The 60,948-nt window shown below is 53.6% G+C and overlaps 4 protein-coding genes and 1 long non-coding RNA gene across 10 annotated transcripts; 4 read left to right on the top strand and 1 right to left on the bottom strand.

The window, feature by feature from the left end:
- Positions 1-554: 554 nt before the first annotated feature.
- On the bottom strand, positions 555-5,796 carry LOC139676606 (uncharacterized). 2 transcript variants are annotated; one of them, XR_011698678.1, is made up of 3 exons: positions 5,663-5,796; positions 2,509-2,660; positions 555-2,237 (listed from the first exon to the last, which is right to left on the bottom strand). It is a non-coding gene; the product is annotated as an uncharacterized lncRNA (long non-coding RNA). The 2 variants fall into 2 exon arrangements; XR_011698677.1 differs by lacking the exon at positions 5,663-5,796 and adding an exon at positions 5,157-5,383.
- Positions 5,797-7,778: 1,982 nt separating this feature from the next.
- Positions 7,779-18,674, top strand: LOC139676604 (class I histocompatibility antigen, F10 alpha chain-like). Its single transcript, XM_071565739.1, has 8 exons — positions 7,779-7,917; positions 10,971-11,234; positions 12,782-13,057; positions 17,317-17,589; positions 17,705-17,815; positions 17,914-17,953; positions 18,080-18,112; positions 18,440-18,674. Exons 1-7 carry the CDS (start codon positions 7,842-7,844, stop codon positions 18,096-18,098), a joined length of 1,059 nt encoding a protein of 352 aa, XP_071421840.1. The 5' UTR covers positions 7,779-7,841; the 3' UTR covers positions 18,099-18,112; positions 18,440-18,674.
- A 1,121-nt stretch (positions 18,675-19,795) lies between these two features.
- On the top strand, positions 19,796-23,322 carry LOC139676562 (C-type lectin domain family 2 member B-like). The gene is given in 6 exon segments (XM_071565647.1): positions 19,796-19,929; positions 22,317-22,424; positions 22,520-22,599; positions 22,602-22,696; positions 22,785-22,888; positions 23,220-23,322. Coding segments are annotated over 6 exon segments (624 nt in total).
- Positions 23,323-27,660: 4,338 nt separating this feature from the next.
- On the top strand, positions 27,661-36,579 carry LOC139676598 (zinc finger protein 436-like). 5 transcript variants are annotated; one of them, XM_071565732.1, is made up of 4 exons: positions 27,661-27,925; positions 30,382-31,144; positions 34,567-34,645; positions 34,834-36,579. In XM_071565732.1, exons 3-4 carry the CDS (start codon positions 34,594-34,596, stop codon positions 35,997-35,999), a joined length of 1,218 nt encoding a protein of 405 aa, XP_071421833.1. In that variant the 5' UTR covers positions 27,661-27,925; positions 30,382-31,144; positions 34,567-34,593; the 3' UTR covers positions 36,000-36,579. The 5 variants fall into 5 exon arrangements, with proteins under 5 accessions (XP_071421833.1, XP_071421832.1, XP_071421834.1 ...); XM_071565731.1 differs by having other exon boundaries at positions 30,382-31,503; XM_071565733.1 differs by lacking the exon at positions 30,382-31,144.
- Positions 36,580-54,553: 17,974 nt separating this feature from the next.
- Positions 54,554-55,531, top strand: LOC139676561 (olfactory receptor 14C36-like). The gene has a single exon (XM_071565646.1). The coding sequence runs from the start codon at positions 54,554-54,556 to the stop codon at positions 55,529-55,531; it is 978 nt and encodes a 325-aa protein (XP_071421747.1).
- The last annotated feature ends 5,417 nt before the right edge of the window (positions 55,532-60,948 follow it).

The raw sequence follows: 60,948 nt of genomic DNA, 5'->3' as shown, positions 1-60,948 counted from the left end.
GTGCCCTGATCCCTCTCCCTGAGTTTTTTGGGTCTGTGCAAAGGTTTCTGTTCCTCTGGCAACGCTCTGCAGACCAAGGGCTGGGGGCACAGGGCACAGTGGGGTTGGTTATTTGGCATATGGGGGGCACAGGGCACAGTGGGATAATAGTTAATCAACAAAAATTTAATAATGCATAATTTAATTAAGAATACATTTAATAAGTCGCAACTCAAGAAATTATAGATTGGATTTATCAGTGAATAAAAATGAATTATTAAAATAAAGAAATTAATTAAATAATATATATAAATATATAAAAGGTATAAAAATATATAAATAACTAGGAAAATAGATAACTAATAAAAATCACATACTGAAAAGATAATCAAATACTTAGAATTAAAGTATTCGTAAAACCAGAATTTTATTTTATATATATTAAATTATATAAATAAATAAATACAGCAAATTATGCAATGAAAATATAATCAAATAATTAGAATTAAACTATATTTTAAAATAGTATTTTAGTAATATTCTAAAATACAATAACAATATTTTAATAAGTATAATTATTATAGAATAATACATATAATACGTAATATATTTACATCATAATGTCTATATTACTCCATGTCACTGAAAGGGAGGAGGAAGAAGAGGAGGAGAAGGAGGTGGGGGCTGTACCTCCAGGAGCCCTTTCAGCACCTTCCTCTGTCCCCCCACAGCCCCTTCACACCCCCCGGAGCAGCTTCACCCTCGGCAGTGGCTCTTTGTGGCTCCTGCGGCCGCGGTGACACACGGACAGCGACTCAGAGCCTGGAGGGACACGAGCCCACTCCCCTGCCAGGCTCTGCTCCTGCTCCAGAGGGGCCAAACCCCCCGTTATCCCGGATCCCAATGTCCCGGGGGCAGGGACAGGGCACTGACCACCATCTGTGCCAGCCCTGCTGTGCCCCAGAGGGGCCCCGGTGAGTGACGTCCCTCGGCCCCTCTGCCCCATCCCAGGGGGGCTCTGCTTGGGGGGGGTGGGTTTGGAGGGGCCAATGTCCCTGATGGGGCTGGATCCCTTCCCTGCAGGAAATCCTGGGGAAGAAAAGGACCTTGTGTGCCTTTTCCTGAGCTGCTGGTGGCCAAACCCCAATGCTTTGCCCTCCAGAGGGTTTGCTGCCCACCCCCAGCCTGGGACACAGTGTTGGCACCAGCAGGTTTTGTTCTTCTCACCCCATTTCCTTGGGAAGGATGGAAAATACAGACAGTGCCCACGGACACCGTGCAGGGTTTCACCTGCTCAGCAGGGCTGGGGGGCCCTGCAGCCACCTCTGGGATCACTCCAAACATCCCCAGGGCTTGGCTTGGAGGTCTCCCCCTCCCCAGGACACCTCTGGGTGCAGCTCTAGACAGGAGAGGGAGGGACTGAGCTCTGAGGCTCTGCAGCTTTGCTGGGACAAGGGAACAAAGAGGCACCTTGTGGGTTTTCTGGGCTCCCAGAGAGCCTTGTGAGGTTTCCTCACTGAGCAGAGGGATGTGGGGGGGCTGCAGCTGAGGCAGAGCATTAAAAGCAGAGCAGGGAGCACAGAAGAAGAAGAGCTGCTTCCTCCCTTGCTCCCAGTATGGTCCCATTGCAGGTCCTCACTGGTTCTGGGCTCTGCTGGGAGCTGCAGGGGTTGGGACACTGGTCCTGGTGGGCATCGTGGTGTGGTTGCTGCAGGGACAAGGTGAGGCATCCAAAAGGGATAAAACCCCCTTGAGTCCACGGTAAAACTCCCCCAAATCCATGAGAGCCCAGCTCCAGGCAGGGACTGGAGCAGATTCCTCCTGTATTTCCAGCAGGGAGCAGCTCCTGGGCAGGGGCAATCCCTGAGGGGCAGGAGGGGAGAGCTGCCAGCAGGGGCTGATTGATGTGGGTTTGGGGGCTGAGCTGCTGCAGGTCCCTCTCTGCACCCTGATGGTGCCTGAAAATACCCTGGGACTCCCTCTGTGTTGTCGCCAGAGGAGCTTCCAGTGCTCCAAATTAAAATTTAAATATAAACCAAAGGGACACTCGTGGTTGTGTGGGAATAAGGGCAGCTGGTGGTGGATCTTTGTCAAGAGGGAAGTTTCAGGTGGAATTCTGGGATCCTGGATCCTTCCAAACCCCACTGGTGCTCCTCTGGGAGTGGCTGCAGATGGAGAATTTCCTCTGGGAGCATCAGTTGCTGCTGATCCCATGGGATTTGGTGTAGGCACATTGGCCATTGCCATGGATGCCAAACCTGCACCCAGAGCACAGCCAGAGCTCAGGGAAGGATTCCCATTCCCAGAGAGTGCTGCAGGAGCATGGACCACCCTCCCCAGCAAACCTCCCCCAGGCAGAGCCCAAACTGCCTCCCACCTCCCCTCAAAGGAGGGGATATTCCCATGGGCTTCATCCCGGCATGGCCTCAACCCCCACCAGCACCTGCATCCCACAAATCCATGGGCTGTGTCCCAGGGCTTTGGCACAACCAGGAAAAGCAGTTCCCACCTCCTTAGATCTGGATCTACCTGTGCCTTCCTGCACTCAACTCCAGCCCAGCCCAGGATTTTGCTCTCCAGGAGAAGATGGAATGTACAGGGCATTGAAGAGGGACCCATTGAACTATTCCCAAGGTCTGGAACCTTCACTCTGGAGTCCAATCCAGTGGTGCACAGACCTCCTGTAGCACAAGAGGAAATTCTGGAGGTGGGCAAAACAAGGATCACAAGCACCTCCACCCCACTCCCCACAGGGAATTCCCAAACCTGCTCCCCCAAAACCATCCCACACTGGGGATTCCTCTCCCCAGCTCCTCCCAGGTGTCCATGGTGGACAGGTGTGGTCGGTGGGAGAGGCAGGAGGCCTCATTCCTGTTCCATCCCATTCCTGCTCCATGAAATAAAAGCACTTGCCCCTGGGGCCAATCCCACTCTCCAGGCAGCCAGGCAGGGCAGGATGGGCATTTCTTAGCTGGAATCAAGGACAGTGCACCCACCAGGTGGATTATTCCAGGGGGTTTTCCAGGAAGAGGCTCTGGGATGGCTCCTCCACCCTCAGCACTCGCCCAGCAGGGCAATGAGGGTGAGGAGCAGCCCCACAACGGGCAGGGTGACCCTGATGGGCACCTTTTTGTCCCTGATGCACCTGAGGCTGAAATCCAGGAAGAAACTGTGTGGAAAAGGCACAAAGAGCACCCACACCATCCCCAGCTCCCTGTGGGCACCTTCAACACCTCCCAACACAGCCCAAAGCATGTGGGGAGCTCCAGGCTCAGTTTGAGGGGGGCATCCTAATGCTGTATTGGCATCCAAGGATGTTTGGGGGCTGCATCCCCCCTGTGCCCCCCTCCACCATGGGATGGGCACCATCCCCCAGACCCACAGCTTGCAAACACCGTTAACCTTCTTAATCCTTCTTTAACCTTCTTCATCCTTCCCCTCAGCTTGCAAACATCTTTAATATTCTCAATCCTTCCCCCTCACAGGTCCCTGAGCTCATTTTAGCTGCCCACAACACACTAAACTCAACCACAACCCCAAAACAAGAACTGGTTCTTACTGGTCCCTTCCTCTGCCCTCCCCTGCAGTGTCTCCTTTGCAGCAGCTGAGACTTCACTTGCGGAAACCAAGTGAATTCCTGCTCAGGGTGGGAATTGAGGAGTGGGAAATGCCAGATTTGGGGAATTTTCTTTCCAGGAATATCAAGCACTGTTTTCCCTTTGCCAGGTTTAGGTGATTTCAGCCTTCAGAGAACCAGGACTCACTTTGTTTTCCCAGCTCACCCTTGGCTCTGCCATCTCTGTGTGCCCTGGAAAGGTTTTGTCTCAAGGACTTGCACAGCTGTGAGGTGTTTTCAGCCCAGGTCCCCTGGGTGACCCCACAAGGTGCTTCAGCCCCACCTGGCCCACCCCCTGTCTCCCCACCCTGTGCAGGGCAGCTCATGAAGCCCCCAGGACAGGGGATGGTCCCTCTGGACCTGCTTCCTGAGGGGCTTCTGCCACCCCTGGGGGGCACAGAGGGGACAGGGGCACCCTCAGCTCCTCCTGCCACCCCTGGGGGGCACAGAGGGGACAGGGGCACCCTCAGCTCCTCCTGCTACCCCTGGGGGGCACAGAGGGGACAGGGGCTCCCTCAGCTCCTCCTGCCATGAGCTGATCTCAGAAAACACTCCGAGCTCTCAGGGCCTGCACAGCTCCTGCTCCATCCTGGGGCTGTCCCATGATGCTCTCATGGCTGAAATATAAAACCACAAAAAGCTGAGAATCCCCCAAACTCTCCCCCCACAGGCATTTTTCTAAGCCTGTTTCTTTCCTCAAGGCTGTTTTTTGTTCACTGTTTCCTGTCCCAGCCTGTGCTCAGCCCCATTATTGCTGTGACCTCCCACATCAGCACATTTTCCCACCTTTTCCTGCTTTCCCTGGCCATGCACTATCCCCAAGCCAAAGTTAAAAATTAACAAGTTCAGCAAAGCAAAACTGACCCCATGAGAGCAGTTTGTAGAATATTTATAAGGAAAATAAACAAAGAAAGAGGACAAGAATCCACTGGCACAGAATGTGGATGCTGCTGGTGGGTCACTGGCAGCTGCAAAGAGTTTCCATATGAATTAAAACTATGTATAAACCCTGATATCAACAAATTCCAATTATTACCAGCCCTTACCCAGCAGTTCCTCCACAGGTAAATATTCTCAAGGTAAGAACCAACTACCTGTGTCTGCAAAGTAGGAACCAAATGGATAATTTTTCCCACCTCAACACTTGATTTTGAATAAGGTTTAATTAATGCAGAGTTTTTACTGTTCTCAGCCCCAAATTTCTGCTGCCCCAGGCTGCACTTTAGGGCATTTTGGGGTGAAAAACAGGTGGAGGAGGAAGAGGAGGAGAAAACATCTAGTGGGGAACAGCAGAGAAACTTGTCATGGAAAATACTCCCAAAGACTCTGAGTTTGGAGCAAATACAGGACTTTTGTGCCCCAAAGAGCATTTCAAAACTATTACAGGCCAATATAGTTGTGGCCTTTTGTTTTGCTGCCCAGGGAAGGGAAATGAGTCCACAAGTGCATGTGGGAATTATTCAAAGGGGCTTTTCTCCAGTGACCAAAAGAGAGGGAATCCAAACAGCCAACAGGAATGTCCACTTTTTATCAGAAAACAAAAGAGTAATTCAGCCCTTACCTGAGGTGTCCCTGCAAGGAGACACCCGGGGGGGGCACTGGGACCCCAAGGTGGGACCCACAGGCTGGGCTGGGCTGGAGGGGGAGGCCCAGGGGAGATGGAGCAGGACGGGGAGGAGAAATCTGCCTATTATTGCTCCTCTAGTCCCACATCCTCCTTCCCCCTCACAAACCTTCTCTGGATATGGCACAGCAATCTTGGGAAGAAAAAAATAAACTCAAATCCCAATTTACTTCATCCTAGTCCAGCCCAGCCCCCATAGCCCCGATCTGGCCCACACCCCCATCCCGCTCCATCCCACACCCCATCCCGGTCCATCCCACACCCCATCCCGGTCCATCTCAGATCGCGCCTGTGTTTCAGTCCCAGCACGGCTTGGGTTGGGAGGGACCATAAAGCCCACCCCGCCCCACCCGTGCCCCGCCGGGGACACCTCCCACCAGCCCAGGGGGCTCCAAGCCCGGTCCCACCGGCCGGGGACACTCCCGGGGACGGGGCGGCCAAACCTGTCGGGCCGAGCGGAACCGGGACGGGCCAGCGCTGCTGCGGCCCCGGCTCCGAGCGAGGGGGAAGGAGGAGCCCTCGGGCAGCCGCTCCCTCCGCGGGCCTGGGGAGGGGACACGGGGGGCGAGCCCTTCGGGACCCACCTGCGCCGGGGCCGCGGCCGGGCCGAGCCGGGCCGAGCCGAGTGCCCGCCCCCCGCCCGCACTTTGTACAGAACCCGCCTCCCTCTCCGAAACCCACGCGGTTTGCGGGAAACAGCCCTGGCGATGTGCCCGGAGCCGCCCCTTGGGCATTTCCAGCCCTGGCGATGTGCCCGGAGCTGCCCCTTGGGCATTTCCAGCCCTGGCGATGTGCCCGGAGCTGCCCCTTGGGCATTTCCAGCCCTGGCGATGTGCCCGGAGCTGCCCCTTGGGCATTTCCAGCCCTGACGATGTGCCCGGAGCCGCCCCTTGAGCATTTCCAGCCCTGGCGATGTGCCCGGAGCCGACCCTGGAGCATTCCCACCCTGGCGATGCGCCCGGGCTCCGGGAGCGCAGGGAATCGCTGCTATTCCGACCCGGCTGGAGCTCCGTGTGCCCCTGAGCTGGAGCGACTGTGCCCTTCGGAGGAGCCCGGGATGGGGCAGAGACCCCCCCGTAGCCCGGGAGGAGCCCAGGCCGGAGCAGAGGATGCCCCAAGGAGGCCGAGCCCCCACAGGATCCCCTGCAGAGCCCCTGGAGCAGAGCCCTGGTGTCCAGGGCTGACCCCCGGCCCAGCGGGGCGGGTTTAACCCCAAACTCTGCAGCCAAGCCTGTCCCGGGGCAGCGGCCGCTCCGTGACAGCGACACGGCCCGGAGCGGTGCCGGCAGGGACTGAGGGCAGGGGGGCACAGGGACCCTCCAGCGGCCGTCGCTGCCAACGGGGGGAACGAACGTTCCGGCGGTGACATCGAGGGCAGGAACCGGCCATGACATGGCCCTCGCGTATTCCCTCTCTCTGGCCATTCTGAGTTTCTGGCCATTCCCTATCCGTGGTCATTTCATCTCTCTGTCCAGTCCCTGTCCCTGGTCATTCCCTGTGCCTGGATCATTACCTGTCCCTGCAGCATTCCCTGTCCCATGGCCATTCCCTACCCCTGGTCCTTCCCTGTCCCTGGCCATTACCTTTTCTTGGTCATTCCCTGTCCCTGGCCATTCCCTGTCCCTGGCCATTCCTTGTTCCTGGCCATTCCCTATCCCTGGCCATTCCCTGTCCCTGGCCATTCCTTGTTCCTGGCCATTCCCTGTCCCTGGCCATTCCCTGTCCCTCGGCTCTGCAGGGCCGGGGGTGTCAGTGGGACCCGGGGGGTCCCTGCTCGGCCCTGGCTCAGAACTGCGGCCCCAGCTGGGCCCGAGGGGCCCTGGGGGAGAACAACCCTGAGCCCCAGCTGGGCCAGAGCCGCCCAGTTCCACCCAGTGGGGCCCAGGGCACTCCCAGCATGGGTCCAGTGGCTCACAGTCACCTCCAATGTGGCCCCACTCACTCCTGTATGATCCCAGTCACCTCCAGCATGACCTCAGGTGCCCCCAACATGGTCCCATCTGCTCTCAGAATGCTCCCAGTCACTCCCAGTATGATGCCAGTATCAGCCCAGTCACCCTCAATGTGGTCCCAGTTGTTTCCAGTACGACCCCAGTTTCCCCAGTTCTGGTCCCGTTGGGTCCCGGTCCTGGTCCCGGTGTATCCCGGTGTCCCAGTCTATCCCACTCCACCCCAGTCCATCCCAGCCCGTCCCGCTCCGTCCCGGTACCGCCGCCCTTTCCCGATCCCGCCCCCGAACCAGCGGGTTTAAGGCCGAGTTTCATCGCAGGGCGCGGAAGTTCAGCCCAGCCCGGCCCGGGGGTCCCGCAATTCGTGGCCGTGGAGGGTCCCAGAGTGTCCCGGGGGGATCCAGAGGGGTCCCAGGAGGGGTCCCAAAGGAGATCTAGGTGAATTCCAGGTGAATTCCCCCATCCCCGCCCCCCCGCGCTCCCTCAGACACTTTCGCTTTCCCGTCTCACAACCTGCGCCACCGGGATCTTCCTGGAGACCGATGATGTCACAGGCGAATCGGGCTGCCATTGGCGATCAGGAAACAGCGCAGCCAATCGCTCAGTCGGAGGCGGCTCTGTGGGCGGGGCCTGGTGCGGGTCAGGGCCGGGGAGGTCGCAGCGGAACAGCTCGATGGTCCCAGCGCTGGGTCTGGGGGCGCTCCTGGAGCTGCTGGGACTCCTGGGGGCCCCGGGGGGGGCGACGGAGGGTAAGTGGGACCCTCGGAGCGGGGAACTCCGGAACTGCCATTCCCGGGCACCGAGAACACCTTGAACCCCATGCCCGGGCACGGGAACCTCCCTGAACTCCCATTCCTGGGAACCGGGATCCCCTTAACGCCTATTCCTGGGCACTGGAACCCCTCTCCCCAAACTCCCTCCCGCAGTACCGGGACCCTCCTAAACACCCTTGTCGAGCACCGGGATCCCTGAACGCCCATTCCTGGGCACGGGAAACCTCCTGAACCGCAATTCCTGGACATGGGGACCCCCTTGATCCTCCCTAAATCTCCACTCCTGGGACGGAGACTTCCCTGAACCCCCATTCCCGCGCACAGGAAACCCCTTGAGCCCCCATTCCTGGGCACTGGGACACCCTGAGCCACCTTATCCCTCACTTGGACCACCTGAACCCCCATTTCCGAACACGGGAACCCCCCTGCACCCCATCCCCGGCTCCAGGACCCCCCTGAGCCCCTTTACTCTGAACAAATACCCCCCTGCAATCCCTTTTCCAGCCATCCTGCCTTTCCCAGCCCCCGATCCCCCCTTTTCTTGACCCTGGGACCCCCTGAACCCCCATTCCTGCCCTTCCCAGCCCCCACTTTCCTCAACTCTGGGGACCCCTGGACTGCCCTTTCCTGGGCACAGGGACCCCCTGAACCCCTTGTCTCTCCCAGTCCTGTCCCGCCTTTTCTTTGAACCTTGAACCCTTCTTGGCTCTCTCAGTTCTCCCAGTTCTGCTTCCTTGACCCTTGGACCTCCCAGACCTGCCAATCTCAGGGTCCCCCCAGTTCTCCACTCCCTGCTCTTCCTGCAGGGGGTCCCAGGCACTGGAATCTCCTCGGCTGCAATTCCTGGGCACTGAGACCCCCATGAGCTCCCATTCCTGGACATGAGGACCCCTCTGCACCCCCACTTCCAGGCACAGGAAACCTCATGAACCCCCATTCCTGGGCACAGAGAAATCACTGAATCCCCATTCCTGAGCATCAGGACCCCCCTGAACACCCATTCCCAGACACGGGAAACCCCCTGAACCGCAATTCCTGGACATGGGAACCGCCTTGAACCTCCGTTCCCAGGATGGAACCCCCCCAGACCCCATTCCCGGAGCAGAGGCCCCTCTGAACCCCCATTCCTGGACACAGGAAGCCCCTTCAGCCCCCATTCCTGGGCACTGGGACCACCCTGAACCCCCTTATCCAGCACTGGGACCCCCTGGATCCCCATTCCTGGGCATTGGGACACCCTGAAAATCCTTGTCCAGCCCTGGGACCACCTGAACCCCCATTTCCAAACACGGGGACCCCCCTTCACCCCATCCCCGGCTCCAGGACCCCCCTGAGCCCCTTTAATCTGAACAAATACCCCCCTGCAATCCCTTTTCCAGCCATCCTGCCTCTCCCAGCTCCCTGATCCTTACTTTTCCTTGACCCTGGGACCCCCTGGACCCCCATTCTTGCCCTTCCCAGCCCTCAGACCCCATTTTCCTCAACACCGGGACCCCTGGACTGCCCTTTCCTGGGCACAGGGACCTCCTGGGCCCTCTGTCTCTCCTTTCCCAGTCCCATCTCCCCCCTTTCTTTGAACCTTAGACCTTTCCTGACTCTCTTGGCTCTCCCAGTCCCACTTCCTTGACCCTTGGACCTCCCAAAACCGCCAGTCTTACAGTTCCCCTAGTTCTCCACTCCCTGCTCTTCCTGCAGGGGATCCCAGGCACTGGAACCCCCCTGGCTACAATTCCTGGGCACTGGGGCCCTGCTGCACCCCCATTCCCTGGCACCAGGACCCTCTGCAACCTTCCATCCAGCACCATAACTCCCCTATACCCTGTTGTCCTCTACCAGTACCCCCCTGAACCCCCTTTCTTGACCATCCCACCTCTCCCAGACCCTCCTTTTCCTTGAGCCTAAGACCCCCTGACCTCCACTCCAGCCTTTCCCAGCCCCCAGCCCCTCCTTTCCTCTACACCAAGCACCTCCAGGACCCCCATTTCCAGCCATCCCAGGTCTCCCCTTCTCGTGACCTCCCTTTTCTCGACTGTGGGGACTCCTGAGCCCCCCTTTCCTGGGCACAGGGACTCCCTGGACCTCCCACCTTTCCCAGTCCCTGCAACCGCCATTCCTTTACCCTTGGATCCCCTTGTATCCCCCCCTTGTTCAGCACCAGGACCCCTCTGAACCCCCCTTATCCTGCACCAGTATCACCCTGCACCCCCTTTCCCAGCCATCCCACCTCTCCCAGTCCCCCTTTTCTTTGACCCTGGGACCCCCCTGAACCCCCATTTCTGCCTTTCCCAACCTTCAGACCCCACTTTCCTCAACACTGGGGACCCCTGGACTGCCCTTTCCTGGGCACAGGGACCCCTGAACCTCCATCACACATCTCCCCGTGCCCTCACTCCCCTTTCCTTGACACTGGGACCCCCCTGAACCTCCATTCCTGGGCGTGGGGACCCCTCTACTTCTCTTATTCAGCACCCAGATCCTCCTAAACTTCTTTGTTTCGGACTGGGACCCCCTGCACACCCTTATTGGGCACTGGAACCCCCTGTACCCCCATTCCTGGGCACAGGCACCCTCCTGTACCCCCCTATGTGCCAGTAAGACGTCCCTGAATTTCCATTCCCATACACAGAGACCCCCCTACAGCCCCTTATCCTGCACCAACATCCCCTGCACTCCCTTATCCTTCACCAATATCCCCCTGCACCCCCTTTCCCAACCATTCCTGGTCTCCCCACCCTGTGATCCCTTTTCCCTGACCCTGAGGGCCCCTGGACCCCCCTTTCCTGGACAAAGGTACCTCTTGGACTCACCATTCCACCTGTCCCAATCCCTGTACCCTCCTTTTCCTTGACTCTGGGGCTCCCCTGAGCCCCCAGTCCTGTGCAGTGGGACCCCCTTGCACCCCCTACCCCGGCATCAACACTCCCTGCACCAACTTCCCTGGGATCCCCAAAGCCCCTTCCTGCCTCTCCCAGTTCCCCAGTTCCTTGACGGTGACCCCCCTGACCCCCCAAATCTCTGTGTCCCCCCAGTTCTCCACTCCCTGTGGTACCAGCACGTGGCAGTGTCAGAGCCCAGCCCGGGGGTCCCCCAGTTCATGTCCATGGGGTTCCTGGATGGGATCCCCTTTGTGCGCTACGACAGCGAGCGGGGCCGGATGGAGCCGCAGACACCGTGGATGGAGAAGGGACCCGAGCCGGGATATTGGGATGAACGGACCCAGTTCTACGAGAGGAACCGGCACATTGATGCTGCCAACCTGGAGATACTGCTGGGCCGGTACAACCAGAGTGGGGGTGAGTGGGGGCAGTTGGGAATGGGGGAGTTCTGTGGGGCTGGGATGGGATGTGGGGGGCTGGGCTGGGATCTGTGGGACTGGGATGGGATCTGTGGGGCTGAGGTGCCTCTGTGGGACTGGGATGGGATCTGTGGGGCTGAGGTGCCTCTGTGGGACTGGGATGGGATCTGTGGTGCTATGAGAGATCTGTGGGCCGGAGGGGGATCTTTGAGACTGGGGGCAATCTGTGGGTCTGGGGAGGTTTTTGGGTCTGGGCTTAGATCTGAAGGTCGAGGGGATTTGTGGGGCTGTGCTGGGATCTTGAGCTGGGCTGGGATCATGGGCTGGGCTGGGGTCTGGGGGGCATCTATGCTGCTGGAGTTGGGGCTTGTGGGTCGGGGGAAGGGATCTGTGGGACTGGGCTGGGATCTGTGGAGCTGGGGGGGATATGAGAGGCTGGGCTGGGATCTGGGGGGGGATATGAGTGACTGGGGGCCATCAGTGGGTCTGGGGCAGATCTTTGGGACTGAGATGGGATCTGTGGGGCTGGGTTGCAATCCATGGTCCTATTGCAGATCTCTGGGCTGGAGGGGGTCTGTGGGGCAGCGGGGGGCAGGATCTGTGGGGCTCGGATGGGGTCTGTGGGGATGGGATCTGTGGGGCTGAGGGAGATCTGTGGGACTGGGAGGATCTGTGGGGCTGAGATGGGATCTGTGGGGCTGGAATGGGGTCTCTGGGGCTGGGGTGCATCTCTGGGGCTGGGTTGCGATCCATGGGGCTACGGGAGATCTCTGGGCTTGAGAGGGAATCTTTAGGACTGGAGATCTGTGGGGCTGGGATGTGGATCTGTGGGGGCGGGGTGCATCTCTGGGGCTGAGATGTGGATCTGTGGGACTGGGATGGGATCTGGGGGGCATTTCTAGGGCTGTGAGGGGATCTGTGGGGCTGGGATGGGATTTGTGGGGCTGGGATGGGATTTGTGGGGCTGGGATGGGATCTGTAGGACTGGGAGGGATGATCTGTGAGTCTGGGATAGGATCTGTGAGACTGAGATGGGATCTGTGGGGCTGAGGTGCATCTGTGGGGCTGGGATGTATCTGTGGGGCTGGAATGCCATCTGTGGAGCTATGGGAGATCTCTGGGCTGGAGGGGGAATCTTTGGGGCTGGGGGAGATCTGTAGGGTTGGGGTGCATCTCTGGGACTGGGATGTGGATCTGTGGGGCTGGCATGTGGATCTGTGGGGCTGGGATGGAATCTGTGAGGCTTGGGGGGATCTGTGAGGCTGGGATGAGACCTGTGGGGCTGGGATGAATCTGTGGGCCTGGGAGGACCTGTGGGGCTGGGGGGGATCTGTGGGTCTAAGATGGGATCTGTGGGGCTGGGGTGGGACCTGTGGGGCTGGGATGAGATCTGTGGGACTGGGGTGTTACCTGTGGGGCTGGTTGGGAATCCATGGGGATCCATAGGCTGGGATGAGGCTCTGTGGGTCTCCATCACACTCTGGGTGGGGCTCTGTGGGGCTGGGACACAATTCCAGGGGTCTCTGTGGGTTCGTTTCCCCCCAGGTCTCCACACACTGCAGCGGGTTTCTGGCTGTGACCTCCTGTCCGATGGGACCGTCCGTGGATCCGAACGGTACGGCTACGACGGGCGGGATTTCATCTCCTTTGACCTGGGATCCAAGAGCTTCGTGGCGGCCGACGGCGCTGCCCAGGTCACCAAGAGGAGATGGGAAGCTGAAGGGTTCGTGGCAGAGAGGCGGACAAATTACCTGGAGCACTCCTGTCCAGAATGGCTCCGGAGATTCGTGAGATACGGGCGGGAGGCGCTGGAGCGCAAAGGTGGGGATGGAATTCCCATCGAAATGTGGGATTTGGGAATGGAGGACTTGGGAATGTGGTAATTTGTATGGGAATTCCATGGATGGATGTTGCCGACCACGCTCTAGTGAGATCGCACACACCAATATGATGTTCAAGCAAATCCCAAGTTTATTCAAAAACTCAGGTATAAATGACCTCATGTGACCCCGCCCCAGGTACAATTGTCTGACTCCAATTGGTTGAGGCTGGGAACATGTCCTTTTAAGGTGAAAATGAAACTTGTAAGGTGGTCATTCAGACCCACCTGAATCAGGGCTGCAACATCTCCCCCTTTTGCTTCAAAGAACAAAGCAAAAATGCAAACAACATAATACACATAAAAACACTGCGATCCCAAATCTTAGCTCCTTAGCTACTTATCCAATGGGGAAATTGTTGCCATTAGGATACTATCCAGACTCATGCATATTGCAACTTGAACAGAAAGGCTGAAAATTTTGAAAATTGAGAAATAACATTTTGAAAGTCCTAAATTTTGCTAATTCAAGACTTAAGAGGGTATTTGCAGGTTACACATCCCTACCTCCTCCTCTCTTTTCAAAACAGACTTTTGGAAGGAGGTACAGTAACCTTTGTAAACTAACACAAACCAATACATGACTAAGACATGTATGTTTGGAATTTGCAAACTTACAACTAGTGCAAAAGAAGAAACTTTTCTTTCACGCATGAAATTGTGGTCTTTTTGTGCAGTCGTCACCGCACAGACCACTGTACACAAACTACAGATTTTATTGAACTTTGTGCAAAGTGTCCAAGAGTGCAGAGTGACTTAACTTAGCAAAGAAGCAAGTTCAGTCCAGCTGAGCTAAGTCTCCTTATGTTCAAGGTCCATTCTCAGCACTTCTGTGTGGCCATCACAGAGGTCTGAGAGTGAAGCTTTGATTTTCAGTCACTTTATACACTCTTGGTAAAGCAGCAAACAAGTGTGAATTTACAGAGAAAATGCACAAAGGCTAAACATAACCACTTGCATTCTGCAGAAAATGTTCAGCAGCTGAGGGGACAGGTGTCCTTATCCCTACAGCCTGCTGGGCAACTTGGCAGTGCAATAAGCTCAAAACTGCACTTTAACTGAAAATTAACAGAATTTCAAAATACAGGCTAAACAACGTGCTCTTGAACTGGACTGTTCTTGTTTGATTGGACAGTTAATGACTAGTCCTGCAAATAAGAACAATCACACAAATCATAATAACAACCAGGATCAATACTCCTTGAATTAACGCTGCTTCTTGCCAGGTTATTAGGCTCAGGGAATGAACCCATTTCTTTAAAGGAGAAATGTTAGCTGTTAGCTTGTCGGAATTATTTTTCACTGCTTGTGCTTCTTTGGAGTGTTTGCTTCATTCTGTGGAACATATTCCTTTAAACTCATCACATTGGTAACCATGAATCATCAATTAACGACTAGTCCTAGGCTACCACTGCTTGTGGTTGCCATATGGGGAAGGCAGCCTGGCTCCAGTTTCCCTGAGATATTTGACTGGCTGCGCCCCATGGCTTGCAGCCCCTCTGGTTTTTTGGAGGCCCAGCTCCCCACCCCATGTTTGTCAGAGGAGTGCCATCCTTTTTATATTTAGAATGACAATCTTGGGCTTTGTGACCAAGTCTGTGACAATGGTTACATTCTCCAGTGAAGCTTTGAGTTCTGCTATATTTTGGTTGTGCTGGACAAGATTTTGTTGTTAAATTCCAGGGTCTTTTCCTCCTTTTTAGGGTGGATTGTTTGCTAAGAGCTGTGGCTAGAGCAGAGGCATGTAGCTTTGCTTTTTCCTCCTCTTCTACCAAGGGCAATCTGGCACAGGCTTCAATTAACTGTACTGTGAAAGCTTCTGAAATGGACTTTTGAGTTACCAGAGGCTTCCCTGTTCTAGGAAGGTTAGAAAAAACAGCTAAGGCAGCATTCTTGGTTCTTTCAAATCCCTTTTTTACTCCATCATGATTCCCAGCTCCCCCAGCATGTCCCAAGCAGAGGCTTCTTTTTCTTTCGGTGCCGTGCCTTTAAACAGCTGTGCTGTTGCTCTCCATTCTGGGATACAGCCGGTGGGTGTGGCTGTCGGTGATGGAGGCTGCAGGTACCAGGTTGCCGGCGCAGGGGCAGTCTCTACCGGCGCCGGGGGTTCCGGTGTCGGTGTTGGCAGCTGCGGGCAGCGCGAGGCTATCGGGGAGGGAGTCTCTGCCAGCGCTGCAGAGCTTGTGTCCTGCGCGACCGGCGCTGCGGGAACTCGCTCTCAGGACACTTCCGCTGTGGATGGCACGCAGTGAAGGGAACGCGCTCCGCTGGCTCCGCTCCACTGGGGTGGGGTCTCTGCCCTCTCCATGACGCAGTCGATGGGCGTATCCATCCACGCAGGAGGTCGTGGGGGTGGCGCGGGAACTGATCCGCGCCAGGGGCGGGCTAATTCCTCCCATACCCCGGCTCCTGCAGGCTGCGGGGGACTCACGCCTTGCACTTGCGCCTTGATTGGCGGGCAGTAGGGAGAGGGGTTGGGCGGTCCTTGCGCCTCGTGGTAAGGGCGTGCAATTCCTTTGTTTGATTTCGTGGGCTTTTCCATCACGTGGTCTCTTTGTTTTCCTGGCCACGCGGTTTCGAGCCCCGTGGAAATGTCTCCTGCGGCAGTTTCCAGCCACAACGGAGCGACTCCGGCGTACCCGCGGGGCGGCGGGGAGCACGGCGGAGGCACCCCAGCCCCGAGGTACCCGCAGGGCATTGGCGGCAGCGGCGGCGGCGCCAAAGGTGGACGGACGGGGTAAAGCTGCCCTCCCTCATCTCTCTCTCGGCTGAGGGCACTCCCCATCGCGTTTCCTCGGATTCAGGACATAAATAAAAGTCACTCACGGTTTGGCATGGCTGGATGTTTTCTGCGACGTGTCTCGTGGCATTCCAAGATTGCTGCTGAGGTCCGGCCGCTCCTACAGCGGCAGCCGGTGGTACAGGCAGGTAAAAGGTGGGCTCTGGGCTCCTTTGCTGTGCATAGGCTGTTTCTTGGTAGTTGTAAGGCGGTGCAAAGACGACTTCTTGGCTTTTTTACGGCGACAGATGGCGTGGAAAAGCTTTGTTTCCATGGTTGCTGTGATTCCGTCGGGTTTTCCGGAGCGGGAGCAGACGGTGCCCTGTATGGGTACGGGAACGGCACAGCGCTGGCTCCGCGGCTCAGCTCCGGGTTCCGCTCTTGTAGACAGGGTGGCAGCGATGCCAAAGGGAACGGCAGCGGGGGTCCGACAGATGGCACAGGCAGAGAGGAAAACCGCGGCGGGGGTTCCACAAGCAGCGGTGCCCACGGCGGTGCAGAAGGATGTTCAGGGGAAAATCTGCCCTGCAGAAGAGGCTTTTTTCTTTTCTCTCCGGTAGCTCGAGGTTTTTACGGGCTCGTTCTACCTCTAACAGCATTTTCCTTACAGCTGCATATGATGGAATAAGCTGCAAAAATTCTTCGGGTGCAGTTTGCGCTAAATCCCACAAATCTGCCCCAACGTTATCACACAATTCTATGGAAAATGTGGAATTGGCATCGGTTAAGTGCCCCCAACTAAAGCACAAGTCCAAAATTCCTGTAATGCTTGTCTTTCAATGTTTGTTTTTGTAACATGAGCTAATTTTTCAAATTTATCAAGCAATAAGTTCGTTTTAGTCGAGTTGGAATTTCCCGTGTTTCTTTAACTCACCGGTTCGAAGGTCGTGGTTCTTTCAGTCCACGCTCTTCCAGCAGCTCTCAAGGCCACTACAACAGACTCCCGAGCTTATGGGAGACAGAAGCTCTCGGAGGCTTCTCCACAAAGCACCCAAAAAATTGGGGCACAGCAGCTCTCAGGGGCCACTTCTTAAGGTTCTAGGCAGGTCTGCAGGTGGCTTCCAAGTTCTGAGACACGTCAGTGTCACCAATTGTTGCAAACCACGTCCTAGTGAGATCGCACACACCAATATGATGTTCAAGCAAATTCCAAGTTTATTCAAAAACACAGGTAATACATGACCTCAAGTGACCCCGCCCCAGGTAGAATTGTCTGACTCCAATTGGTTGAGGCTGGAAACATGTCCTTTTAAGGTGAAAATGAAACTTGTAAGGTGGTCATTCAGACCCACCAAAATCAGGGGCTGCAACAGATGGATCTCAGCCCCATCCCATTGCTATGGGAATTCCATGGGCAGATCACATTGCCACCCCATCCTCATGGGAATTCCATGGTTGGATGTCACCATTATCCTATTCCAGAGCCCCCTGATGTCCATGTCTCCGGCAAAGAGGAACACGGGATCCTGACATTGTCCTGCCACGCCTACGGATTCTACCCCGGGATCATCGGGATCAGCTGGATGAAGGGGGATGAAATCCGGGATCAGGAGACAGAGTGGGGCGGGGTTGTTCCCAACAGCGACGGCACCTTCCACAGCTGGGCCAGGATCGAGGCGCTGCCGGGGGAGTGGGAGCAGTACCGGTGCCGGGTGGAGCACGCCGGGATGCCGGAACCCGGAATGTTCGCCTGGGGTGAGGCTGGGAATGTGGAATGTGGGAACTGGGAATTTGGGAACAGGGAATTTGGGAATGTGGAGAAGTGGGATCAGGGTTCTCCTCCCACTCCTGACACTCCTGCCCTTCCCAGAGCCAGAATCCAACTGGAATTCCACCCCAGTGATGGTCACCCTGTCCATCATCGCTGCCATGGTCATCATCATGAGCCTCATCGGATTCGGTGTCTGGAAGCTCCGATCTGGTAACTCATGGGATGGGGGTTGGGAAGGGACACAGATACACCTGACAGCATTCCAAGGATCCTGTGCCACAAGTCCTCATCCTGCTTTATTTCCACAGGGAAGAGGGAGAGGAATGGATACAACACCAGCGCCTATCAGTGAGTACCAGCAGTGTGTCTGGATCCAGATCCAGATCCTCTCCATGTGGATCCCAGGATGGATCCTAGGATGGTTCCAGGTCTGTGATCCAGGCCAGAATCTCATGGATCTTCTGTTTTCCAAAGGAGCAGATGCTTGAACTGATGGCTCCCCTGCAGGTATGGAGTGGGATCCAGGTGGAATTCCAAGGGGAATCAGAGCATAGTGGATGGAGCAGGATTGGGATGGGATTCCAGATCAGGGCAGGGTTCCAGAGTAGGATCAGAATTCTGGAGTGCGATCAGGGCTGGATCCATAGAGCAGGATCAGGCTGGATGGATGGAGTGGGATTGAGGTGGATTCTAGAGTGGGACTGAGTGGGATGGATGGAGCAAGATGATGATGGATTCCAGAGGGGCTCCTGCTCTCTGTGGGCTCCACAGCCGGATCCATCCCATGGGATAGGGACAGGGACATGGTAACTCTGTCCTCCACTCTCATCCCAGCTGGAATTACCACCTGAGCAATCCATGGAGCTGGATCCAGCCCCTTCCCTCTTCCTGGGGAAAGCCAGGAGCTGCTGGCGGAGCTCATCCCACTGCTCCCACCCACCCTGGCACCCCCGTGCCTCTTCCTGATGGATCAAATTCCTTCTTTTTCATGTCTGAAAGCCAAAATCTGCAATTATTCACAATGCTTTAATTAAATCTCATGTTTTGATAATAAATACTGCTTCCCTTCTCTGGCATCCAGCAGTTCCTCTTTGGGAACCAAGAATGGGATGGGAAAAACAGGAATGGGAACAGGGACACAATGGGGACAGGGATGGGGACACTGGGGGCAGGTTGGGGACACCAGGAACTGGGACTGAGAACACTGGAAGAGGTTGTGGACATCAGGAAGTGGGAATGGGAACACCAGGAGACAATGGGGAAAGGGATGGGGACACCAGGAACTGGGAATGGGGCACCAAGACTGGAATAGGAACCCCAGGAATGGGAATGGGGACAGGGATTGGGACACCAGAAATGGGAATGGGGCCGCCAGCAGCAGGTTGTGAACAGCAGGAATGGGAATGGAGACGACAGGAATTGGAATGGGGACAGGAATGGGAACACCAGGAGACAACGAGACTGGGATGGAAACACCAGGAATAGGAATGGGAACAGGGATGGAGACCCCAGAGATGGAGATGTCCTGGGTTTTTGTTTGGGGTCTCCTGTAATCCCCCAAACCACCATGAGGGCGCACACACCAATAATGGGACCGGGCTGGGGCCGATCACGGGCGGGGCAGGGGCGAGCGGAGCAGGGGACGGTCCCACGGGAACTGCTCGGGAATGGGAAGAGTAAAAGGTGATGCTGCTTCCGGCTCTGCCCCTCTCTGGCTGTGAACCTGCCATGGGGGCTCCCCCAGGTCCTGCAGCCCAGAGCAGCTGCGTGTTCCCACCTGGAGCCACTCCATGCTCACACCTGGAGCCACCATGTATTCCTGTCTGGAGCCTCCAAGTGTTCCAACGTGGAGCCACTCTTTGTTGCCACCTGGAGCTGTCGCTCTTGCAGCTCTAAAAGCTAATTCTGTCACTCACTAATACAGCTTATTTGTGCCTTTGTAGAAAATTCCTAAAATGGACTTTATCCTCTTTGGGAAGAGTTTCAACAGACAGGAGTTTGTATCAGTTCATTTTGGAGATATGTCCGGAATTCAGATAATCACAGTCATAAAATACCACAAACATCGTTTATTGCAATACCAACTAGCAAAAGAGAATGAAAAGGATAAAATACTTACTACAAAAGAGAATAAAAAGGTAAAATACTTTAAAACTTAATGAAAGGATACAAAAGGATACAAAATAGTTGATGCTGCAGCGGTTGCTCCCTATCCCCGATGCTCCCTCGAGCAGACAGGCCAGCACTGCCAGGCCCGGCAGCAGCGGGACGCCATCCATGCTCAGCGGGCGTCCCTGCGGAGCCAACACGGGCTGGGTGCAAGGGTGGGTGTGGCTCAGCTCCCCCACTCCTGTGTCCCTGTTTATCAGCCATCCATCATACTGCAGAGGGCCAGGACACAGTGTAAGGTGATGCCTGGGAGGCAGCCAAGCACCGCCTGTTCATTGCGTAAGTGGCAACAGTCAGTGCATGTCACCTGTTGGGTAGTGGTCCTACGACCCCTGCCCACCTATTCTTCCATCTTCAGCCTCCTCATCCCACTGTAAGACCCTCACCATTGTGTTCCCAGGGTATTTGTATCTATCCTGAGGCACAGCCAAGTCAGAGAGGAACAGAGAGCCTTGATAATAGAGAACATCCAGTGTTACACAGTTACTTTGTATAACTACTCTGCCTGGATTCCCAGCACGGTGTAAGTACTTTGTCACCCTTCTATGCTCCATTGATCAGATAAATTAAAAGTACCCCCTTACGTGCCAGTGTGTGATCAGGGGTAGCCCGAGGGTGATACAGCACTACTCGAGAGTGCAATGTGTGTATCACAGTGTTCAACATACGGTGTACAGGGGTCAGCACACAGGGAAGCACACACAAAATACACATCAGTACACAAGCAATTAGGAACAAGCCTGACAGCACTTTTTGTAACCAGGACCACCCCCATTTCCATTCACTGCTGGGGTTCCATTCGTTGTTAACATGTAACTGGGGAGTAAGGGCTTTTAATTTCTGGATGCCAGCATGGACAGACAGAATGGTCACTTAAATTCATGCAGCACATGCCTTCAAAATCGTGGCAACCGTGCCCTTGTGCTAATAATGGAAAGTCGACAGCAGCTCTGTTTTGTCAACTTGCATGCCTGACTGAATCCACATCTGTAAACAAGGCACTTAAAGCTACAGAGGCAGCATTGGCTTCTTTGGCCAACCAGCATCCTAATTTATTTAAAGAAGTTAAAGCTTGAGCAGTCCCCATCTGAGCACTTCTATTTGCAGATATTCTTTGAGCTGTATTCCAGATCAGAATCACAGTCTGGGGTGAATTTATGTGTATTGTGCTTTTGTCTTTTTTGCTTTTATTTATGTGGGTGAAATAAAGTTAATTATCCAAAGGTACAAGGACCTCCAACAACTTTTCCTGGGATACCTTTCCATGCTCTTTGTCCACAAATGAGAATCAGATCATCTGGGAGACCTCTCGCATCCATTCCAGGAGCAAATGGAGCAGGAGCTGTCCAGGCCCTGAGACCTCGGGGTGTTGTCTGAGATCAGCTCATGGCAGGAGGAGCTGAGGGTGCCCCTGTCCCCTCTGTGCCCCCCAGGGGTGGCAGGAGGAGCTGAGGGTGCCCCTGTCCCCTCTGTGCCCCCCAGGGGTGGCAGGAGGAGCTGAGGGTGCCCCTGTCCCCTCTGTGCTCCCCCAGGGGTGGCAGGAGGAACTGAGGGTGCCCCTCTCCCCTCTGTGCCCCCCAGGGGTGGCAGGAGGAGCTGAGGGTGCCCCTGTCCCCTCTGTGCCCCCCAGGGGTGGCAGGAGGAGCTGAGGGTGCCACTGTCCCCTCTGTGCCCCCCAGGGGTGGCAGGAGGAGCTGAGGGTGCCCCTGTCCCCTCTGTGCTCCCCAGGGGTGGCAGGAGGAGCTGAGGGTGCCCCTGTCCCCTCTGTGCCCCCCAGGGGTGGCAGAAGCCCCTCGGGAGGCAGGTCCAGAGGGACCATCCCCTGTCCTGGGGGCTCCATGAGCTGCCCTGCACAGGGTGGGGAGACAGGGGGTGGGCTCAGGTGGGGCTGAAGCACCTTGTGGGGTGACCTGGGGGGCAGGACTAAAAACACTTCACAGCTGTGCAAGTCCTTGAGACAAAACCTTTCCAGGGCACACAGAGATGGCAGAGCCAAGGGTGAGCTGGGAAAACAAAGTGAGTCCTGGTTCTCTGAAGGCTGAAATCGCCCAAACAGATGAAAGGGAAAATGGTGCTTGACATTTCTGGCAGGAAAGTGCCCCAAATCCAGCATTTCCCACTGCCCAATTCCCACCCTGAGCAGGAACTCACTTGGTTTGCACAGGTGAGACTCAGTGGCTGTGATGGAGTCACTGCAGTGGAGGGCAGAGGAAGGGACCAGTAAGAACCAGTTCTTGTTTTGGAGTTGTGGTTTAGTGAGTTGTAGGCAGCTAAAATGAGCTCAGGGAGCTGTGAGTGGGAAGGATTAAGAAGGTTGACGGTGTTTGCAAGCTGTGGCTCTGGGGGATCATGCCAATCCCATGGTGGAGGGGGGATCAGGGGGGATGCAGCCCCAAAAGTCCTTGGATGCCCCCCTCGTCCCCTCACCCCCTCAAACTGAGCCTGCAGCTCCCCACATGCTTTGGGCTGTGTTGGGAAGTGTTGAAGGTGCCCACAGGGAGCTGGGGATGGTGTGGGTGCTCTTTGTGCTCTTTCCACACAGTTTGTCCCCAGATTTCAGCCTCAGGTGCATCAAAGACAAAAAGGTGCCCATCAGGGTCACCCTGCCCGTTGTGGGGCTGCTCCTCACCCTCATTGCCCTGCTGGGTGAGTGCTGAGGGTGGAGGAGCCATCCTAGAGCCTCTTCCTGGAAAACCCCCTGGAATAATCCACCTGGTGGGTGCACTGTCCTTGATTCCAACTAAGAAATGCCCATCCTGCCCTGCCTGGCTGCCTGGAGAGTGGGATTGGCCCCAGGGGCAAGTGCTTTTATGTCATGGAGCAGGAATGGGATGGAACAGGAATGAGGCCTCCTGCCTCTCCCACCGACCACACCTGGTCACCATGGACACCTGGGAGGAGCTGGGGAGAGGAATCCCCAGTGTGGGATGGTTTTGGGGGAGCAGGTTTGGGAATTCCCTGTGGGGAGTGGGGTGGAGGTGCTTGTGATCCTTGTTTTGCCCACCTCCAGAATTTCCTCTTGTGCTACAGGAGGTCTGTGCACCACTGGATTGGTCTCCAGAGTGAAGGTTCCAGACCTTGGGAATGGTTCAACAGGTCCCTCTTCAATGCCCTGTACATTCCATCTTCTCCTGGAGAGCAAAATCCTGGGCTGGTGTTCAGTGCAGGAAGGCACAGGTAGATCCAGATCTAAGGAGGTGGGAACTGCTTTTCCTGGTTGTGCCAAAGCCCTGGGACACAGCCCATGGATTTGTGGGATGCAGGTGCTGGTGGGGGTTGAGGCCATGCTGGGATGAAGCCCATGGGAATATCCCCTCCTTTGAGGGGTGGGAGGCAGTTTGGGCTCTGCCTGGGGGAGGTTTGCTGGGGAGGGTGGTCCATGCTCCTGCAGCACTCTCTGGGAATGGGAATCCTTCCCTGAGCTCTGGCTGTGCTCTGGGTGCAGGTTTGGCATCCATGGCAATGGCCAATGTGCCTACACCAAATCCCATGGGATCAGCCGAGACTGGTGCTCCCAGAGGAAATTCTCCATCTGCAGCCACTCCTAGAGGAACACCAGGGCGGGTTGGAAGGATCCAGGATCCCAGAATTCCACCTGAAACTTCCCTCTTGACAAAGATCCACCACCAGCTGCCCTTAATACCACAGAACTCTGAGTCTCCCTCTGGTTTATATTTCAATTTGAATTTGGAGCACTGAGAACTCCTCCTGACAACAACACAGAGCTGTGACCAAAGGATCCTTCAGGCTTTTCTCTTGCCAGGAGATTTGGGAATACCCAAAGCTGGGAAACCTCTGCCCTGCCTTGCTGCGACGCTCAGCCCTGCTGGGGTTGGCGGATTTGGTGCCCAAATGGAGGTGGATTTGGTGTCTGGTTTTTCACTGATTTGGTGCCCAGTTTTCTTGGATTTGGTGTTCAGTTTTGATGGATTTGGTGTCTGGTTTTTCATTGTTTTGGTGTCCAATTTTTGGTGGATTTGGTTTCTGGTTTTGGAGGAGCCGGAGGTGTAGGGCAGGAGTTGAAATGAAGGAAAAAAGCATGGTTGGAATTCATGGAAGAGGATCCCCAACTTGGCCAGGAGCTCCTGAACTGCTGCTCCGGGAGGAATTTTGGCATCCCAGGGCATTTCCATTTGTGCTCATGTTGGTTTCTGTTACACCTTTGTGGCCTCTCTCTGACAAATCCAATGCCTTGGAGAGCCGCAGCTCTGGGCACTCAGCCCACCACTCCAGACTGCAGCACACGCACCCGGCTCAACCTCCACAGGACCCTCCCCTGGAGACCTGGAGAGCACCGGGATGGCATCAGGCCCTTGGGTGCTGCCACCCCAGTCACAATAGTGACCTCTGGAGGGTGTTTCCCTCCAAAACCCAAGCTGGGTCAGTAACTCCCAGCTCGGACATGGGAACATCCCACCTGTTTGTCTCTTGCTTTCCCAGCTGTGTTGGGGGACTTTGTGCTCCCAAAAAACTTATTTCCCCTCCCCAGCTCCCCATGTCTGCTCTAAGAAGTCTGATAAATCTTATAATTTTTAGAAACTGCCTTTTTCCCTCAGTTTTGGGGTCCCTGTGGGTACAGCAGCTCCTCTGTGTGAGAAACAGCACCCTCGGGGCAGTTTTGGGTTGGAATTTTACCACTTTGACAGTTTGAATTTGGAAAACACACAATTAAGTGTTAAATTGGCTTTTCCTCTTCTCCCTGTTCAGCAGTTGGGCTGTAGCGACCAGAGCCCTGAAACTCTGTTTGTAACTCTAACCACTGAGTGTTGCTGCTGCTCCAGAGGGACTGGGGGATCAGGTTCCAGCTCCAGAAGAATTTTGGAGCAGCCAAATCTATGCTGAGCATCAGGCTGAGAATTATTTCCCCTGGGATGTGGCTCTGCGGGAAGACAGGAAGGTGCTTAAAGGGCTCCTGGAGGTACATCCCCAACCTCTTCCTCCTCCTCCACTTCCACCTCTTCTTCCTCCTCCCTCTCACTACCATGGACTAATATGGATATTGTGATGGAAATATAACACATATTATATATTATCTCTATTATCTGTCATCATTATTATAATTAACAGATTATTGGTATTGTATTATAATATTAATTAAACATAAAAGTATTTTAAAATAATATTTTAATTCCAATTATTTGGTTATATTTTAACTACATAATGTTATCCACTTATTAATTAAATCTATAATCCCTCAGCCCCTTTCCTCCCCTCCCAGCTGGGTTGGCTCCCCTGGGGCTTCCTGGGGCTGCTTTTGGCCACCAGGGAAGGGGCTTGGAGGCAAAACTGTTCCAATTCCAAAGGGTTTCCAGCCTCTCCTATTCCTTCTCTGCTCTTTTCAAGCCCAGATCCCATTTTAGAGGCCACCAAACCCAACTCTCCCCATGAGTCTGGAAACCTCAACATGGGGATGGAGAAGCAAATGGACCCCAAAGGTAACAGACCCAAAAGTCTTCCCAGAGCCTGAAATAATCATTTTTCTGCCCAAATACACTCCCTGTGATATTTCCTGGCTGGAGAAGGTCCATCCCCAGGATGCCTCAGATTGGCACAAACTGTTTCCCCGGCCATGATGAGTCCTGAGAGCGACACTGACCTCAGACACCCTCTCACATCGTGACTGAGGCCAGTCTGGCCCCAGGAAATGGCACCAGCCAGGCCTTTTATCTGTTTTTAAAAAACATATTTGTACTTTCTGCAGCCTCCCCTGTGCCTGGGGAAATGGGGCTGAGCACAGCCAGGGCAAGGGGCTCACCTGGAGTGTAGAGACACCTGTGGGGTCAATGGTTGGGCCAAACAGGGAGAAAAGAGGTGGAAATTCATTAAGTTGATTCAAAAAGCCTTTAATTGAGATTCTTGATGTGAGGTTGAACCATGTCAGGGGCTGGAGCTGTGCAGCCACAGGCAGGTGAGCAGGAGACAGGTGCTATTGGGTGGTTCTTCCTGAAAACATGGGCTGGGAGGGACTTGAAATGGCTTTGGCTGTTGGTGTTGACCCAATCTTTGGCCTCTTTGATTCTGTGAGAGGAGTTCTGACCTGGATCACGGGGCTGGCCCCACTCCCACAGGGAAGGGGTCAGTCTGGTGTTTGAATTTTACTTGATCTTTATTTTGAATTTTTTCTCCACTCCCCCCCATGTCATTTTCCTCCCCCCAAACTCACATTTTCCCCAGATTTGAGACATTTCGACTATTTCATGAAACAATCACCACTGCCCAACATTGTGCCCTTTTTCTTCTTCATGTTTTTCAGTGTTAAGCCCAGTTTTTTTCCAGCCCTGGAACCCTTCCTCCCTGCGGGCTGGCCTTGCCCAGCTGCCAGGCTGTGGCTCCAGGCCTGGCTGGCCCCGGGAGGGGCTGGCACTGCCTCCTGCTCCGGAGCAGCGCTGGGACCCCGGGGCACGTTCATCCCCCCGGGCTCTGCCTTGCCCAGGGTGCCCTGGGTGGGAGCACAGCCGGGCTGGTGCTGAGGGTGTCCCCGGGGCAGGAGCAGCTGGGAGGGTCCCAGCCCCGTGCTCAGCACCCCCCACCCTGGCCTGGTTTAACCCCGGGGGCAGCTGATCCCTCCCAGCTGCTCACACACTCTGCTCCACCCTGGGCTGGGGGACACAATCCAAGGGGGAAATGCCAATCCCCACGGGCTCAGCAGGGACAGTTTAATAAGGAAACCAAACCCAATCACATGATGGAAAAAGCCACAGGGGCTCCATCCCCAGCTCATTTTCCACCCCCAAACTCACATTTTCCCCAGATTTGAGACACTTGGACCATTTCCTGAAACAACCACCAATTCCAGACCTTGTCCCCTCCTTTTTCTTCATGTTTTTGGGTGTTAAGTCCAATTTTGGGCCGGCCCTGGAACCTTCCAGCAGTTCCTGTTTATAGAGGTAGAATGATTTATTTTCTCATGTATCCAAAACCTGGGGGAAAAAAAATCAGAAAATTTCCGCAGTTTGTTTCAGCATCAAGAAAGAGGATAAAAGAGGATAATCCCAAACCCACAGGGGAGCAGGGCAAGGACTCCAACCCCTCTCCCTGAGCAGCAGCACCAACAACTGGCTGGGACCCCCTTTCCCAGCTCCCTGCCCTGCTGAGGGGGGAGGAGGAGAACTGGGAAGGAGGGAGGGGTGGGGGGAAGGGCTGTGTCGGGTTTAGTTCTCCTTCTCCTTCTCCTGCTCTCATTCCGGCAGTACCAATTTAACTCCCACGCCCACTGGGAGTCTGATTTGCCCGCGCTGGTGCTCGGGGAGGGATCTCTCCCGCTCCCCACGCCAAGTGCCGAGCCCTCCGTTGGATTTTCCCTGCCCTGCCCGCTGGCAGAGGGAGGGAGAGCGGCTTTCGTGGGTGCCGCCCCCAGGCAGGGCCCCCGCGCCCCCCGAGCTGTCCCGCAGCTCCCTCCTCAGCCGGCCCGGATCCATCTGCTGGCAGAGCCCGGGCAGCATCTCGGCGGCTCCGCAGGGCACTCGCCGCTCCCTGCGGGCTCCCAGAGACCCCCCCGGCCTCCCCAGTGCCCCCCGCAGCCCCTCCCTGCCCATCCCCTCGGAGCGCCGAGCCCGGCCCCGCCCGCAGCTCCCTCGGCCCTCGACAGCAGCAGCGGAGCCCGCGGGGCCCGACCCAGCGCCAGGCCCGGCCCGGCAGCGGCGGAGCGGGGGCTGCGGCGGGGGGAGCGCCCGGGGCACCGCGGCGGGACTGACCGATCCTGCCTTACCCGGCCCTGTCTGGCCCTGCCCGGCCCTGCCCGGGCTCTTCTGCCGATCGGGGCGGGCGGGGAAGTTCCGCCCGGGAAACGATGGGCGGGCCCAGCGGGGCGGGGCTGGAAGAAAGCGCCGAACGCCCATTGGCTGCTTTGCCTGTCACTCTTCCGTCCTGAGGGTCTATTGGTTATTTCTGCCGTCACTGCTCGCATTTCCCGCGGTCCTGTCCCGGGGCTCTCCCCGTTCCCTGTCTCGGAGCTCTCCCCGTTCCCCTCCCCGGAGCTCTCCCCGTTCCCCTCCCCGGAGCTCTCCCCGTTCCCCTCCCCGGAGCTCTCCCCGTTCCCCTCCCCGGAGCTCTCCCCGGTCCCTCCCCGGAGCTCTCCCCGGTCCCTCCCGCAGCTCCTTCTCGGGACCCTCCGCGCCGTGTGGGCCGTGACGGAGAACGTGGAACAACCGGGTAAGCCCCTCCCGCCCCCCCGGGACTGCCCTCAGGTCCCTCCCACCAACCCCCCACCCCCCAAAGCACCCTCAGATCCCGACCCCCCCCACCTGGGACCCCCAAAACTCCCCCAGGATGCCCCAAATCCCCTTCTGGACCGGCCAGAGCCCCTCAAAACTCCCCAGGTTCCCCCTCCCCCCCAACCCCAAGACTCTCCCAGAGGCCCCCAAAACACCCCAGTACTTCCTAAAACACCCCAGAGAACCCCCAGAGACCCCCAAAACACCGCACAGACCCCCCCAAACCATTTCCAACCCCCAAATACCCTGCCTGGTTAGGAGGGAGGGGTCACACCCTGCAGTTCTGCAGCTTTTGGGCACCTTTTGCAGAGTCAGAGCCGAGACTGTGGAGAGTCAGAGGTTTGATTTGGAAATCTTGTAAATCCTTCAGTGCTTGGAAAGAGGAAAACGTGCCAATAACCTGGGCCAGGGGAAGGGGTCCCTGCCCACGGCAGGGCTTGGAAAGGGATGAGCTTTAAGGGCCCTTCCCACCCAAACAATCCTGGGATCCTTTGAGTTGAGCTTGAGGAATTAGTTAAACACCCAACTCCTCCTCTGGCCTTGGATCCAGCTCAAACCCCCTGCCAGTTTAGGGCTGGGGTAGGGCTGGATTTAGGTCTGGGTTTAGGGTTGGTTTTAGAGCTAATTTAGAGCTGGTTTTGGGCTCTTTTAGGGCTCACTTATTTCTCATTGAGGGCTCCTTTAAGGGCTGGTTTAGGGCTGGTTTTAGTACATTTGAAGAGCTGGTTTAGTGCTGGTTTTAAGTGTAGTTTTAGGTCTGTTTTTCAATATCTGTAGAAATACCAAATTATTTTTCAAGTGCTCTCAGCACTCAAAAAGTCAATTTGACACATGAATTTATCAGAATTATTATATTCTTTATTATAGTATTTGACAATATTATTATAATTATATCTTATTAGAACTGCTCCAGTCCCTCACCCCAGTTGAAAGCACTGAAAAGTGTGGCATTAAAAACTGCCCCTCCTCATTTTGGGGTGGTGTCTCAGACCTGTGATGTGCCAATGGAAAAGGATAATTGAGGGACCGAGTTCAACAGTTTTACTTCTGGGTGACAGGAAGAAAACTCAAAAATATGTGTGTTCTGCCTCAGGCAGCTCCAACCATGAGAAGGTCCAGGGTGTAAATATTAATTAGGATTAATCAATTCTCAATCTGCACACCCAATTTCACTCTCCTCACAACCAGGAGAGAAAACCTCAGTGGGTAAAAGCTGATGCCTGAACTGCAATTTTAGACTTGAAGTCTGAGAAGTTCTTTCTGTCCCAGGGAAATGTGACCAGCTGAGGGTGTGGATGTCACTGGCTGCTCCAAGTTATTCCCCCAGTCCCACATCAACATTGAAAAGAATTAAATTTAAAAAGTTCATTACAATCCAGGTCACGACAGGTCCCAACAAAACTTCCCCAGGCAAAGCTTTTGGATTCTAAAAGCTGGTAGAAAATGGGAGATTTATGTTGCACGATTGGCAAGTCCCTGTGTTGGTTTCCTGGGCCAAGCTGGGACTTTCTGCTCCTCTGGTGCTGCTCTGCCCTCAGCCCTGGGCTTGGGGACCAAAGCAATGAAGTCCCGAGGGAGGTCAGACTGGTGAGCTGAGGGACTGCAGATGGTGCTGAGACTTGTCCCAGAGATCTCAGGGAGAGTTAAGGGATATTTATCTCCCAGATAAATTTGGGGCACCACATTTGTTGTTAAATATCAGTGTCACTGTTTTCAATGCCTGCATAAATACCAACTTATTGTTCAAAAATAGTCAATTTGATGCATTAATTTATCTGTATTATTTTTATGATCTATTATAGCATTTTACAATGTTACAGTAATTATATGTTATTATAACTTCCAAATCAGCATTTGTAACCCACAACATCCAGAATTTGCACTGAGAAAAACTACTATTTCTTTCTTTCTTTTTTCTTTTTCTTTTCCAGATCTCTAAGTACTTTTTATTCAGGATATTCAATTACTATTTTCTTTCCCCACCAGACTTCCAATATTTTATTTTTAATTTCTAAATCGCTTCCTTTGTTTTATCCACTGCTTTTGTCACCCCTACATGTTTCAGAACATTCTTTTCTTTATTTGCTAATTCTTTGGAGATGCAAGTAAAGCCCAGTGCAATTTTCAGTCAGTTCAAGGCCTTCTAAACTGTATAATAACAGCTACTCTGAGGGAATTGCCTTTAAAATTGTGCATTTTTTTCTGGAAAATTAGTTCATTGTTAATTACCTTCAAGGTTCCTTGACCAGTTGTTCAGGGAGGGTTCATGGGGTTTCCAGGCTGAAACCAGACAATGTGTGAAATTCAAGCTGGAAACTTCTCAGTGTACACAAAATGTTTCTCCTTCAAGGCCCAAGTCCCAGTTACAAGCTCTTCTTTTCTATCTCTTGGCAGGTGGCAAGGCCAGTCATGGACCAAAAATAATGGCATCTCATCCCACCTGAATGCACAGGGGTCCTGCTGTCCAGGCTCCCCCTTCTCCAGGCCCCCCTTTCAGAGTCCTGGGGCTCCCCCTTTTCCACACTGCCCCCTCTCCAGGCTGCCGGGGGTCCCCCAGCTCAGCTATGGCCCCTCTCTGCTCCCCATCTCTAGAAGTCACCAGGCATGTGGTGTCCATGAAAAGCTCCAAAATACTGAGAGTCGGGCAAAAATCCCTCACAAATATCAAAACTGCAAAACATCAAGATTCAGCCAAAACCCACTCCAAAATATGGAGATAAAACCAAAACATCCCTCCCAGAAGTTCTCTTTCTTTGGTCTTTCCACTTTAGGGTTCTGTTTTGGCTGCTGGTGGACCCAAGTGTATTAGGACGGGCCTGTTCTTTCGGGCCTGGCGGGTAGACCTGTTCTCTCTCTCAGCTGGGCGGACAGACCTGTTCTCTTTGTTTGGTACACCCCAGTCCAGCAGGTGCTCCCAGTCTGGCGGACAGACCTGGTCTCTCTGTTGGGTACAGCAGAGTCCGGCTGGTACGCCTCGTCCTTCGGGTAGACCTGTTCTCTCTTTTAGTCCTTTGGGTAGACCTGTTCTGTCAGCACGTCGTGGAGACCTCGCTGAGTCCGGAGGGTGGAGCTGCTCTCTCAGCTCGGCGGGTAGACCTGCTCTCTGCGTTGGGTGCACCTTTTCCCATCCACCAGGACTGCTCTCCTTGTCCAGCGGGTAGACCTGTTCTCTCTCAGTCCGTCGGGCATACTGGTTCTCGCCATCCCTCGAGTAGACCTGTTCTCTTTTAGCCCGTTCCAGACCTGTTCTCACCCAGTCCAGCGGGTAGACCTGTTCCCTCATAGTCCTGTGACCACGTGGGTAAACCTGTTCAGTCTGGCGGGTAGACCTGTTCTCTCTCACACTGATGCCCACACCCTCTCCCAAACCAGCTGTGGCTGCCCGTCCGGGGCCTGCCCTGCCGATGGGGTGGGTGGGGCCGACCCAGGAACACCCTGGGACAAGGGGAGGTGACACCCATGCTCCTCCTTTTCCTCCTTTGTCCGGCGCTCCAGCTGCACGTGAGGAGCTCTCTGGTGAGCGGGAGAACAGGGTGGGAAGGAGAAAGGGCCCCCCAAACTGCACAGTGCCCCCGCTGCCCCCCCAGGGGCCGTAAGGGCTGTGCCATGGAACGCGAGAGCCGGGATGGGCCCGGCCAAAGCCCCCAAGGGCACCAGGATGTGCCGCTCCTTGGAGCCCGCGCTGGGGCTGCCGCGGGGCGGGGCCGGAGCTGCACATGGGGACGGCAAAGGGCCCCGACAAAGTGCTGCGGGACCCCCGAGCCGAGCCCCGAATAGCCTGGGGGGGCTCTGGGGGACTGGGTTGTGATCGGGGGGATGGTTGGGGCTTGAGGGACCCCAAAACTGAGCCACCAATGCACCTTGGGGGCTATTGGGGGTCCCCGGGCGGTGTTTTTGGGGGTGCCGGTGTCGGTTCCCAGCAGAGCCCCTTGGTGGGTGGGGGGGATGCGGGGACCCCCCTTGGGGGGGTTCAGTTCCTGAGTCAGGCCCTTCTTTGACAGGCTGGGGAGGGGGGACCCCCAATACACATGGGACCCCCAACAGCCCGGACAGGGGAGACTCCCCAAACCCCAAAGTGGGGAGACCAGAGAGGGGGACCTTCTGGCAAGGTTTTTTGGGGGCTGAATCTTGGTGTTTTGGGTTGAATCTTAGGGGTGCAGGGGTGACACAGTGCTGGGGGAAAAAAGTTTCCAGGGGATCACAGGGGCAAGAAAGGAGGGGGTGAAGGGGCTTGAATAAGCAGGATGGGAGGTCCAGGGTGACCTTGTGCTTAGAAAATGGGGGTCCAGGGGTCACCGATGTCAGGAAAGGGGGGTCATGACGTAGGGAGACCCAGAATGGCCAGAAAAATGGGTTCAAGATGTCCCCAAGTGTTCAGAAAAGGGGTGCCTGATGTCTGGGAAATGCAGGAGTGGGGGTCTTGGGGGTCCCAGAGTCAAGGAAAAGTGGGGTGTGGGGGATGTAAGAGGAGGGTTGGCCAGAAAAGGGGGTGCAGGGGGATATTGATGCAGGATAAGGGGGTGCAGGGGCATCCCAGTGCCTGGAAATGAGGGCTGAGGAGGGTCCCAAAGTGAAGAAAAGGCAGGACTTGGGGTTGGGGAGAGGTGGTTGGGGGGTGCAGGGGGTCTTTGTGCCCAGAAAAGGGGAGTCCAGGGGGTGCCAGGGTAAAGGACTGTGGGAGAGGTTGGATGGGTGGGAAAGGTGAGGCAGGGGAGTCCTGGAGTCAAAGAAAGGGAGTGTGGGGTGAGGTGAGCTGGGATGGCTGGGAGTGGGGGCCTGAGTGTCCCTGGAGTCAAAGAAAAGGGGAATCCAGTGACTGGTAAAGGCAAGATGGGCAGGAAAGGGGGGGCAGGAGGATCCTGGAGTCAAAGAAAGGGTGATCTGGGGCCTGGAAAACTGGGAATTGCTGGGCAGGGGGTTCCCAGAGCCCAGGAAATGGAGGTGCAGGAGGATCCTAAAAGTAATAGGGAAGGGAAGGAGAAAACAATGGGATGGGGCTCCAAAGTGCCAATTTCCATGGGCAGAAAGGTGGGGAGAGGGCAGGGAGGTGTCCCCAGGGAAAGGGATCCCAGAGCAGATCTGGTGTTCAGGGCCAGAGCAGGAAGTGGCAACAAGGATTTTGTGAAGGCAGAGCAGTGGGAGGGGCGTTGTCCTCCCCCTGCTGCCCATTCTGTGCTTCCCAGAGCCCAGTCACTCCCAGTATGTGCCCAGTCACCTCCAGGATGAGCCCACTTACTCCCAGTATGAGCCCAGCTGTTCCCACTGTATCTCACATGCCCACAACATGGTCCCAATTGGCCCCAGTAATAGTGCCAGTCAGTCCCAGTGTGATCCCAGTTTCTCCCAGGAGGGTCCTAGTCACTCCCTGATTGCCCCAGTTTAGACCCAGTAACTACCAGTCAATCCCAGTCCCCCCCAGTATGGTTATAGACACTCCCACTATGTACCCCAATATAGGCCCAGTTGTTCTTTCTACGATTCCAGTTGCCCCAGTTGTGGTCTTAGTACATGGCCCCCAGTGAGTCCCAGTTCCTTCTCTGTTGCCCCCAGCATTATTCCAGTTGCTCATAGCCCCTTCCAGTCACTCTCAGTGCTGTCCCAGTAACCTCCAGCATATTCTCACTTGCTCCCAGTATATCCCAGTTCCCCCCAACCCGGTCTCATCTCAGTCACTCACAGTATGATCCCAATCCCCTTCACTGTGATCCCGGTCTGCCCCAGCGTTGGCCCAGCTCCCCTTGGTGTTCTCCCAGTCTTATCCCAGTTGCCTCCAACATGGTTCCACTTGCTCCCATATTAGCCCAGTATGATGCCATTAGCTCCCAGGGTGCCCCCAGTTTTTTTCCAGTCACTCCCAGATATTCCCAGTATGATTCCAGTCACTCCTAGTATGATCCTATACGACCCCAGTCTGCATCCAGTATCTCCCAACATTAACCCAGTTGCCCCCCACATGCTCCCAGTTGCTTCCTTTTACTCCCACTATGGTTCCAGTCAGTCCCAGTATGTCCCAGTTGCCACCAGCATGCTCCCAGTCACTTGCAGTATGACCCCAGTCACCTCCAACATGATGCCATTTGCGCCCAGTATCTCCCAGTCACCCCCAGCACGGTCCTGGCTGCTCTCAGTGTGATCCCAGTATGATGCCTGTTGCCCCCGGCATGGTTCCAGTTTCTCCCTAGTCCTCCCAGTTTTATCCCACTCAGTTGCCCCAGTACATTCCTAGTATGATCCCAGTCTGTCCCACCATGGTCTCAGTCATGTCCAGTAGCCACCAGTATAGATCCAGTCACTCTTACTTGCTCCCAGTTGCCCCCAGTATGGTCCTAGTTTCCTGCCAGTGTAGTCCCACTTGCTCCCACTGTGGTCCCAGTCAGCCCCAGTATGGTTCCAGACATTCCCCAGATGATCCCAGGCACTTCCAGTGTCTCCCAGTATAATCACGGGTTGCTTTGGGTTGAATTTTGGTGTTTTGGAGGTTTTTATGGACACAAGATGCCTGGTGACTTTAGAGATGGACTTGGGCAAGAGGATCCCCCAAGCCAAGGCACTCACACCTTGTTTTTCCCCCCACACCAGGATTTCTCCTTCCCAGACATTGACCAGATGGAGGAAGAGGCTGCGAGGAAGAGGAAAATGCCCCAGGACCCCCAGGCAGGTGAGGAGGAAGTCAGTGCCCCTTTGCCCCCCCCTTGTGCTGCATCTTCAAGCCCAGCATGGCCCCGGCTGCAGGACAACCCCGCTGCCAACGCCATCCTGCCGGGGCCGGGTTTGGGGGGATGTCCTTGGCCTTCCCTGTGGGCCGGAGGCAAATGCCCTGCCTGTCCTTGTTCCTTCCTGCCCCAGGCCCCGAGCTGAGCATGGAGGACAATTCCCCCCAGCAGAACCTGCTGGCAGAGCCTGTTTTGAACAGCTCCAGGGTGCAGGAAGTGAGTGGGGAGGAAAATCCATGGAGATGCCCCAGGAGGAGAAGCTCCAAACCCAGCCCCATGTGCTGTGAGGAGGAACATCCAAGCCTGTTCTTGGAAGGCGGCCAGAGCTTGAGCCAGAGCTCTGACCTGATGGTGCAGCAGCAGCTTCAGACCAGAGAGAAGCACTACAAGTGTTTGGAATGTGGGAAGGGATTCAGCCAGAACTCCCACCTGATCTGCCACCAGCACATCCACACTGGGGAACGGCCCTATACATGCAGGGAATGTGGGAAGAGCTTCAGATGCAGCTCCAGCCTGATCAGCCACCAGAAGATCCACACTGGGGAGAAGCCCTACGAGTGTTCCGAGTGTGGGAAGAGGTTCCAGACCAACTCATATCTCCTGGTGCATCAGCGCACACACACCGGGGAGAGGCCCTACTGCTGCACCGACTGCGGGAAGAGATTCAACCACAAATCCAACCTCGTCAGCCACCGACGCATCCACACGGGGGAGAGGCCCTACGAGTGTTCCAAGTGCGGGAAGAAGTTTCCCACCAGCTCCAATCTGCTCCTGCATCAGCGCACACACACAGACGAGAGGCCCTTCTGCTGCACCGACTGCGGGGAGAGATTCAAATACAACTCCCACCTCGTTGCCCACCAGCTCATCCACACCGGGGAACGTCCCTACGAGTGTTCCGAGTGTGGGAAGAGGTTTCACAGCAGCTCATATCTCCTGGTGCATCAGCGCACACACACCGGGGAGAGGCCCTTCCGCTGCACCGACTGCGGGAAGAGCTTCAAACTCAACTCCCACCTCGTCACCCACCGGCACTTCCACACCGGGGAACGTCCCTACGAGTGTTCCGAGTGTGGGAAGAGGTTTCACACCAGCTCCAATCTCCTCTCACATCAGCGCACACACACAGACGAGAGGCCCTTCCGCTGCTCCGACTGCGGGAAGAGCTTCAGACACAACTTCCACCTCGTCAGGCACCGGCGCATCCACACTGGGGAGGGGCTGTGCAATTGTGAGGAGTGTAGGAAGAGCTTCACTGACAGCTCTGCCTTGACCCAACAGCAACAGGCCCACCAGTAAGGGAAGCCCCACGAGTGCTCTGACTGGGGGAAGAGCTTCATCTGCTGCTCCATCTCTATCACCCCTTGGAGGATCCACATTGGGAGCAGAGCTCCTGACCCACATTCCCAGTGATCCACATTGGGAACACACCTGGCTGGTGGTCTCCACATCCTCCTGGTTCTCCGTGGGCACTTGGATTAACACAGGGGGAGGAACATCCATAGTGTCATGGGTTTAGTTAGGCCCAGATTTGGGCTTTGGTTTTTGAGCAAGGCTTGGCCAATCAGCTGACTCCAACTGGGTCAGACCAGCTGACTTCTACTGGGCGAAGATATTCCATTCCATATTCTGACATCATCTCAGATAGAAAAAGAGAGGGAGGAGGGATTTTCCTTCTTCTTCCTGCTGGCTGAGCAAGGAGTTGGGTGGCAGCTCAGAGCTCCTGGGGAGAGACCAAGACCCTCTGGCAGTTCTTTGTCTTTACTGGGGAAGTAGAAATTTATTTTGTTTGCTCTTGCTATCTTTTATTCTAGTTTGTAGTTTGTATTTTATTTGGTTTCTACTTTATTTTTTGTTTAATACACCATATCCTACTGAACCATGGTCTGTGCCTTTTTCTTGGGGGGTGGGGGGGAAGGGGGAGGGAAGAAGGGGGCACTTTGCTTCCGAAGTGATTAATTAGCATTTTGGGTATGGGGACACAGAGTGAAGTGGGAAATTCATTGGGAAGAGGAGATTTGCTGACTTTTGATCCTAAAAATCTCACCTGCTCCATACAGTTGGTTCTTCTGGTGTCCTAAAGCAATCCTGAATGGTGTTTGAGATCTTTTCTAAACTAAATAATTTCATAATTCCCATCTCTGTGGCTCTGCCTCTCTATGGACCACCCACCCCAACCCTGTGCACACTCACATGGTGCTTTTTTTTGTTTTTTATTTTATTTGATCCATCTTCATCCTTTAAAATCACCTGAAATTGGGGGTAAAATAAAGAAATTGAACAGAGACATCTAAATACCCAGCATTTTGTTAAGATTTGGGGAAGGAATTTGGTGTTCAATGGGATATTCATGAAGATTTCAGGGTTCTGTGGGGATTTGGGAGAGTTTTGCCCCAAATTGGGGGTCTCCAGGCCAAATGACTTTTCTCCATCCTTTTGCAGTCCAAAATCTGAGAGGGATCGATCTGTCACCTCATAATGCCTCAATCCCACCCCAAAATTGCTCCATGCCAACTTGAAAAGGCTCAATCCCACCCCAAAATGGTTTAATCCAACTTGAACCCACGTATGGGGAGTCAGCAGCAGGAGAAGGGGTGCTACAAACCCAGGAATGAGGGGATGAAATTGGGAGGGTTGGGATAGGGCTTGAGGGGGAAGGGTTGGGGTTTAGGAGACTTGAGATGGGGGGTCTGGAAAGACTGAAGGAGCTTCTGGGGTGCCCTCCTATCCTGAGGTTGTTCTGTGAGGGAGTGTGGGGGACATGTGGCTCCAGTGCTTGAAGTGGGGCCCCACAGGGAGGGACACAGGGAGGTTGTTTTGGGGGGATCCTTCTGCTTTCCACTAATTCTGTGGGGCTATAAACATCTTTTGAGGGTCTCCCTCCTCTTTTTAATTGGCTGAGTTGAATCTCCCAATTTGGGGGGATGAGATGACACTATTTGGGTGAGAATCCTGCTGTTTTCAAGCATTTTTTAGGGGTTCTAAGTGGCTCCTGGGAGTCTCCCCCTCATTCTGGGGGTTGCAGTGACCCCCCTGGCTCCACTGGGGGCTGAGGGGGGTTATAATCCCCAATTCTGAGGAGTTACAAACGGCTTGTGGGGGACCCAATCTGGGTGAACATCCCACCTGCAGGAGGGTGTCCCCCCTTCCTCCAGGCCTGCCGGGGTGGTTCAGGGACCCCTCCCCACACAGTGGGCACCAGGAGTATTTTTGGAAATGACAGGGCTCTTTGTGCCCTGGGACCAGCCCAGCTGGTGTCACAGAATCCCGGAATGTGCTGAGTGGGAAGGGACCCACAAGGATCAGGGAGTCCAACCTTCAGCCCTGCACAGGACCATCCCCAAGAGTCACACCCTGTGCCCCAGAGCATCATCCAAACACTCCTGGAGCTCTGTCAGCCTTGGGGCTGTGCCCACTGCCCTGGAGAGCCTGGTCAGTGCCCACCACCCTCTGGGGGAAGAACCTCTTTGTAAGATCCAACCTAACTGTGCCCTGACACAACTCCAGGCCATTCTCTGGGTGCTGTCCCTGGTCCCCTCAGAGCAGAGATCAGTGCCTGCCCCTCCTCTGCCCCTGCCAAGGAAGTTGTACCTACACTGAGGTCTCCCCTCAGTCTCCTCTTGTGCAGCTGAACACACCAAGTGCCCTCAGCTGCTCCTCACACGCTTCCCCTGCAGGCCCTTCCCCATCTTGGTTGCCTCATTTGGACACTCTCTAATGGCCCATTATCTTGCTTCTGTTGTGGTGCCCCAAAGTGCCCCAATATTTCAGGTGAGGGAACTGCCAGGGCTGTGTGATTTGGGGCCTGAGGGTACTCAGGGGACATTGTGACACTGCAGGGCCTCCTGTAACCCAGGGGACATTGTGACACTGCAGGGCCTCCTGGAACCCAGGGGGCACTGTGACACTGCAGGGCCTCCTGTAACCCAGGGGACATTGTGACACTGCAGGGCCTCCTGGAACCCAGGGGACATTGTGACACTGCAGGGCCTCCTGGAACCCAGGGGGCACTGTGACATCGCAGGGCCCAGGGGACACTGCGACATTGCCCAGTTTTATAAGCATAGTTATTGGCATTTCTTTTTGATAAAGTTTTTTTTCCTTCCATCTGGGCATATTTGCTCTCTTGCTCTCTCTCTGTATCTCTCCCTGTTTAGGTGAAACCAGGGTTATTGAATTTGAGGCAGGATGTTGAGGTCAGTAAGATACATCCATGCCATCAGCACATACAAAGTGAATATCTTGGCTTTCTTTTTAAAAAGATCAGTTACCTCTTCATCCAACAACTTAACAGCCCTCTGAAAATAGAAACAAGATTTAAGCAATCGACAGCAGCCAATCTGCTCATCCTCAAATTCCTCCAAAGCTTTAGGGATGTTGAGCTCTGGCATTTTCCCTGAGAGAAAACTGAACTAAAGTCCGAGATGGCAACCTCCTCAGAACAGAAAACTTCCTCTACTTCTGGGGATTTTTGGATAAGGCTTAGCCCCAGTCTGTTCTGTTTCCATGCATTACAGTTTGTCACATGATTATGGAGCACAACACAGGCTGGATGGAGAATGGATTGAGATCAGCCCTGAGGAGAAGGACTTGGGGTGGTGATTGATGAGAAGCTCAGGCAGCCCTGCTTGGCTGGGCAGGGAAGCCACTGGCAAGAGCCCAGTGGTCCCTGAGCATCCCAGCACGGGCAGCGGCTCCTCTGGGCCAGCAAGGGGCTGGGAGAGGGGTCTGGGGCAGTGTCAGAGCCCAGAGGGACCCCCCAGCAGAGATCAGATGGTGTAACTCCAGTGTGCTGGTTGGACCTGCTGGCAGCTGCCTGTCTCACACTGAGAACTTGCTGGGCTCTCCTTCATTCAATGTCCTTTCAGAATGGGATTTAGGGAACAGATCTGAAGCCTCCCTGCAGGGTCCCTTTTACTCCTGCAGCCCCTGACACTGCAGGGCTGACAATGATGGGCTGAGCAGCATTTTTGGGCTCCCATGGAACCACAGGAACATCCATCTAAAACAGGCAGTGCACAGAGATATTTCTGGAACAGATCTGATTTTTGTTAATAAAACTTTATGCTGTATAAATTTAGTTTTTAATTTTTTACTCATGGCTACTGGTTGCCACCTGAATTTTATCAGTAAAATTGCAATTGCCTCTTTTGATCACAGCCACCCACAGTGCATTTGTGACAGTGAGCTCGGTGTTTCTGTCTCAGCTGTCGCCATCAGCAGACATTGGAATGCCCACAAGCCCCTGAGCTCTAAGTCAAGGAGAGTTAGGGCCATACAGACCTCATTCCCAGCACTCAAACACAGCCCTGTTGCTGGTGCTCTTGAAATAGAATAAAATTCCAGAGACCACCCCAGAAATTGCCTCTGTAGTGTCAAATAAAATAAAACACCCACCCTCCCCTCCCCCTCCCCTCTGGCCAACAGTTCCTGCCCACTCCTCTGCTGGTTGCTCCTGAGTCACCTTGCTGGCAGGTCCCAAACAGATCTTTTCAAGGGTTCCTTGTTTAGAACCTACACCCTGACACCTTTGTTTTCCCCAGAGCTGTGTGAGAAAGGGCAGTGCTGGTGGCAGTCAGGGCAGGGCTGAACACTGGGGTGACTTGGCAGCTCCCTCTGCACCGTCTGTGCCACCTGCATTCCTTTGGGAAATATTTCTGCCTCCAAATGGAACACAACAGTGGCCTTTTGGACATGCTGCCCCCAAGGGGGTAACTCTGAATATTTAGAATAAGACAATGACCCCTCTCCACAGCCAAGCAAAGCTTGGAGCTGTTTCCTAAAAGCATCATGTGTGGTGTCCCCAGTTGTGTCTCTGGGCAGGTCTGGAGGGGCTGCTTTGTGCAGGGCAGCCCTGGGGGCCCATTGCCATGGGCAGGGCTGCACTCTGGGGGTCGGGGCTTTGGTTCTTTGGTGTCCAGGGGCCAGTGTGGGATGGGGAGGGTGGGCTATGCCATCCCAGAGGAGCTGCTGCCATGGGCAGCTCTGCAGGGATGGAGAGGAGGGGCTGTGCCATCCCAGAGGAGCTGCTGCCATGGGCAGCTCTGCAGGGATGGAGAGGAGGGGCTGTGCCATCCCAGAGGAGCTGCTGCCATGGGCAGCTCTGCAGGGATGGAGAGGAGGGGCTGTGACATCCCAGAGGAGCTGCTGCCATGGGCAGCTCTGCAGGGATGGAGAGGAGGGGCTGTGACATCCCAGAGGAGCTGCTGCCATGGGCAGCTCTGCAGGGATGGAGAGGAGGGGCTGTGCCATCCCAGAGGAGCTGCTGCCATGGGCAGCTCTGCAGGGATGGAGAGGAGGGGCTGTGCCATCCCAGAGGAGCTGCTGCCATGGGCAGCTCTGCAGGGCCCAGCAGGGCAGCTCAGTGTGGGGGTGATGCTGAGGGGCCCCCAAGGGAACCAGCACTGGGGGTGTCTGAGCAGGGGCAGGACAGGGGGTGGGAAGGACCCTGGTCCTGCTGTCAGGGGCAGCAGTGGGGTGTTCCCTTAGGATTTTATAGATCTGTAGATTTTATAGAGCTATGGAGTTCATTACATTTAAAGTAGGGGCTGGCAGATTCTCAGCCCTGAGCTACATTCCTGCATTTTCTGTCTTAAGGCTCAGAGAGCAACTAGAACATATTCTAGTCCAAATCAGGTACCATTTTAGTCCTAGTGACAGAAGGCCCAGAAACCAGGCTGGCTGTGCCACTGCCTGGTCACTGTGGTTACCTCCCTCTCCTGCAAAGTTACTGCCAAAGTCAGCAAAGGGGGGGCAAAGAAGTTTCTGTTGCCATGGTTACAAGCACCATTGTTTTCTAAGGGTTTTACTGTCAGTTTACTTTTAAACAGCCCAGAAAGGAAGTGAAAAGACTTCAAAAGAATGGATGGCTAACCTAATAATATTGTGAAAACACGAGACAATACAGCGATTGTTAATTATTGTATTTCAGGTGTCTTTCATTGCTTTCCAGATTTTTACTGTTAGTTTGATCATTTGTGAACCCCCTTACACTGAACTGAGTTTTCCTTTTACAGCTGATTCATGAAGAAGATAATGCAGCAATGGAATTGAAAGCTTGTATTGTTTTGTGATATTGATTGTTTTGCAGTGTTCACATTTTGTATATATTTTGTCCCAACAGTTTTGCAGCATTTTGTGAACACCATTGGGAATATTCCTGTGTCCTCTCCGATTGCTGCTACTTGTGAAAAAACTTCCCTTAATTCAGTTTGAGAGTAAACACAAAAGTTCATGTGATTGTAAGATCGAATTTGTCTACCTTGAATTTGTCTCTAAAATACTTTGTCATCTACTCAAACAGTGTGAGAGCTCACAGAAGCCTCACAGAGGAAGAGACCTGTGTTAAAAAGCACCAAGTGGTTTGTTTGCCACACTGCAACTGAAGGATTAGTTTTGTGGACTCTCCCATGGGCACTGCCTCACATCCTGTTTGCAATGTTGGAGATAAATTGGTACCATCATAGTTTCCAATGGTTTGTTTAGCTTGTACCCAGCTGAAATGAATGCCCTGACTGGCTTTAATGTAATACCCAGTTACTGTGGTGTCTATCCCAGACACCAACATGTGAAAATGCCAAAGTCAGTGGCCAATTGGATACTGACTGGTGTGCCACGATAACACACACATGAGCATTTTGGTATGGATGGGGATGCTTTTCTAGCATGGAGGCAAGAGGGCCCTGCACAGTCACTGCAGGAGACAGAGAGAGGACTGAGCACAGTCAGAGGGCAGAGTGTGGCAGGAGGGTTTGCCCTCCATGAGGCCTGGAATCTGCTCAGAGAATGCAGGCTCTCTGTGGGAAGCAATTCCGAGGACCAAGATGTTGTTTGGTGTTGCATCAAACTGCAGACACATCCTGCCTTCAGTGAGGTCCTAACGAGCCTATAAATGTGTGGCTGGCACTCAACCACTCTAATTCTAGAAAAGCTTCATCCCTCATCTTCTAAGAAACATTCATCTGAAAGGGAAAATTAATTTGAAAAATTATTTCATGGTTTAGACCCTTTTTTGCAGAAACCCCCAGAGATTCATTGTGTTATCCACACCTTAAGGATTGGACACTCCTGTTCATCTGTTCCAGTCTGAGGACTGAGTCTGTGTGAAATGGTGAGATAATGATCCCCTACAAGCCAGATGGAAGAGACTGATCCAGGTTCTGTCAACTACCCACACCACAGTCAGAGACAGAAGGGAACTCCTGTGATTCACACTCCCAGAGCCCATGGAAGGTTAGCAACTTGATGTTATCTTGAGTAACAAAAAGGATTTTTTTGCATAGCTGGTTTCCTGCTCGAGTGGATCTCTGGACTTACTGCTCTAGAGCTAAGGAGACCTCTGTTCCTGGAAGGGGTGCATCAACAGAAACTGCCACAGATAGGAAAAATGTGTTTTAAATTACTCTTTCTTGATGTATTGTTTATTGGTAGTAATCATGAATCAGATTTGAAATAAAAATTTGCATTTGGCTCTAGCCCAAAAGATAAAAAAAGATATTGTTAAATTTGTTATGAATTTGGCCAAAATTTGGAAACAAACGTGAGTTCTAAACCAGCTAATCTTGGAGGTGTCTCACTGAGCTTGGAAATATCTTTGGCAAGATTGTTCCATGGTTGCCAAACTGGACTTGGATAAAAGCTGATCATATTAATCATATTTGTAGTTAATTTGCTTAATAGCTGCAGGATCCAATGCTACTGTAGTCGCTTATTCTTATGCTACACTCTTAAGTAGAAGTAGAGAGACTCCACCAAATTCTCTCTTTTGCCAAGGCTTCAAGGGGAGAAAGGCTGCCATGGGATTTTATACATCTGTAGATTTTACATAGTTATGTAGTTTCTTACATTTAAAGTAGAAACTGGCAGCTTCTCAGCCCTGAGCTACATTCCTGCATTTTCTGTCTAAGGGTCAGAGAGTAACAAAAACATATTCTAGTCCAAATAAGGTACCATTTTAGTCCTAGTGATAGAAGGCCCAGAAACCCTTGGAGAAGCTCCAATGAGAGAAAATGTCCTGAAGATGATGATGATGATGATGGATGAAGGAAAGGGGTCCTGAGACCTCCAACTCAGTTCTAAGAGGGTGTGCCAAGGGGCAGACCTAAGAGAGGCTCTGGAAACAGACCATTTTTAGATTGGATGGAACCTTTAGTTATGATAATCAAGTAGTGTTATAAATCAGTAAATCCCATAGTGGTGACACAGAGGATGGAGGTGAAAAAGAGGTGCAGAAGTGAGGGAAGGCAGTCGGCTCGTCTGCCCATCCTCAGCACATCCACATCCTTGGAGGGGGCTCCCCCCTGGCCTGGGCGAGCCGTGAGGAACCTCAAGTCCTGCTTGAAGAAAACCAGGCTGGTACTGGGGGCAGGGTGTGCATCTCTCTGTGTGCTTTCCATCCTCTGTACACCTCAAACCCTGTAAGTAAAGAACTCCTCTCAACCCTACCCAGAGAAAGTGTCTCGGAAAGTTTTTCCAGAAATTCCAGGCAACAGGAGATGGCGGGATGGCCTCGTCTTTGTTGGCCACCTGGGGTGAGGTGGGAGCCCAAAGGGAAGGGAGCAGGCAAGTTTGGGAAATTATGGGGAAGAGAATTGGGAGGGGAAAGGCCAGAGGAAAGGGAAAGAGATCCCAGGACACAGTGGAATGTCCTGAAATGAAGGGGATATTGTGACTACAGAGGAACCTCATGGAACTGAAGGAACCCTGAGATGTGGAACCTCATGGAATGAAGGGGCCAGTGTGACACTGTGGAGCCTCACTGAGTCAAAGGGACCATGAGACACTGGAAAACATCATGGAACCAAAGGAATCGTGGGAAACTGCCGAACATCATGGACTCAAAGGTACCCTGGGACATTGCAGAACAACATGGATAGTGATGGTCAGACAGAGGAGCTGCCTGAAATCCTGAGGCATTTGACACATGTTGAAAAGTCCGAGCATGACCTGATCAGCTGGAACAATGGAACACTTGTCATAAAATGTCCCTGTTCTCCCACGGGATCACACTGAGATGTTTTCAGGATGTACATTAACAGCAAGGGCAGAACTGTTGCCCTCCCACCCTCTTGGCACTGTCAGCATTCTGTCCTTTGGGCTGTGTATTTCATCTCCCTCAGCTTTCACCTCTTCCCACCTGTCCTGCCTGAACTGCCCATGGCTGAAGTTCCCTTCCCAGCAGCCTGTCTGCACAGCAGCACTTGCCAGTGCTCTCTGCATTTCCCTTCCCCTCACTCTTGGGTTGCTCAGACACCTCTCAAATACCAACTTGGGACTTCGAGCTTCAGGGAGTTAAAAGCTTTTCTGTCCCTCAGTAACTGGTCTAATTCTGTCTTCAGACAACTTTTTATTTGTGTTTCTTTCATTTCTTTTCTCTCTAATACATTTCATGGTTATGCTTTGGGGAAGGTGAAGCCCAATGGTGGCATCTTGGACCTGGCACAGAGTTTAGGAGGGTGTTTGTTTTCAATGGTGAAACTTATGAGTTTCAGGTTGCTGCAAAAATAGAGGAAAATTCCCTCTTTGCCTGTGTTCAGCCAGTTCTCTGAGCAAAGCAGGTCCCAGTGGACTGATGAGAGACATGATAGGGCTGGGGAGGTGTGGAGCAAGGTTGTCCCCACTGTCAGACCTCAAGGGATTGCTCTCCAATTAGTCCAAACCTTCTTGGGGGAGAACCTGGGTCAATATCAATCAGAGAATGCTGCAATCACCTCTTCTCCAAAAAGAAAAGTAATTATCCGCATAATTTAAAAAAGGAATGCACATTTATTAGAAGCTCTTTCAAACCGTTCTCCAAAATTTTTTTAGGCAACTTGCTTAATTAACTCTCCTTGATTAGAGGACAAACTCAGAAAGAGCCATGATCTGTTAGGTTTTGCTTTATCTTAACAAGCCCCGTGGTGCATTTGGTGCTGAGCCCTTGAACCTCAGGTACCGAGAGGAGATTGCACAAACCTTTCCATATGTCAAAGTCAGAAAAAAATCACAAAGTATCTCAATGGGTCCCACTAAGGGCCATTCCCCATACAGGCTCTTCAGAGTGGCAGGAGGAGATAATTGGAAGCCTTGATTGAAGAAACCTCTCATAGACTCGGTTTCAAAAGGAAAGGGAAAGTATTTTAATCAATATTGAGTCCCTTGAAGCATTAACAAGCCTCACCTTGGGCTGTTACTGACAAAGCCTCTCAAGGGACTAATTAAAGCAGATCATTGCAGGCCATGATTTCAAAAACCTCTCACAGCCTGGGTGTCAAAAATAAGCACCTCAAAAACCTTTGAGTACCTTGAAGCATTAACAAGCCACACTGAGTGTTGTTACTGACTAAGAATCTCAAGGGACTCGTTACAGCTGAAAATTGGAGGCCTTAATTGAACAAACCACTCAGAGACTCCAAACCCAAAGCAAAAGTCAAAGAAAAACCTGCAGTCCCTTGGAGCTTTAAAGAGCCCCCAAAGGCCATTCCTGACAAAGCCTCCCCAGGGACTCACCCCAGCAGACCCTTGGAGGCCACGACTGCAGGGAGGCAAAGACTCTGGGCAGCAGCTCAGGTGCTGAGCAAAGCCTGGCTTGGCTGGAGGCAGCAGAAAGGCCCAGCCCTGACCCCCAGCCCAGGGAAGGCACATCCTGTCCCTCACAGCTTGCTCAGGGCTCTGCTGGGGGCACTGGCATGGGGGGTGATGCTGAGGGCAGGACAAGGGGTGACAGTGCCCAGCCCTTCTGGGGCTGTGCCAGGAGGCCACGAGGCCCCAGAGCCTCAGCACAGCAGGTCTGCTCACAGCCCTTGGTGGCACAGATGATGCTGTGCCCGAGGGGACAAAGACTTGGGATCTCTTGAACTTCTGGCCCAGTCACTTGATGTCCCTCTGTGAAGGAACAAACCACCTCTCAGAGGTGGGTGACAAACCAGTGCTGGGAATGGTCATTGGGAGGGGCTGGTCTGTGATGGATGTCCTGGGGCACCTTCAGCAGAGTGTCCAGAAAACAAGGCCAGTCTGGGCCAGACACAATGGGGGGCTTTTCCCACTTGTCCCCTCCTAAACTCACCTCAGTCTCTAACACAGACAGCTCCTGCCATCCCCCTTTGCCACTCCAGAGATCCAGAGGGTTCTGCACTCCTGTGCCCTGATGCCACCAGTGTGCACTGGGCACCAGTGTCTACTAAAGTTTTACACCTCTGTGGATCTGCTGTGCCAGGCCATTGAATCCACAGAGTCCAGTGTGCCTGGTCATCCCTTTCCTCCTCCTGGCCAAAGGCAGGGACCCTCTATTCCTGTTCCTGGCCAGAGTATTCACTGTCTGAGCTCTGTGATGCCAGACCAGAAGTCCCATCACCAGGATCAAAGGAGTTGATTTAGGTCTGATTTTCTTCTTGAGTCTCTGCAGCAACTCCATGGACATCCTTCTTGGCTGACCCCTTCTCCACAGCTCTCTTCCCTCTCAGTTCATCTCCATGGGCTCCCAGCTTAAAGGTGGGTTCACCATCCCACTTCCTCCTGTCTCCTCCTGGTCATACAGAAAGAACCAGAGTTGACCGCGTGGCCTGTGCTTGGGATTCCCTTTTCCTCTTGCTGGGGCAGGAGAGGACTGATCTCCTGGGCTGCCCCTGAGAGCTGAGCTGCTGGGCCATGGGGATGAGGAAGTGCCCAGAGTTTCTCCTACATTTCAGAGCCAGGAGGATGTCACCTCTAGAGCTGGTGTATCCCCCTGGAGGGAATATATTGCTGCCAGGCTGTTGGAATGTGATGCAGGGGCACTTTGAACCGCCCTCCTCCCCACGCCCATTGGGCAGGGAACATCCTCTGGATCTTTAGGGGTGTTATCACTTCTTAGATTACTACAGGTGATTGCCAGCACTGCTAATTCTCTCAATACTGGATACCTTTGTCTGCAGTGCTCCACTGCCCTGAAGAGTTCACAAGATATCTCTTCAATGGATCTCTTGCCCTCACTCTTGAGAAGAGCCATCTCCAGAGACTGCAAATTTCTCCTTATTTTCCAACTCCTCTTTCAATTTTCTCATCTCTAGCAAGGGATCCCAGTTTTTGGGCTACATGACCTTCCAATTGCTCACTATCAGCTCTCTTATCATGGCATCAAAGCAGCCAGGAAGGGATCCACTCACCTGGCTGGCAGCTGGAATCTTTTCACAAGTCCTGATGTTCTAATGAGCTCAGGGACTGGGTAACTTTGGTTTCCTCTTTGATTTGTCTCACTCCTTGACATTTCTTTGCAGTAGAACTGGCTTCTTGACCTTCCCCCTCCTCTCCTGATTCTCCTTCTTCTTGTGATTCTCCTTCTTCTTTTTCTTCCTCCCTCACTAATCGATGACTCAGACCTGTCACTCACCTTACCCATCTTTTTCTTTTCACTTCTGGGGCAATTACTGTAGTTGTGATTTGAGTCTGTGTTTCAGCCACAGTGCCCTCCAATGCAGTTTGGGTCCCTGCCTCCCCTACAGTCCTCTGAGAGTACTCAACTGTGGCTCAACAGGCCCAGGCCAGGCCCCAGGCCCCAGGCCCCAGAAGCTGCTGGTTTTCACTGGGGCAGGCAGGGCACCTTCCATCAGGTGACGGGTCAGTTGGCCAGGGTTGATTATCTGTTGAGGTGTGAAGTGCCAGGTGATGGGAGGTGATACCTGCCCCAGAAACCTGCCCAAATCCTCCCACACACCCTGCCACTCAGGAACTGGATGCCTCAGGGCACATTACAATATAATATCACCTAAAGTTTCTTTTCTCTTGCACCAGGATGACACACCAGAATCCACAAACCCCATAGTGTGCCAACAGTATTAGTTAATATTATTACCAGTATCAAGCAGCTCACATAAGGATGAGCAAACACCATAGGAGACTTCATTATAAAGCCATTCACATCAATCTCAGGCAGACAGGGAGGGTGAATTCCTTCCTCATCCCCAGAAGATGCTCCTCCAGCAGGACAAGGCCATCAGTGTAAGGGCAAAGCACAGAGCCCTTGTTTATGTTGATGTGTTCCCAAACTCAGCACAATAAAAAGATGAGCAGCTCAGCTGACAAACTCTGTGTCCAGTGACAAAAACACTGTGGTGGGTTGACTGATGCAGGGCTGTGAGGGCTGCTGTGGGGAAATGACCTCCAGCTCAGCCAGACCCAACACACATGGGGGTCTGAAATATCTCAGGGTTTGTTTGGTTCCATGAGGCCCTGCAGTGTCACATTGTCCCCTTCATTCCATGAGGTTCTGCACTGTCCCTGGGTTCCTATGGTTCTATGAGCCCTGGCAGTGGCCCTTTGATTCCCTGAGGTTCCACAGTGTCCTACAGTTCCTTCAGTTCCATGAGGCCCTAAAGTGCCTAAATGGTCCCTTCATTCCATGATGTTCTCCTGTGTCCCTTCTTGCTTGCAAAGACTGTGCCATGTCAAAATGGCCCCTTTGGTTCCATGAGGTTCTGTGGTGTCACAGTGTCCCTTTGGTTCCAATAGGTTCTGTGGTGTCACAGTGTCCCTTTGGTTCCAGGAGGTTCTGTGGTGTCACAGTGTCCCTTTGGGTCCAGGAGGTTCTCTGGTGTCACAATGGCCCTTTGGTTCCAGGAGGTTCCACACTGTCCTTGATGGAACAGACCAGGTTTGTTGTTTCCCCACCTGCAGAGCTGCCTCCAGCTCTGGGGTCCCAGCACAGCAAGGACATGGAGCTGTTGGAGCAAGTCCAGAGGAGACCACCAAGATGATCAGAGGGATGGAGCAGCTCGGCCATGAGGGAAGGCTGAGAGAATTGGGATTGTTCAGCCTGGAGAAGAGAAGACCTTTGGGGTGACCTAATTGTGGCCTTCCAGGACCTGAAGGGAGCCTAAAAGAAAGATGGAGAAAGACTACTTCCAGGGTCCTGGAGTGACAGGAGAAGGGGGAAATGGCTTCACACTGACAGAAGGAAGGGTTAGATGAGATATTTAGAAGAAATTCTTTACAGTGAGGATGGTGAGGCCCTGGCACAGGTTGCTCAGAGAAGTTCTGACTGCCCCATCCTCAGAAGTTGTGGATGAGGCTCTGAGCAACCTGGTCCAGTGGAAGGTGTCCCTGCCGATGGCAGGTGGTTGGAACGAGATGCTCTTTAATGTCCCTTCCAACCCAAACCATTCCATGATTCTGTGACTGGGGGGTGATGTGGTGGTCGGGGCCATCTTGGGCACAGAGACACTGAATGGCAGCGTTTTCCATGGTGGGTGAAGAAGGAGGGGGAGCAGAACTGACACCTGGGACTGACAACAGGCAGAATTTGGCCTCTTTGGGAGAATGATTGATGGAGTCCCTGGGGAGTCAATCCTCAAAAGATGGGCTTCAGGAAGGCTGGAGGTACATTGAGAAGAAAAATCTGAAAGCTCCAGGAGCTCTGCCTTTGTGCCATAAGACAAGCCAGAGGGCAAAAAGCATGGCCTGGTTAAACATAGAACCCAGGCTGGAACTCAGGGTGGGAAAAAAGAGACTGTGTCACCTCTGGGAAAAGGGGCAAGAAACATAGGGGAGTACAGGGATATTGTGAGGTTATGTTGGAAAAAAATAATTAAAGGGACAAAGGAAAATAGGAACTGAATTTGGCCACTGCAGTTAAAGACAGCAAAAAAATGTGTCTCTGAATCCATGGGCAGGAAAAGGAGGGCTCAGGAGAGTCTCCATCCTTTGCTGGATGCAGGGGCAGCACAGGGCAAGGGGAGGAAGAAAAAGCTGAGGGACCTCATGCCTTCTTTGCCTGTGTCTTTAACACGTAACCCAGTTGTCCTCAGGATACCCAGATCCCAGGGCATGAAGTTGGTGATGAGAGTCTGAATGAATCCCCTGTTATCCAGGAGTAAAAGATGAGTGACCTGCTCTGCCAATGAGACCCCTACAAGTCCCTGGGCCCAGATGGGATGCACCTGAGGGTACTGTGGAAGCTGGAGGAAGAGCTGGCCAAGCCACTTTCACTCATTGCCCAGCAGTCCTGGTGAACTGGAGAAGTCCCAGCTGACTGGAAATCAGCAACTGTGATGCCCATCCAGAAGAAGGATTAGAAGGTGGTTCCAGCCAACTCCAGGCTTGTCAGGCTGACCTTAGGTCCAGGGAAGTCCGTGGAGCAGATCATCCTGAGTGCCATCAGACACACAAACAGGACAATCAGGGGATCAGGCCCAGCCACTGTGAGGTTGGGAAAGACAGGTCCTGGTTGAGGGATGAGGGATGAGGGAAAGGCTGTGGATGTGTCTCTCTCACATTCAGTAAAGCCTTTGGCACCACCTCCCACAGCATCTCCTGCAGAAACTGACTGCTCATGGCTGGGATGAGGGAACTGTTTGCTGGGTGAAAAACTGGCTGATGGCCCAGAGATTGGTGGGGAATGGAACTAAATCCAGTTGGGGCTGGTCACTAGTGGGGTTCCCCAGGGCTCAGTGTTGGGGTTGGTCCTATTTGACCCTGTTATTGATGATCTGAACAAGGGGATCATGTTCACCCTCAGAAAAGTCGTGGACAACACCAAGGTGGGAATGATTGTGGACCTTCTGGAGAGCAGGAAGGCTCTGCAGAGGGATGTGGGCAGGCTGGATTGATAAGGCCAAGAGTCAGATCCTGTCCTTGAGTCACAACAACCCCATGGAATGTTCCAGGCTGTGGGCAGTGTGGCTTGAGAGCTGCTCAGCAGGGAGGGACTTGGGGGTGCTGCTGGAGACTGGCTGGATATGAGTCAGAGTGTGCCCAGGTGGGTAGGAAGGCCAAAGGCATCCTGGCCGGTGTCAGGAATAATGTGGCCAGCAGGAAAAGGGGAGGGATTGTCCCTCTGTACTGGGCACTGGTGAGGCCACACTTTGAGTGCTGTGTCCAGTTCTGGGCCCCTCCCTGCAACAAGGACATTGAGGGGCTGGAGTGTGTCCAGAGAAGGGAACTGAGCTGGGGAAGGGTCTGGAAAACATGTTGGTTGAGGAACTGGTGTTCTTGAGTCTGGAGAAGAGGAGACTCAGGGAGGACCTTGTTGCTCTCTTCAAAGACCCAAAAGGAGGTCTTAGTGAGCAGGGGTCTCCCTCTCTTCTGCCAAACCTATATGGAGGGAAAGAGAGGAAACAGACTTGACTTGCATAGGTCAAGGTTCAGATTAGATATTAAAAAATACTCTTTTCACTGAGAGTTTCTTTAGGCAGTGAAATAAGTAGCCAAAGGAGTTGGTGGTATCTTGAAGGGCTCAGGTAGTGCTTGGATTTGGCACCTTGGAATGCGATTTAGGGAGGATTGTAGTGGTGCTTGGATGACAGTTGGACTAGAAGATCTTGAAAGTCTCTTCCAACATTGATGATCCTGTGATTCTCTGACCTGTCATCCCTGTTTCCACGTTTCTGCTCAAAAAAATCCTGGGGATGTTTTCTCAGTTGTGTCCCTCAGTGGGACCCATTAGCACTACAAGAAACTTTACAGTTTGAATCTCACTTTAACTTTCCTCAGGCTCTGATGTTCAGGGACTCAGCACCAAACCCCCCAGAGGGCCATTAAATGCCCTGGGCTGTTGCTGTGCTGCTGAGCTGGGCCGGGCTCCTGGCACACAGGGAGCTCCTGGCAAGCGGGCAGTGCTGCAGAGAGACAGCTCTGCCCAGGAGCAGCTCCTGTGCACAGCCCAGCAGGGCTCAGGGCACTGCCTGCACACACCGAGGGCACAGCAGAGAAGGGACAGAGATGAGAGGCAGCCTGGGCTGGGAGGGGACTGAGCTCTCACTGCAGGAGAAACCTCCACAGAATTTGAAAGAAGAATTCTCTTGCTGTAGGAAAGTTAATCTTCCCTTCCTGCAGGGATCTCCTAAAGCTGGCACATCCCACAGCTTCCAGGATCTTTCAGAAGGATTCCCACAGTTCCTCTAGCAGAGAGGATGAGGCCATAAGGCAGAGCAAGGCAGAACCTACAGGCATTAATGGTAGACAAGGGAAGTGCAAATGAGGTTGAAGGGATTCTGGGGTGGGAGGACAGGTCAGAGCTCATCAGGAGAGAAACCTTCACAGCCCTTTGCCAGGCTGCAGAGCAGTGCGGGTGAGTTCTGGAGATGTCTCTTAAAGCTGCCAAAAACCATCGCTGACAGCACCTGTCAGGATTGCTCTCCTGGATTTCCTGGTGTGGAGCATCAGAGGCACAGGGCAAGAAGGTTCCCTTCTCCCAGGGATGGCTGTTGGGTATGAGGGTGGGGGTGCAGCCAGGGGTGCCCAGGGCTGTCCTGCAGAGCAGGGTCCTGCAGCCCAGGGCTCTGTGTGCTGGGGCAGGGGCTCTGCTGCCTGCCAGGGTCAGCTCAGCACGGCCAAGGAGCTGCCCCAGCCCTGCAGGGAGAAAGTGTGGGTGGAAGGGGTGACCTCCTCATGGCAGGGCAGGGATGAGCAGGGCAAGGCTGAGCAGGGCAGGGCAGGGTCCTTCAGCTACAATGGCTCTGGGCTTCTCTCAGCTTCAGCTCCACCTCCTGCCATGTCCAAGGGCGCTTCTCAGGAAGCAGATCCACTCAGAACACCTTCCCCTTCCCAGCCACCTCAGCTTGTCTGGGATCTGCTCTCCAGCCCCTGCACAGGCAGAGCTGCCCCTGGGCAGTGGGGTGGGCATGGGCTGTGTGAGCACTGGAGGGAGCTGAGCTGGGCACAGGGAGGTGGCTGCTGGCAGGAACAGCTCCTCACAGCACAGACAGGCAGGGAGGGAGAGGGAGCTGCTGCCACAGATGCTGGGGAGGGGCATGTGGGCACCTTCCTGCTGGCCCTGTGGCACAGACACCTTCCCCTGGCCAACTCCTCCCTGGGCTCCTTTCCCAGCCTAAGCAGAGCCTCTGCCCTCAGGCCCGTGGGGGTTCAGGTGTGCATTGCCCTGCAGCAGCCAGAGCCCAGGGAAGGATGTGGCCTGTGCTGCTCTTGTTCTCACAATTGGACTTCTGAGCCCATATGGGGTATTGAGAGCAGTAGGTTCAGTTCCTGTTCGAACACAAACCATTTGGGTCCTGCTGTGAGGAAGTGTCTGTGGGAGCAAAGTTCCCAAGTCCCCTCCAGGCAACTTGAAGACATTCATCTGCTTCCCTTGGTGTCCTGCAGGGCTGCAGGGTGCCCTCCAGAAGGGCACAGCTCTCCCATAGGGTCTCTGTTCTGGATAAGATCCCATGGAGAGGACACCTCAGGGCTAAATCCATGGAAATGCTCTGGGCAGCTGTACTTGGGCAGCTGAACTGATCCCTTTGTCTCTCAGTCGGGGAGGATAAAGATGAGGCACCCTGAGGAAAGATGAGAAGTCCCTTTGAACCTGAATTTCTCTGATCACAGTTGTGACTTGTTTCTTTTTTAAGGGGACTCCTCTGTGTGATCCTCCTCCAGGCCAAGCTGCCAGCACAGGTCAGCTGAGAACAGGACTGATGACCAGAGCAGCTCTCCTGCCATTGCAGTGAGAGACCATTCCTTTGCCTCTCAGGAGTGAAAAGATTTCACTTGGAGCACATTAGAAATTCCAGAGTTTTCAACCATCCAAACCCACTCCTGGCAAGTTGAACTGAAACCAAATAAAAGACACCAAATTTCCTCAGCTCTGTTCCACAGTTGGGCAGGCTGTGACCAGCAATGCTGGAAACACTTTGAAACATCAGAAGTGCATTTAATTTGATGTAACCCCATGTTCTCAGTTGCCTCTTACTGCACAGCAAGAATGAACCCTCAGGAGCCCAGTACAGGATCTCTGCTCTCAATGTCCCCATGAGCCAAAAAAACGCAGAACTCAGGGGAGATGGGTGCAAAAAGGTCTTCCTTAAAGGAGACCCTGAATGTCGAATACATTTTGCTAATATGGTCTGGCCTAACTCAGTCCTGCCTTTTCCTCCTCAACAGATAACCATATCCAGAGGAAGCAAATGCCCAACAGCAGCTCCATCAGCCACTTCCTCCTCCTGCCATTGGCAGACACGTGGCAGCTGCAGCTCCTGCACTTGTGGCTCTTCCTGGGCATCTCCCTGGCTGCCCTCCTGGGCAACGGCCTCATCATCAGCGCCGTAGCCTGCGACCACCACCTGCACACCCCCATGCACTTCTTCCTGCTCAACCTGTCCCTCACAGACCTGGGCTGCATCTGCACCACTGTCCCCAAAGCCATGCACAACTCCCTCTGGGACACCACAACCATCTCCTACATGGGATGTGCTGCTCAGGTGTTTTTGTTTCTGTTCTTCATCTCAACAGAGTTTTCCCTCCTCACCATCATGTGCTACGACCGCTACGTTGCCATCTGCAAACCCCTGCACTACGGGACCCTCCTGGGCAGCAGAGCTTGTGCCCACATGGCAGCAGCTGCCTGGGCCAGTGGCTTTCTCAATGCTCTGCTGCACACAGCCAATACATTTTCCCTGCCCCTGTGCCAGGGCAATGCCCTGGGCCAGTTCTTCTGTGAAATCCCTCAGATCCTCAAGCTCTCCTGCTCACACTCCAAACTCAGGGAACTTGGGCTTATTGTGGTCAGTGCCTGTTTAGTTTTTGGTTGTTTCATTTTCATAGTTTTCTCCTATGTGCAGATCTTCAGGGCTGTGCTGAGGATCCCCTCTGAGCAGGGACGGCACAAAGCCTTTTCCACGTGCCTCCCTCACCTGGCCGTGGTCTCCCTGTTTGTCAGCACTGCCATATTTTCTAACCTCAAGCCTCCCTCCATCTCATCCCCAGTTCTAGATCTGGTAGTCTCAGTTCTGTACTCAGTGGTTCCTCCAGTATTGAACCCCCTCATCTACAGCCTGAGAAACAAGGAAATCAAGGATGCCCTCAGGAAAGTCTTTGAATACAGTCCACTTCAGATTAAGATTTCCAATTACCCCACTGGGGCTCCAATTGTACCTCAAGAATAGCCAGAAATAACTTTTTTTTTCCCGTTTTTCTGTTCTATACCTGTGATAGAATTGTATCATCACAGAACTGTTCTGTTGGGATGGGACCTTAAAGATCAATCTAGTTCCAACTCCTCCACCACTGGCAGGGGTGGCACTCACTAGATCAGGTTACTCATGTTGGTATTAGTCAGGTTTCTCTGTATTATCTTGGCTTTCTCTCAGCTTATTCTTAACCCAACCTACTCAAGTACAGATGGATCCCTGTGATGATGATCTCATTAAAGGACACAGGAAAAAATTATTTCTCTCAGCACCCATTTATTCCACCCTCTGGAGCTGTTGGAGCAGCCCCAGCTCTCAGGAGGGTCTCAGCAGACCAATGTGCAGCTGCCCCGTGGAGGAGCAGCCCTGGTGCCCTTGGGGCTGGCCCTGGTGCCTTGGTGGACACTCACTCTCTGTGCCTGTGACTCGAGGCTGCTGCTCCCCTGAATCCCTGGCCAAGGACAGCAGCACATGGTCTTTCCATGGAGGGGCTCCCCTCCCTTCCGCAGTGTCCTCTTGTGCCCTAAGTGTTGTGGGAGCCCCAAGGTGTCCTGTAACCTGTGACAATCCTGTTGTCCCTACAGAGCCATCCCCGTGGTTGCAGCAGGAACGGGCCATGTGAACCCTGTGTCAGAGCTGGGCTCTGGGCAAGCACCACCATGGCCAAAGGGTCTCACTGTAGGGCAGGGCCAGGGGCTGGACACCTCTTCAGAGCTGGGGGCAGGAACACACCCAGGGAGCTCATCCATTAAAATGGTTTTGGCTCTTGGGTTCTTGATGGATTCAGAGGGACGGGATCAGATACCCACGGGAATCTGCTGGGACCAAGGGATGGACCAAGAGCCCCATTCTTGGTTGCACATGTTCAAGCAGAGTGTTACAGGTCTTTGATGGATCTGCCTGTTGCTGTCCCACCTGCAGTGGGACTGGTGGCTGATGCCATCCTGGAGAGAAGATATTGTAGCATCTGGGAAAGCTCAAGGGTTGCCTGGGGCATCCTAAAATGAATGACCATTGAAAGAGGAGTCATATAGAGGAAAAGGTGAACCTGTGGAGAACACTCCTGACTCCTCAATGCCAGGAGCTGCTTTGGGGAGCCAGCAGGCAAAGGGACACAAGCCTGGGACACGTTTCAGAGGAGCTCACGGGCTGGATGTAGTGCAACCCCACCCTGCCCTGGTGCCTTTGGAGACACCCCCTGGTCCTTCCCAGCCTTCTCCTTGGCTCCTGAGCCATCTGGGAACATGGAAAGGAGATCAGCAGCTGTGATCCCCACCCAGCTGTGTCTGCTTCTCACCCTGACCAGCATGGTCAGTGCAGGGTCACCCCATGCCCCCAGGGCACCACAGTCCCCTCCCTCTGCAGAGCAACTTCACCAGCTCAGGGCCCTGCAGGGAGCAGGGAGTGGGAACCAGGAGCTGCCACCCAGGCCAGTATGGACAGACTCATGTGGGGAAAGGCTCTCTGGCGAGAGGAGATGACTGACGAAATACAGTGAATTTAGGGGAGAGAAAAGTAGCTTGGCAAACAGAGATGAAAGAATTTGATGGGGTAAAAATTGGTTCAGGTAACACTGAGGGTGCTGCAATGCTGACTGTGCAAACATTCCTGATAGGTCTTTACCCAGTTTCTTACCAGTAGCCTGAAACCCTGACACCACTGAGAGGTGCTGCCCTCACAGGGGAAGGAATCCACTCCTCTGATCCCAATCTCAGCTTTACCAGGAAGTCAAAGCTCAAGCTCCCTGTACCCTTAGTTGGACTCTGTTACTGGCACTAATCCATGGCCCCATCACAAGCATTAAACTTCTGATTTAATCCTAACCCTCCCTCACAAATATACCCCACTTGCTAAGGACAAATCACACTCTCAGCACAACACCAAACCTTCCTAAACTTCTGCCCAAGCCCTACCCCTGAATGTCAAACTCTAAACCCTAATACATGAATCCTTACCTCAACACCACAACCGAGGGCATTTCTTCCCACACTCTAAGCTTGCAACCATTTACTCTCCATGCTCCTTCCTGGGATCAGGGAAAAGACCTTGAGGGCCCAGGGCAGGCACAAGGTGTTGGGAGAGGAATGTGAGGTGACCTGGACCTGATCAGCTCATGGCACACAAGGAGCAGATGGGTGGCAATGCTGTGAGGAGTCAGCTGTGCCTCAGCATCTCCAGGGGGCCATGGCTGGGAAGGGGCTGCCAGGTCACATCTGTCACCTCCCTGACAGGCAGCAGCAGCCTTGGGCACCCAGAGGCAGCTGAGCCACCTGTGCACACACCCTGAGAGCTGCCCCAGCTGAGAGTCCCTCTCAGGGGCCCTGAGGAGCTCTGGGCTCTGGCAACACAAACCTGCTGCAGTTTTGGAAGGCAAAGAGGTCAGTCCTGCCCTGGGGGCACAATGACCCAGAGAGGAGGGCAGGGACCTGAACAGCTCTGGAGTGACCCCGAGGAGAAGGGCCTGGGCTGTGTGAGGGATGTCCTGTGGCACAGGGACTCAGGATCAAAGTTAATAAGGATAACTGGACATGAGGCTGCCTTGGGGGAGTGTGACCACTCAGACAAGGGAGGTGTCACCCCCTTGGACTGAGCCCTGGGGTAACACATCTGGACTGATGTGTCTGAGTTTGAGGTTCCCCATTGTGGAAGAATGAGGAAGAACTGGAGAGGGTCCAAGGAAGATCTGATTGGGCTCCCCGGGTGCACTGGCCACAGCACCAAACCGGACAGGACTCAAGCAGTGCTTGGATGATCCTCACATGGTGTGACTCTTGGGGATGGTCCTGTGCAGGGCTAAGGGTTGGACTCGATCATCCTTACAGGCTGCTTGCAACTCAGCATATTCTGTCATTCTGCCAGGATGACAGAGCTTTTCTTGGTACTGGAAAGAGAAGGAAAGTCACAAAGTGTAGCTTGGAAGTTTCTGAGTGGAAGGGAGGAAGAAGAAATGTCACTCATGGGGAGCCTTGTGGTGCAAGAGTTCACTAAGAGTGAGTCTGTATCATCCCATGGCTTTGTGTTTTAAGGAACAGCCAGAGATGGTACAGAGACATCAGTGAGGGCACAGAAATGCTGCTGGGAGGGCTGGTGGCAAAGCAGGATGGGTGTGTGCAGCCTGCAAGGCCAGAGGAGCAGCAGGGACAGGGCAGGACAGGCTGCAGGACAGACGGCCAAGGGCTCTGGCAGGGCTGGAAGGCACAAAGGCACCCACGGCTTTGTCCCCTGGGCTCTGGCAGGTGCCTCTGCCACTGAGGACACCACAAGGAACTTTCCTTTGAGATTGTGGACTTTGTTTCTGCCTCACCCATCCCTGAGGATGCTGGGAGGGGTTGCACAGTTTTTGACATTTGTTGTGGCTCCCCCTCCCATCCCACTGCCCCACAAACAGCCCTGAGCCACCTGTGAGGGACAGGACCTACTGTCCCAGGGCCTGGGGCTCAGGCCTTGGCCTTTGTGCTTCCTCCAACCAACGTAGGGTTTTCTCAGCATTGCAGGTGCCTGCACAGAGCCTTTGTCTCCCTGCAATCAGGGCCTCCAAGGATCTGCTCTAAGGAGTCCCTGGGGAGGCTTTGTCAGTGTCTGCCCTCACTGGGGCCCATTGGTGCTTCAGGGGACTTGGGGTTTGGCTTCTGATTTCTTGAGCCACTTTTTCAATCTTCTCTCACTTCCTGAGAATCATGGACTCATCTCCAAATACGCAGTGGGGCTCATTAAAACACAGAAGAAAAAATTATTTCTCTTCCTTTATTTGTCTTCAAGTCTTGAAGACCTGTAGTAACTGGAGTTTGGTAGTTTAAGTAAGAAGGAAAATTTCAAATTGAACCTCAAAAAGCCCATATATTTTTGAAGGAAAGGGGATGATTTACACAGAGACTTGGGATGGAAGAGGGTCAGAAAGCAAAGGGGGAAAAAGGGATTAATAGCACTTAATCATTGACCAATGTAACAGTTATCAAGGGATTACACAGAATTTGCTGCAATCTCAACAGTGACTCAATTATAGATTCACAATAACAACATTCACATCACAGTCAATTCACACACACAAACGCAGGCAGAGATGTGTGAACACAACAATATCTGTGTGTAAAGGTGCCTACTCAAAATTCTCCTTGTTGTCAGTGAAACACTCCAAGGGACCTGGGATGTGGACCTGGGGACATTGGTGGACTTGGTAGTGCTGGGTTATGGTGGGACTCAGTGACCTTGGAGGGCTTTTCCAACCCAAGTGATTCTATGATGCAATGACTCATCACCTCTATGATTCTGATATGGCAGAAATTGTATTGACATTTCATTGAAAGTATTGAATCATTTCAATTGATAGAAAGATGTTATTGAAAAATCAAGATATTGAAGGACACTGTTTGGGTTTCAGGCTGAGCTGCACTGACTGACCATCAGTACCCAGTGCTACTGGAGGCTCAGATGTATTTGAGGTCCTTGCCTGGCACTGGCAGCTGTGACAAAGGACCTGCAGGACGTGAGGAGCTTTTATGGAGCTGCAGATGGAACCTGGGCAGAAGGTCCCAGGGAAACTACATAAGAACATCAGGTATTTGTGTCCCAGTAACACAAGGAGGAGAACTAAAAAGAATATTAAGAGCTTAACATTTGTTTCCCTCTGGATGATTTTTTGATACATTTCTGCCTAGAAATGTTCCCAGTGTCCCAGTTGAACCCTTCCTGCCCAGCACTGCCCCTGCCCCACCTCACACAAGGAGCTCTGCGAGGTTTCTGAGGTGGAGCTCTCTCACCTGACACAGGGGAGCAGTGACCAGTGACAGTGACACTCCTGGGGTTTGGAGGACCAACTTTGCACTCATCTCACACATCTGTTACAGTGGCTTCATGTAAAAGTTCCTAAACCATCAAATAATTTTTCCTTTCCATCCCCTCCAGGGTACAGGATGTGTGACTCTGGTTTAGGAGATGAAATAGGTGGGAATGGTCTCACTTGGAGCTCACAGGAGGCATCAAGATCACAGGCCCTTGTCCTGCTGAGGGAATTCAATCCTCTGAACACCTCCTGGGAAAGCAGCATGGAGGGCTCTGGGCATTCCAGGAGACTCCTGGAATGCATGGGGGAAAACTTCCTGACCCAGGTAATAGAAGGCCTTTCCAGGGGGGATCTGTTCCCGGATCTTTGGTCACCAAGGCAAGGGGTGACCAGTGGTGCTCTGGGCTGCCTCCAAAGCAGCCTGGGCAGCAGGGGAGGGGGATTCGGCCCCTCTGCCCTCTCAGGTGAGACCCCACCTGCAGTGCTGTATCCAGCTCTGGGCTCCCAGCACAGGAAGGACTTGGACCTGTTGGAGTGAGTCCAGATAAAGCACCAGGATGATCAGAGGGATGGAGCAGCTCTGCTGTGAGGAAAGGCTGGGAGAGCTGGGATT

This window comes from Pithys albifrons, chromosome 10 (assembly GCF_047495875.1).
Source record: "Pithys albifrons albifrons isolate INPA30051 chromosome 10, PitAlb_v1, whole genome shotgun sequence".
Lineage (NCBI taxonomy): Eukaryota > Metazoa > Chordata > Aves > Passeriformes > Thamnophilidae > Pithys > Pithys albifrons.
Note: the sequence above shows the minus strand (reverse complement) of the source record. Positions and strands in the feature narration are given on the sequence as shown.

Coding starts and splice junctions, on each gene's coding strand:
- LOC139676561 (XM_071565646.1), top strand. CDS start 54,554: ATGCCCAACAGCAGCTCCATCAGCCACTTCCTCCTCCTGCCATTGGCA.
- LOC139676598 (XM_071565730.1), top strand. CDS start 34,372: ATGGTTCCAGACATTCCCCAGATGATCCCAGGCACTTCCAGTGTCTCC. Junction 34,646..34,833: donor GCCCCAGGACCCCCAGGCAG/GTGAGGAGGAAG, acceptor TTCCTGCCCCAG/GCCCCGAGCTGAGCATGGAG.
- LOC139676604 (XM_071565739.1), top strand. CDS start 7,842: ATGGTCCCAGCGCTGGGTCTGGGGGCGCTCCTGGAGCTGCTGGGACTC. Junction 7,918..10,970: donor CCCGGGGGGGGCGACGGAGG/GTAAGTGGGACC, acceptor GTGTCCCCCCAG/TTCTCCACTCCCTGTGGTAC. Junction 17,816..17,913: donor TGTCTGGAAGCTCCGATCTG/GTAACTCATGGG, acceptor TTATTTCCACAG/GGAAGAGGGAGAGGAATGGA.